This window comes from Hetaerina americana, unplaced genomic scaffold (assembly GCF_022747635.1).
Source record: "Hetaerina americana unplaced genomic scaffold, ioHetAmer1.1.p SCAF_2, whole genome shotgun sequence".
Lineage (NCBI taxonomy): Eukaryota > Metazoa > Arthropoda > Insecta > Odonata > Calopterygidae > Hetaerina > Hetaerina americana.
Window position 1 is genome coordinate 82,482,726 of NW_027286763.1, and position 64,140 is coordinate 82,546,865.

A 64,140-nucleotide genomic window follows, 5' to 3' on the forward strand; every position below is an offset into this window, starting at 1 on the left:
TTCCTCTAAATTTGTCTATTGTTTTATTATTATTGGTAATATACCGGTTCAGGTAGGTTTTGGATGAGCAGAAACTAGACAATGGTACAGCGACAATAGCCTTGCATCTCCTAGCGAAGCACAACATGATATCCAACACTACAATAACTCCCCAATAAAGCCCCTCATCAATTTCGCATACTTTCTTCCTCCCTTCATTCCGGCCAACATGCTCATCCTATTCCGATCCATTCCTCCTTTGCCTAAAGTTCTCCCCGCTATCACAGTCTTCAATATCCCATTGAAAATCAGAATGCTCTGTGTACGTCTTTCCTGCCTCCTTTGGTTTTCCCGCAACAATTTCCTCTCCTCCCCATCATGCCGAGCGCTTCCCTTTTTGCTTTCCTTTCTGTCCACTTCACCATTTCCGTCTTTCTTCCGACTTACATTTCAAAAGTCTCCAATCTGCGCCTATCGTTATACTTCAATGACCATGTCTTACGCCACCACTCTCCATATCAAAGTTTTGACGAACCTTTTCTTAGCATCCTTATTCAACGTCCCCGTCATCTATTTCCACCACCTCGTGAAAGATTTTTCTGTATAACTCTTCTCAAAAGTCCATGTCAGTTATCATTATTAATAACAAATTATTTCCATTAATATTGAAATAAGTTTTAAAGGCAAAATAAGCATAGATAATCAGTTTGAGTATATGGGGATAAAAGATTATTATTATGAAAAGAACATACTACAATATCGATGATTTTATCCAATTTAACTCCATACATGTTATATGTATGTGTATATATATATATGTAACTTATGTGAAAGTCTTGCGGATGGAAATAATAATGTATACGAGGAGTTCTCAAGGAGATCCTTGAGAGAAGTGGCTTGACCACCGAAAATTCGGAAACGTGTGAATTCCTCTATTAGTTGTGTGTTTCTTTGTTTTTTTCTTCGCTAGTGCTAACTTTATATACAGGATTATATATATATATATATATATATATATATATACAAGTGCACATACTATACTTGTGTATATTTAATTTGTATGCCATCAGCGCTTGAAGGAGCTAATTATATGTATATATGTATGTGTGTATATATATATATATTTATGTATGTATATATATATACAAATGCACACATAAATTTCCATAAATCCACTCACATAAGTCCTTTATTTTTCAGGTATCACCGGCCGGGATGTCCTTCCCTCCTGATCCACCCCCTAGGCAGTATCCCCCTCCAGGGTAAGTAATCTTACAAACTTTTGCAAATGCTTAATTTAGTATCATGAAATATTTCTATGTTTAAGTCTTTCATGGTTAAAGTAGTTTGACTTTTCTTTTCTCGAAAACGTTCTTCTCGATGAACTGGTATGATATTCTCCGTGACTGGGCCTTCACTTGTCCATTAGCCTTCCAACCAAATGTCGGTTGACTTCCGCTCTCTAAACTCACCAACCTAATATTCTTCCCTCTTTCATGTCAGGGAATCTCTTACTTCGTCAACCCCTCTTTATTCTATCACCGATTTCGTCTCTTGGTCTTCTCCGCAGAAATCTGACCTTATTATATTTTATTCATGTAAGTTTCCTAACAAAATCTCTCAAAAGGTCTCAAGGGGGTCCCCGATGCATATGGTTGCATTTTTCGCTATAGTTGTCTAGATTTTCCTCCTGCACTTCCCTCATGCCAGGGGTTAGGTGGTAGAAGATACTCCATAGTCTGCATCTCGCCCCAAAATAAAAACGAATATCTATCAATTAAATGAACGCTTCAAATTTTATCCATTTATTCCAAGCACCCACAGTCGGCTCCATAGTTTGAGCTGAGCGTCGCGATGTGATGGGCGACATGCGACCGTGGCACAGAGATTGTGCAAGAGCCCAAGAGCTTCTCTATGTAAGGGAGATCGATTGGGAGAGATAGGGAGTAAGGAAAGGGCGCCGGCTGGCTCTTTATACAGCGTGAACTTTATTATAATTTGCTATAGCGTGTACGCGTTGCGATTCTGTCTGTCACGTCCCAGGTTTATATCAGGGCAATGTTCTTTCGCCCAATCTAAAATGTTCGTTTTTTTTGGGAAAACACCAGGCTGTGCATAAGAAAGGAACCTGCTTAAGGCATGTGTGATTTTAGTACGACTTAGTTAAGATCTACGTAGCCTACTATATCACTTATTGGGCTTCTGACAATGATTTTTTAGTTATGATTAGGATAGAATCACCAAGATATACAGGGATCGGGATGGTGCGGTGGCTAATTGTACCCAGAAGCCCCGGGTTCGAGTCCTGGTGGCGGCAGATTTTTGCTCCTGTGGTATCCAAATGCCTGATTGGGGTGCTCTATGGAGAGCACTTTAAGTGAGTTCACCGTCCGTCGGATGGAGTAGTTAAACTGCGGATCTCGGCGCCATTCGTTAAGAGTAAGCTAGCTAATGGCGACGCCTGGTTTCTCTCCACCATTCTTCCATTCCCATCGACCTCTAAAGGCGAAAATAATATCAGCTGTCGGTCGCCTCCCCTAATAACTACTATTACGTACCAAGGAGTACTCTGGGCGTGCGTTTCTGCACCAAGCCCCACGCTGGCATCATATTTCATTGTTTTCACACATGCCTAAACCTAGTGATAAGAGAGTTCAGATCCCGACCGTCGGGGTCGGGTTTAAATAGTACCTACACTGGATATCCTTAGCTGTACTCAAGATGTTTGATTCCCGGGTACCAAAACTTCTTGTGAAACCGCAGGCGGCTCGGTGAAAGGAGATGTGTCTCGCTAACCTCATCTGTGAATTTCACACGCCGCGCCACAGGGATGAGGCGGGTTCAACGCTCAGCTAATAAGCAAACTCTCGGTTTGGCTACTGTGGTCTCGAAAGTTTATTACCCCTCACTTCCATCGTTTAAATACTTCAATTTTTCTTCAATTCCCTACACTATCATTATTTGGCATTATTATTAGATCAGCCTCGACAGAAAATATAGTAGTTTTACAAATGTAAGTGGAACTCTTATCTGAGGGCTTTAGTTTTAGTCTATTCCAATTTATAATGAAAAACTATAACTTTGTAATGACATAGTATTTTATTCAGATACAACTCGGGTTTAGATGTTCAACGTCATCGTCAGGTCGGATATCATCGAAACCCGGGTCGTGCATAAATCAAATGCTGTAGAATTACAAAGTTCGATTCCATAAATTCACGCTTCAAACAACCAATTATATTGCAATTTACTACACCTACAGTAAGCATTATGTATATATTCCTTCAGAAATATGTACGCTTTAATTTCTTGCTTATGCAGGTTAACAATGTGTTCAGCATGGAAATATACAACATAATAGAAAACTAAACATATCGTTTTAGGAGTCAATTATTATTAGATTTGGATGGTGATTTTAATTTTTTTATACTGGCCGTACTTTATCAATTAACAAGCTGTGCGAGAAGAACTCTACTCACACCTACTTGTATCAATTAAATCGCGAAATGACCTTCGTTTTCAAAATGCACTCAAGGCTAAATACCTACAAATTCTTTCCACACTACTGTTTCATAACTAAGGAGGTTTTTAGTTTAATTTGCTGGCTTTCTTGGCTTTCTTTTTGAATGAAATAGTCTAAGTTATATATGTATTTTGGAAACACTATGAATAGTCGAGGATGGGAGAGGATTTTTGGGATAAATTGAAAGTGGTAGAAAATGTGGATGCAGAGCATTTTGATTGGCAATGGGGTGCAGAAGACTGTAACCGAGGGAAGAATATTATGCAAGCGAGGAAGGAGTCGGAATTGGATAGGGATGTCGCGTTGAATGAAGAAAGGAAAAAAGTACGCAAAATTATGAATAGATTTCTTGTAGGTCTGCGTCTCATTAGGCGAGGATAAGATATGTATGGATATTAGTTTGTGTCCATGCCAAACATAAAATTAACATCAGACTTTCAAGTGAGAATATGATAGGTTATGTGTTCATCTCTTTCATTCAAGGCACCTATTCATTCCTCGTTTGGAGATGAGTCACACGTAGCCTAACTCATTTCACCCTTTTTATTGCCCGTAGGAAGACGTCGACATGCGCTCCGCGGAGGGTCCCGTCGTTGGGAGACGCACCCCCGCCGCCGGCGCCCCCTCGGACGAGGGACGCCGTCCTCGTAGACGTGTCGGTGGCGGGCGGGGTCGGCGCCGGTGGGAGACCGAGCCGGATCAACGTCGGGGGCGTCGCCGAGCGCCGCGGGAGCTCCACCAAGACTCCCCCTCCGCCCCCACTCCGGATGCCGCCACCTCCTCCGCCGCGGCCGCGCAACCGCGCCCCGGCCGGGTCGGGGTCCAACGCCGCGGGTGCCGGCCCGCCCCAGGAGGGTCCGGTGGGGGTCATTCGCGGAGGGGCGATGGGGTTGGGTGCAGCGGGAGGCGGCGGGACCGCCTCCCCGGCTGCGGCGCCGGAATCGAACGGCCCCCGGCCATCCAACCCCATCCAGACGTCCTCCGTCCCACCCCCCACACCCCCGGCGCCGGCCTACCGCCAGGACTCCACCGTGTCCACGGACAGTTGCAGCCAAGGGTCGTCGCCCTCGCCCGGGTACAACACCGTCAAGGCCCCGTTGCTGCCCAACGCCGTAGGGCTGGGTCCGAAGAGGGGGGCGGCGTCAGGCGTGAAGAAGGGTCCGCCGTCCGGAACGGCGGGCCACAACGGGTCATGCGCCGCGGGCTCCGGGAGTAGCGCTCTCATTAAAAGTAATTCGACTCCAGCCAGCCTGCAGACCATAGTGAAATTCCAGGGATCCAACATGTCCCTTCATCACAGGGTGAGAAATTCTTTCCATTGCATGTGTTATCGCCAGCGTAGCATTTTTCTACTTTAATACGCCCTCCTGAAATGGGGATGCGTCTTATACGCCCGTGCGTTTTATTTTACGTCAAATGTGATAATTTATAGAATAATTTCACTTGGTGAAAAATTTTTACCTCTCATCTGATATAAATTGGTTTCACTGTATCCATCCGTAAAGTATTTAGTACGCAATTACTTTGAAATGCTTCCATTCACTCTGACTTCGGGCTTGAAATAAAATTAGCTCATGCCGAAAAGCATCGTTTCAAAAAATGATACGCCCTTGAGGTGTGCATTATGTGTTTACTTTTACGATTGAAATCTTGTACATATTGTGAAACCGTTTCTTAAATTTAGCATCACATTCTCACAGAATTTAATCTACAAAATTTAAATCACGAGAAAAGGTCAAACTCTACCTTTATCGTCCCCGAAGTATCCCCAGTCTGTCCTTATATATTAACCTCTTGTTTTTCAATGTTTAAGCATGCCCCTACAGTTGCGTACCCATTTTTTCCCTTGGGGCGTCCACTTCCCAAGATAGTTTCCTCCAATTTTTTTTACGACAATTGAATCCGAAGAATTAACGAAGTCGAACTAATTTATATTAATATCGATAGCCTCCCGGGTCTAAAAAAATCTAATAAGAAAGATGTTTCAACGGGATTAAAGGACATTTTTTTGATCTTTTACTACGGTGTCTGGTAGCCTCTGTGGATTCATAAAAACTAGGATTATTAAATCGACTATATATTCAGCCGTAAATCTCACAGACAGGTGCTCTTTTAGTCAACGACTTAAGGGATAATGGCTGGGCTTTTATTAATTCTAGGCTTATGCTGATTCATCCCATTCGTTACCGCGCAAAAAATATTATTTTGAATTTTCGGTGGGACGAGAGGAAGTTGTTGCATTTCATCACCTCGGGATAAGTAAATGAGACTGGTAGCTGCACATTGTGCATACGGTCTACTTATTTCCTCGGTATGGTGTTAATATCGCTCTTTCCAAGTCTCCTTGAATAGGCAAAATGCTTCGTTTTCATTAAAAATAATTTTTCTGGCCATATGTCAGTATAATCTGTGGCCTGAACTAATCGTGTAAGCCATCTCCATATGGCTGAATTTAATGTGCGCTTCATCTGTTGTTTATGGATGTCCGTGCTCCAAGTTTGGCCAGGAAAAGGTTCCCACTCTTATGTCCTCATGACCAATATCTTCAAACGAAAACTTGGACTGTAGTGAATTTTATGAGTTAAGATGTAATTTATCCGTCAGCTGTGTTATTTTTCCCTAGTATTCTAGTCAAATATTAGTTCTATTTCCTCTCTACTTTTGGTATGAAATTTGCCTAGTATTCATTTAATTGAAAATTTCATCAAGTCGAAATGCATCAGTAAATTTGCATTTATTAATTCTTCGGTGAAGCATAAGCATAACCGTGGTAAGCTTCCTAAAAGTAATGATCGAGGTATTTATTCTATTTCTTTTGGACTAGTTAGTCTCTTGGCTCAAATCAAATGGAAGTTTACCAACAGTAGTTTTTTCCGAACTAGAGTTTTATTTATATGCCACTCGAGGTATCAATAGGTCACTAACATTCTGAGCGCGATGAATCGAAGTTATCTCCATCCATACGGCCTATTAAAATCCTAAGTTGGCTGTAAGAATTAATAGAAAAATAGATTAATTACCATTTTATTTCCTCCAGTGAAAAGCGTAGGAAGTGCTTTGTAGTTACATTATGAAGCCAGTTTTAGAAAAATCAAATTTTTGCACTTGATATGTAGGGAAAATTGCTTTCGTATAAGGTATTTAAAATTGTCCTTCTGACAATCACAAAAATTCACATCTTACTTTACTTGCAATTAGGTAGAACAGAACGGAAGTGATTATTTAGGCAAAAAACCCATACTAATTCATTTCATATTTTTTCATAAATATTAATTATACCTTTTTTCAGCTGCAGTAGGCATTTCAGGTTTGAAATTTTCATCGTTTTAATATGCGATATGATATTGCCTATGTAATTTTTCCGTCATATTTTTCATATTATTTGAGATTGGAAAATAATTTTAAGAAACAGATAGGGGATTAGATAAGAAAATATTTAAAGAAGGAATTAAACTGATTTCATTTGAATAGTTTAATAATTACAATGGACGATAGGAATAAGTAGGTTAAATAGGAATTCATAAGAAGACAAATAATGGAGATGGTTATAACATCAAAAATAAAGTGAAAGAAAGCTTTAATGCAACTGTTAAAGATTAAATTTATTGATATTCATGACGCCTTTTCTGTGTAAATAAATGGCGTACGCCTCCATCCTAAGATATTTGCTATCTATCGAGTGACGGATTAGAAGATTTTTTTTGTTATTTTGCCAGGAGAACGATCAGTCTTCTTTGTTATGTGAGTGCGTATTGTCATGTACGTATTCTTGCTACCTTATCTGTAATTGTGTATATTCCATAAAAGACAATATTCTCACTCCTACTAGCAGCTTCACGTCAAATTATCTAATGCATGGTTTTAACAGCTAAAATACAACGCGTCCAATATCTTGTTATTTATATAAGTATTTCCTGAAATGAAAATAACTACCGGTTAGATAAGGGGAATATTCTATTGAAATTTGTATATTGTTATTGATACACATTGAGATAAATGGTGCATTACACTATCTTTAAACTGAATAGGTTATTAATGTAAAGCCTTTAATGCATTCCACCAATGTGATATAGTGGTAACTAAAAATTAGGCATTTATATAATTTTTATGATGTTAAGGCTTGAAATTGATAAAAATAATAACTAGCATTGTGATTTATCACTTGGAGACAACACAGTGTGTAAAACAATAAATAATGTTAGTCATTTTTGTGGGAGGTTTTTGAAAGTGCGCTAAATCCTTCATTTCATATGATTTTGCCGTTGTTCATCACTGCCATGCTAAGTGTCATTATTTTTTTCGGTAATCATGCACAGATTCTCATGATGCGTCTTTCTTAATAAAAATTTTGGCCATAGGAAATTTGGGCAATTATCATTTTTCCATTTACATACTTGAGGGAGCTTACAGTTGGAGTATATTACCACATATATATATATATATATATATATATATATACTCATATAATTGGCTGACACAACATAACACAAATAGAAAAGAATAGACACATATAAAAGAACACTTACACGGTAAATTGTTCGAGCTTTCGGCCCTCTCAGGGGCCTGCTTCAAGAGAGTCTCTCTTGAAGCAGGCCCCTGAGAGGGCCGAAAGCTCGAACAATTTACCGTGTAAGTGTTCTTTTATATGTGTCTATTCTTTTCTATTTGTGTTATGTTGTGTCAGCCAATTATTGTGCCGCTCGTATGAGTTTTTCCGTACAATCGTGATATATACTCATATATATATATATATATATATATATATATATATATATATATATATATATATATATATATATATATATATATATATATATACTCATATATACAGAAACAGATATAAGGAAAAGGGATAGGAACACATATAAAGGACGAACACAATAGAGGTGGGGAAGGCGGAATCGAACGGATCACAAGAGTAAAAATATTTCCTCAACCGGGACTCGAACACCGGATCTTTCCACTTGCCGGGCGGATGCTCTTAACCACTTGAGCTATCGAGGATAGTCAATTTACCCTGAGATCCGTGGGTCTAATATGTCTTGTGATCCGTTCGATTCCGCCTTCCCCACCTCTATTGTGTTCGTCCTTTATATGTGTTCCTATCCCTTTTCCTTATATCTGTTTCTGTATATATGAGTATTTATTCGCCGTTTGGCGGGATTTCGTGTTTGAATGTATATATATATATATATATATATATATATATATATATATATATATATATATATATATACACATATATATAATGGGACGGCACAATAGAACACAAATAAAATAGTAACATTTAAAAGGCCTCGGAGAAGGCCGAAAGCTCAAACATTTTACCGTGTGAAATGTTACTATTTTATTTGTGTTCTATTGTGCCGTCCCATTATTATACTGCTCGTGTGAGTGTTTCCGTATAATCGATATATATATATATATATATATATATATATATATATATATATATATATATATATAAACACAGATTTAGATGTTTATACTATAGAGAGACAAAGAAAGGACCCTCACAATATGTTATTTGACGTTTCGGCGGTATAAGGCTGTATAAGGCATATAACGTCAAATTCTCTCCGAATTTATTTTTTTGGACCAATTGAGCCATTTCAGAGTGAATATATGTAGAGTAAGTTAAATTCAATTTTTTTATCGGAGGTTGAATTAATGGCTCAAGAATGCATAAAACAGTGTATTTATTGCAAATGGTTTTCCTCTGAAACCATCCCTTGGAAAAGAGAAAGGTATACGTATTGCATGCAAGTGTTTACATGATGATAATGTGCTGCACATAAGCAATACTATGTAATTATGTATTTTTTTCAAAATTGGAATCAGTTGCTCTTTCTTTTTTATATTTGGGGTAAAAAATTAATTTTAGCATCAAATGTGTTTAGAATTAATTCCACTATTTTAATCAAACAGTCCTTAAAATATGGGGGTTACAGTCTGGGGGGGGGAAATGTTTGCCTGTCCTAAACGAAATTAATGAGTAAAGTAAAGATACAATGAAAGTTTGAAAAAAACTAAACAAATCCGATGCTATTTTTTATTTTATTAACAAACACATTGTGTTTATAACTAATTTTTATTCATAATTCCCACCATTACCTAGACCATATTTATAACCAGGTACTAGCTTACGTAAACCCGTGTGGCACATCATCCTCTGAGTCCAAGATGAATCAAAATATGTTCTTACAAGACCAACAATCCTTTAAGTATATGGCCTTATAGTCCAATTCATACATATCTATCGTCTGCCAGCCTACGTAGATTCAGTACTGCGTATCTTTCATCCCAAAATGGAGGGATATTTGACTAGATTGCTCTTTTTGTTGACAGAGGGAGTGCGTGGAATGCGTCAATGTTCCCTGTCTCAAAATTCCCTTCCTCTCCGAAGGACTCTGTATCTATATTTTCTGAACCACTTTCGTATTTTCCCTCCTTGGAAACTGTTCAAGACTTTCACTGGGAATCCATGGAAATATGTCGACATTTTCCTGGAAACCCATGAGTTTCCATGGAAACTGAGACGACTTCTAAAAGGCTTCCCGCGGAAAGTCTCGGGTATCTCCCTCTATCTCGGGAGGATGATCAAGTGCTGTAAAATTATGTAAACTGCTGTTATAGCCCTGTCTCCTATCCCCGCCCTCCCCCCTCCTCACCTTCCTTCCCAAAACGTGATTCGGGGACATCCCCTAAACCTCTCTCTCCCGTGACCCTTCAAAATTGATCCAACCCCTCCGCTACCCTTTCCGTCCCTCCAGATAATCCGCGACATGCGTCGCCCGTCGCCCTCCCACCGCCTGGCGGCGGGCCGGCACCAGCTGCGACATCTCCGGCTCCTCCGCTTCCGACTCGCCCAGGTGCTCTTCAACGCCGTAGCCCTCCTCGCCATCGCCGCTGGACTTGCCGCATACTTCCGAGGTAACGTCACCTGAAGGGCTGGGATGATATGGGGATACTCGCCTCTCTCCCCGAATGTTGCACCCCCGCTTACCTACCTCCTCATCAACCCTCCCATCCCGCCCTGATATTCACCACATTTTTTTCCGTTTTTATTATATTCCCTCGGCCAAGCGGTCACACGCAGAAATCGATCGATCACACCGTGCCAAACGTTGGCCCATTCCGAGGGGAATATCGACATTTGAATTTTAGAGTTGGTCAGTGCTGTGCCATAATTATTTACCATTCTCGAACGTAGGTTATAGAGGAAATATCGGGGTGGAATTATATACGCATATCGACTTAAATCGAAATGAAAATAATGAACAGTCATATCCACCAGTAAAAATCTTATTCTCCATAACGTCCGCATTATTCATGTCGACTTTATATTTCATGTATATTCTTACGAGTCGTATATCACCTTTATCATGTTCTTCAACAAAATGACATTATCTTCCATACATCGATCGACCGACGATATATTGCTGCTTTAATATTATTCGTATAGGCATGTTTAAAAATTGACGATATTGTTTCATTATAGTCAGATATTAGCATTGCGTCAATGAATGGTGTCAATGTCTTGATTTTGCGATGGGAACAAAATACATCTTATTACATATCGGAAAATGTCACTCTCACGTATATCGCATTTATTTTACGATCGTTGTTATTTATTTGTATTTTACGGTTACAACGATTTTCACTCACCCTGTCACCAGCCTTATTAGACTGCTTCAATAAACATGAATAATAATATTTGATAGAATCGATGCAGAGAGTATGCACAATGTAGTCATTACAGATCTCTTTCCAAATCATCTCGATTTTTTTTAAACAAAGGTCTTCATATTGATTGTAGAATAGCTTAATTTCTGAATTGCATCAAATGTATGTCACAATGCGATACCATATGAACAGAATGCGTCAAATTCGATGTATCCAAATTTCGCAGGGCTCCAAGGTCGACGCGATTTTTGGGGAGAGTGGCTCAAAGCAATTTCCCTCTCTCTCGGGTCGGGTGAAACCTTTCCCGGGTGGGGCGAAGGGTGGTGGAGGTTGGAAAGGATGCATGGAGGACCGCAGAAAGAGGGAGAGAGAGAGGGATAGGAAGACCTGGATAAGTGTTTACCGTGCGGGAGAGAGGGAGTGTTGAACTTTTCGGGGTTGGATCCGGGGTGAGGATTTTGGAGTGCGGGTGCGATCAGTGAGCATCACTCTCCAATAGCCCAGTGAAAAAAATCGTTAAAGAACCGCACGGACTCTTACATTCGTACGAGCAGAATCGACATCCGAATAATGGAAGAAGGTTAGTATTAGTCGACTTTCGTTTTGTCATTGAGAAAAACCTGCGTCTCTACCTTCAAAAAATACGATATTATTCTCTTTAAAAAAAACTTACAATATTGTTACACACGATATTTTTTCGACTTTTGCCTATCCGCGTGATGCTTGATGTTTACAGCTGTATGTTATTTTATCATTTTTTTCATATGATTTATTGGTAAAGACTTAAATCATATGCCCTCAATATTTAACCTCTCAACTTACGAATCTCATTGCCTCGGAGCAGGATGAAAGTAATTAATTGGAATTTTATTGATTATAATTCTTTGAAATTTAATTGCTTAAAATATCGTACTGTGTTCTTATTAAAACTATGGCTTTCAATTTTGACAATGAAGAACTCCTTTCACTGATATTTAACTGTTAGTTTAAGAGTTCGTGTCCAATATTCCTCCTAATTCGCGTCTCATACATTTGGTGGAATGATGAGTCAAATAACATCAGGTAAAAAAGTTGTTAAAATGCTCTTTTGTGCTATGAGAGTGTGGAAATCTTAGACCTCGTTGAGAAATAGCGATTGCACTTGTGAATAATGATTTGTTATTTTCAGAAGAAAGTAAGTTTAAGAGCTTTTCATTGCTCATCTCCCTTGCATGCATTTATGAACAGAAATTCCAGTGGAGTAGTCGAAACTATTTAGGCTAATTTATTACAACGTTCACCTAATACATGTTTACTCTCGATGGAAAATATGTGAGACATTGCTTAGGCTGTGAAAAGATTTTTTTCGCATTCTTTATTTTATGTTCATTTCCTATCGAGCGTAGATTAAAAATAACATGAATGGAATCACGCCTGATAAAAAAGTCACTATTGCCATTTTATCAAAAGTTTACTCGAAAATTCTGTTAAATTGCTATTAAATTACTTGAGTTTTAAGCTTTCTGCATAAAATTACTGAAAAAGTACCGATAAGTAATGAAACATTTTCAAAGATTTTTAAAAACTTCAAACATGTTTCCGTTTTGTTAAGGTGTTAACGTTTTCCTTTTCTTTAGATCAATGATAGCTTATTATAATTATTAAACTGACATGAGGATCTTCACGCATCAGCGTTTTATCCTCAATAATTATCCATGGTGTAAAAATGAAGCGAAGAGCTGTAACTCTATTATGTATTCAACGCCGGTCGACTTTCTTATTGTTAACGGTATGATTGAACTGCCATCTATCCATCCATTTATTTCAAACATTTATATCATTCGAATTTTAAAATTCATTATTTTTTCTTCGCAGCATATCCTTCGACAGTTCGATACGTCAACAAGACAGTCACCACCACGATAACAATTCTTCCGAACCAAACAAATCCTGCACCAGGTAAGATAATGAAATAAAGTTTTCTTGAAGATGCATGCATGAGTCGAAATATTTACTGTGGACATATTTATATTATCTAAATTTCGTCCAAATCATTGATAATAATCCATCGCATTACTTATTCCTCCTTAATTGGAGGTTGTTTCCACTGTGTACCTAAATTTTATATAAATATTTACTGAATAGAAAAGTATGTAAATACAACTACGACAAAAGTGGTGCCTGGATGTGTGTTTTCACTGGATATAGATTAATTTAGGTCTTTACGTGTAAGTAGCTATTACGAGGGTATTCAAGTTCTAAGATCTTGTAAATTTTTCCTCGCGAACTACTTAAAACTTCTGCTACTTCTCAATATACTACCTTGATCAAAAATTTCCCGGAATTTATTCAGAAAATTAAAAATACAAGTTTATTCATCTAAATCTATATTGTCCCCTTCAAAGTAATCCCCATCGACTGCAACACACTTATGCCAGCGCTTGATCCAATCCTCGAAACATTTTTTATATTCGGTTTTCGGTATGTCCATCAGTGCTTCCTGCGATTTTTCCATTACTTCCTCTCGGCTGCTAAAACGCGTTCCCCGTAATGGTTTTTTAACTCGATTGAACAGAAAGAAGTCACAGGGAGCCAAATCAGGTGAATTCGGTGGCTGTTGGATGGTATTTGTTGCATTTTTCGTCACAAAATTACGAATAATGATAGCACTGTGCGACGGTGCGTTATCATGGTGCAAAATCCACGAGTTTTCTGCCCACATTTCTGGTCTCTTTCGGCGAATTGCTTCACGCAAACGTCTCATAACGCCCAAATAATACTCTTTGTTTACTCTCTGGCCTTCTGGCAAAAATTCATGATGCACTACACCGTTGTAATCCATGAAAACCGTCAGAATTGCCTTCTTTTTTGACTGAAAACGACGTGGTTTTTTTGGTCTCGGCTCATTTGGTGAACGTCATTCACTTGCCTGATGTCTGGATTGCGTGTCGTACTCATAAACCCACGTCTCGTCTCCAGTAATGATCCTTTTGATGAATGTGGGATCGGATTCAGCCTCGCAAATCATGTCTTTTGCGACGTCAACACGGTCTCTTTTTTGCATGAAATTGAGGTCTTTTGGCATGCTACACGACGGAAACCCAAATCATTAACCACAATGTCTTGGGCGGATCCATAGGCAATGTTCAAGTCCTCCGCTATTTCTCTGATGGTTAAATTGCGGTTATTGACCAACATTTCTTTTACTTTATCAATTTTTTCACCGACTTTCGATGTCGATGGTCTGCCACTGCGTTCATCATCTTCGATTGACTCACGACCACTTCTGAACCGCTCGTGCCACTGGTAAACGACCGTTTTTTTTAGAGAATCGTTGCCGAAACACTTTTCCAACATTTCCAACGTCCGTGCGCCACTAAATCCGTTTTTTACCGAAAATTTAATACAAGTTCGTTGTTGCAAATTTAAATCCATTTCTGAAATTGTAAAAAATCGCCAACACACACAGAGATAGATGTACTCTTGGCTACGTAACTTTTGCAAATGTCAAGTTATGACACTAAGATTTAAAGAGAATATCAACAACAGATGTACCAATTTAACAAAAAAAACAGAACTCAAATCGGAACGATGGGAGCGCCACACGGTGGTTATTCCGGGAACTTTTTGATCAAGGTTGTAAATCTCCCTGTAGTTGTATTCAACATCGACCGCATGATTAAATGGCTTTCAAGAATGATTGCGCACCTACTTTTCCCCACTGGGAAAACCGGCTGGTCTGTTGCGGAGACTTCTTGGGTTCCTTGTCTCTTCTTTATTGGTCTTCTTTAAAAATTTTCACGCACGGAAGTACTTATTTTACACCTAAAACACTATCACCGTGTGTCTCATTCAATTGACGATGGATTTTGATTGGTGTGTTAAACCACGCAAGTGGAGAAAACTGTGTTTACGCGCTGTGCACTAAACGACGCCATTTTAAGTATTGAAAAACTGTCCCACTCGAGTGAATGCCAGAATAATCATGTGCTATGTGCGGTGCAGGTATCTATATCCAGTATTTACGATACAGACATCTCTGTCTCGAATGTACATCAAATTAAGGGATTCCTTAGGCCATCTTGCCAACATCCATGAGTAATAATCACGAATCGTAGCAAACATCATCGCATCTCCAAAAGATTGTCCCTCACTTTGTAATTTTAAAGGTAGTGCAGTTAAGTCTAAGCAAACACTCGTTAGATGGAACAATATTTGCTAAATTCGTGATTAATACTAATGGTTTGTGAGAAGCATATTACCAAAGGAATTTCTCTAATTGACACACATATACGCACCCTTATAATCCTGATTTATTTATAAATTTAATGACGCTTTATTTTTTACGCTCATTTTAGAATTTAGTAAAAATTTAGCGACTCCCTCACTACTGTTTTGACTCCCCCCTCATTTTTAATGGTAGGGTAAGTGTCTAATTCCAATCGTTTTCGTTTGTTTTCCGATGAATCTGACAGCGATCAGTGAAAAAACCGAGTTTATAGAACTTGTCACCATCCTATTCCTCTCTGAACAATTACCGCGAAAGAAACTCTCATCGATTTTATTTAGGAATTGATCCAACTTTTTCTTTGGATTCAAAACAATAATTTGCTCCTTTGCTCTTTATGGGTTCAATATTGATGACAAGATCATTCCTTTCCTGCCTTGTAGGTCTCTGCTTGCCGGTCATAGTTTCTTTCTGCCACCGCCACAAAATCCCGTATAACTACACCATGTTTCCGAATTACATGGGGCATTTCACGCAGAGGGATGCGCAACAGGTGAGGCCTTGTTCTATGTGAAGGCATGCTAATGCAGTGGACGGAAAGGCACGCAATGCATGAATTTCAAAGCATGATATTTTCGTGACCTTTCGTTTAAAATTTCATCACAGTTTTTGCACGTTTTTTTATAGTGTAGTAATTATTAATCACTTGCACTTTCCTAGGAAAACTTCCTGATCAAAAGTATAGAGTTCCTGCGCGATTAGCGAGGCACTTAATAAACAAAACTTCGCTGGAGAATTTTCGAGGGAGCTAAATTAAAATTTTTATTAGATTAGGCTTCTTTTATGTACTGAATTGTAATTTATTAATTACACTTATTTTTTTGCGATGTAAGGTTAGGTTTTTGTATACATATTAGATCCATTTTTTTGATTCGAATGAATATATATCCGAAGTGGTAAAAGTCTAGATATAATGTAACACGAGCCATTTCAAATGAATTGAATTAAAAATGTAAACGTCCATGAGTCAAGCAAAGAAACAAACCCAACTTAAATTGATGTCGTTATATTCACAAAGATGATAGTTGTTGTTGATATTCTCTGCGAGGGATATGATAATTACTTTTTTAATTTTGGTGCTGATATTTTGTAGTCGACAGGAAAAAAGTTATACTTGCCAATGGACAATTATTGCTGATACGCTCGAAATATTTTCTCATTTTATAGGTTCACGTTTTTCTTAACTTCCCTTATGAAATATATTTTGCCACACAACGCATATTTCCGATTCAACCTTGAGCTTTTCCCATACTGGTAACACTTTATTTCTCATTTTGAAGAGAAAAAATATAAATGCATTAATAGCTTCTTCAGTCAGGATTATTCTCCGTTATCGCCCCATAATTCTTCTAAACTTCTTTGTTAAGGATATTTTAACAGTGTCATGGAAAGGGTTTGAGTTGGGAATGGAGTTGAGCAAGAGCTGATTAATTCTGATTTTTAAACGATCAATCACTAATTATTCAGAGAGTCAATACATTTTGGGATCAAATTGTGGAGTCAGGGGTGAAGTTTGTTCTCAGTGATGAGATCATCAAGAAAAAAATAGGCTAAGTTAAGCTTAAAATTTGGATGGAATATGAAATATCTGGTGAAAGATTCATGTCATATCTCGTATTTTCTCAGTGTTTTGGGGGAGAAAAGGAGCGTAGCAGTAAAGGCACTAAGAGAAGAATGTGGAGGGAGGATTTATAAATAGGTGCAGAAAACATTATTAAATACATAAGTATACCTATATCTTGAATCTCTTCTACTATGAATCCGAAATTTGATCTTTGAAGAAGAAGGATAAGTGCAGACTATACATGTGCTTTTTATTTTTGGCGAAGGAAAGAGGAAATAAGTTGAAAAGATGGGAGGAGAAACGACAATAGAAGGAGAAGATAGGGAGTTGACATGTGAAATTCAAGGGCTTGTAAATAGTGGGTGGAAGACACGCTGAGGTTGGTCAAGTTCTATAGACAGAGAATTAAAGGAAGAATGGTGAGCCAGTGAGGAAAAGGAAGGAAAAATGGGATTTTTGGAAGTATGGAGATTGTTAGAATGTATGAAAAACTAAATAAGCAAATGAGATGAGTTAAGAAAGGGGAAGTTTTCGCGATATGCAATACGCATTAATTGTTAAGGAATATCCAAAAGCCATCTTCAAATAGACTGCCTATAATACTGTTTGTCTTTGGTAAGATGAGCAATGTGATAAGATTTTTTTCACAAGTACTAACCCCCAAAATGAATGTACATTAGCGTTATAATCTCCCTCATATATTTTTCGCAAATTGAGCACTCCGCCAATCTGCGTAGTTGAGGCAACGAATCTGCTGGAGTAGAAAATCTTAGCATTACCAATAGTAGTCTCCCGGTGAACTCACATATGGGACCGTAAAAAATTGGACATTTCTATTACACTGAGTTTTTTAGCCTTTAAGGCAATACTTCGGACTAAGGGTAGAAAAACTCTACATGTGATAGTTTCTTCCAGGTAATTGACGCAGATTCTTCTTAAAATTAAGTTAAAGGAGAACTAATAACAGCAATTGACGACGAGGACGTTGGCTTTATGATGGCACGTAGTGGTCTGAGTCGTGAAGTACCCTTCTGGGGGGAGGAATGGAAGGGTCAGGGGTAGAAGATCACGCTCAGGGACCCCTCCCCCCAATATTGAATCAATCTGGGTTGTATTACGGTTACTGCACTTACGTCAATATTCAATGTTGAGAATATGAAAAGGAAAAAGGAAAGCCTATCTTGAGAGAAGACAAAACACGGCAAGGAGTGGAAGTGGATTGGCACATCTTCACTTCATGAGCAACGTTATTGTTCCTTAATTGTTTCCTCATTCCATTCCACTTTATCGTTAGCTCTTATTGGTGTTCGGATATGATTGTAGTTTTAATTTCTTCATCTGCATATAATTTATTTGCACTTTCTAAGTGGCACTTATCCTTTTTTTGTCAGCACCTTTGTACCTTAATAGCACTTGCAATTTTCTTATCCACAACACGCGTCCCCGCAATGGAATCACTTCAGCTGCACTCATCGCATTAATATATCTTTCGTTAACAATATTATGTCCGTTACCTGGACGGCGTACGGAATCGGCATTAACTGTGATGTTACTGGTCTCAAAAATTTTCAGCAGACCAAAAGTCATATTGATTCCCTGCTTAATTTCCCTCTGGTCGCTAAAGATAATGAAATATTTTAGTTACAGATCCAGTACTAGAATCTTTAGCAAATGAGTAATAGTATAAGCGATTTTTCATTATCGCTTAAATGGTTGCAAGAATTTCCTAAACTTGAGTTTACACTTACATACAGCAGGGATGTGAAATTTTTCTTGGATGAAGTATTTTTTTTTCATATTTCAGTTTTAAACCGATCGAGATTCTGTCCTTATGCTCGAGTATGTTTTTCATTTCTAGCATTAATCCACTTTCAATTAAAAACGATATGATTTTTTAAAAATATTTATTAGAAAAATTCACTGGGAGTTTTTCTTCCAAAATTTAGTTTATCTCGTATAAACCTCAATATCCGACCGTTATTTCATAATTGTCATTGGTTCATTATTATGCAATCACTTGCCAAGAGTTTGCATATTAACGGAAATTTAGTAATCGTATTTCGATAGCTAATTAACAGTCGATTACGTGTTACGATCAGGAAATAATATCTCCCCAAGCCAGATACCTTATCATTTTACTAAATGCGTTTTCATTGAGCGTACCCTCTACTATTGAGCGTATCTACTTACATACGAGCATTATGGCAACGGAGATATTCCCAAGTTTTATTTGTAAATTTGTGGTAACATTTGGAACAGGCCGATCCTTACGAAACGACATGGAGCCTATATCAAATCCCTGTTCGTCACTGTTTAAGTTTAAATACTCTCGGAGAAGGATGTATTTACCACGTTTTGATCTTTGAGTACGATGTTCGTTTTCCTATTTCGGCATTGACAGGCAACAAACAAGCTTCACTGAGCACGTAATAACGGGGGATGAGAAAAATGTAAGCAGGGAAAAGGGATTTCAATCTGGGGTGTTGGCTTGTTAAGTCCTTAACATACATAAATTCAAAAAAGAGAGGAACTCTATGGCCAAAATAATGTTATCCATGAAACATTATGTTACGCAATTCTGAATAAAATTATTAGGTAACGCAGAACATCAAGCATTCACTCAAACTTCACGTAGTAATTTACGTGGAAATGAATCCCATACCAGGGATCAAAACTCACTGTGTGCACAATACTAATGACAAACACAGATGGAACTAATCAGCTTGTTCAATCTATCTAGTCGCAACAGCCATTTAAATTCCTAAGCCCTTCATCATCAATCAATCATTATCAGGTGTCCAAAGTTGTGTGACCTTTTGTCATTCATTTCACGTCGCGTTCTCGTGATGCCGCCTTCATCACACCTAAACAGAGTTGATTTAATCCTGGTGTGTTTGCTGCTTACGCGAGTTGATCCCTAGCGTAGGAATAGATCCTTCTGAAATCACTACGCCATAATTGAGTGAACAATTATATTATACATAACCTCGGCTCTTCCACGAAATAAATAAAATAGTGGTACGCGTTTCGCCATATTAAGATACCATCAGGTACATTTTTAATGGGTTCACATCCAATAATATTTAGAGGAACTTAGGTAAATTATGTGTGTATATATATATATATACACACTATATACTTCTTCAGGTCGGACTGGAATGTCTTGGGAGGAGAGAATGCGAGGTCTGGGGGGGGGGAAGCGTAGGGTATGCTGGGAAGGGAATTAAAGATGGCAGTTAAGAATGGGAATTTCAAACAAAGTGCCGTCCAAATGTTGTATTGCTCTTATGAGTGTTTCTACATCATCGATATACATATATATATATATATATATATATATATATATATATATATATAAATATATATATATATATATATATATATCGATGATGTAGTAACAATCAGGAATATATATACACACACTCACACACACATATGTAGGTATAATTGAGAGTATACCCCAATGCGAACCCCTTTTAAACAGTACAACTTAATCACAGCATAAGACGTAAATTTTTTACCATTCTGTGTTGTGTAAGAAGTACTAATTACGATAGACATGAATATTCAAAGCTTCCAAGAGCTTGAGCCTCAAGCTGTTGATTTAATTCGGATGGATTATTTGCATGTATTGTTTTGACTAGTAATTTTATTCATAATTGGGTAACATTGTCACAGTGAAACGAGTTCACCTTCCTCCATCACATTTGGAATTCAAAAGGAAAGGGCGCACCTAGTTGGGTTACTAGGAGGAAAAAATGTGCCTAGCAGGGGCAAAGAGCAGAACGAAATTGCCATCCTAGTTCTCTTCCCTTGACTTTTTCTCCCCCCCTTCCCGAATCAAGAGAGGGGAGGGAAGGAGGTTCGTCCGTTAACCCGCTGCGTGATGGTCGCACTCTCACCGTGAGGTGGTCCTAATGCTCTTTCCCTCTCTCTAGGCCCTCCGCGCCGTCAATCGCCTTCCGGGTGAACGTCGTCGGTTTCGCAGAAGAGGGGTTTAAAGGCATCCCCGAAACTTGAAGAGGCTCACGTTTACGAGCCGGGGTTTCTTTTACGGCCGCGGCATGTGCGGATTCCCACTCCTGCCTCTCAAACGGCTCTGTCAACACCACTTTTGTCGGGTGGGGGGGTAAATGATCGCGGCTGGGATTGTTCGAGTTTGTGTGGGGTGGGATGCGGGTCAGACCTTTTTTTTGTTTTTTTACGAACCTCCCTCCAAGAGGAAGGTTGGGAGTTTAAAATCACTCTTTGTCTCAGCTCGATGTTCGAACTCCGAGATGAACAGAAGGGAAAATCGCGTGGCGCAAACAGGGATGCGATATGAGTTTTTAGACTCCAAGCTCATCGAGGTGCGGGTTTTTCCCTCTCGTCTTTCATCCCGACCATCTGCATTTTTTGTCAAGCGTTTATAATTTTAGTAACTTATTATATCTCGATTATAGGTCAGTAATTTGTGTTTTAGTTTTTTTCTCTAGTTATTTTATAATTCCTGCTGTTTGCGTGGCATAGAAGGAAGATACCATTATCTTTAGCACAGCAGATCCTGTAATCTTGCTCCAATGGTTTGCGGAATGCCAAGAATCGCCCGCGATTCATTGTATTACAATCAGATTGGCACTGAAGAGGATATTCGGTATCTGCCCAAGCTCCATGGTTACGCACGATCATGCCACGAGTTATTTACGTATTCGCGCAAAGTTTCATGCTGTAAATTTGATGTCAGCGGCGTGTTTTAGATGAAAGATTTACGAGCTTTAGTGTACAAAGATATTTTATATCCTCCAACCAAAATATCCCGGCAGATTAAATTCAACCCATCCTCTTTTGAAAAACTAAATATCCTTCTTTATATCGGTTATATATCGCTGCACAAAAGTATGTAACATCTCGTTATAATTTCATCAATATGCAAAGTCGGCGTGACAGGTCAACTGATAAGAATTTTTTTTAATATTACCAACGTCTAATGTGATTCATCATTCGGAGACACTTTGGCGACGCAAAATGCTAAATTTCTCGGAATCATCCTCACACGTGCAGCACAGCTATCGTTGTTGCCAACCGTACGCACCGCTGCAGCTCACGTTCCATGTTCTCTCTGCTTCAAGCCGGCACAGCAAGCACCCTGCACTCGGTCATCCAAGCACCATTGCACCAATAAAAATCCCACTGCATCCACCGAATGCACAGCACTCTCTCACTGACTTCGTTACGTGGTCTGGGTGTATTGCTAGCTTGCTCTCCACCTTTCTTCTCGATGGTTCCAGAGATGACAGCACCACCACCCAATAGCCAGGCCCGACCGCTCGAGAGCGATGCCGGCTCGGAGCATCCCGGGCTGCTGGAGCCTACTCCCCGACGGCGTAAAACCTCCAACCACCGCCCCACCCTACCATGTAACACTGTTCGTCGAGAACAGTGGAAAGCACCAACGTCACCCCATCGCTCCTGGTAAGATCAAGTCCGTCCTCACCAACGTCACCCTCCCCTTGCGTCCTTGCGTTCTCTTTAGCATGAGGTTGTTGCGAACCTCGTAAATGTGGAAAACACCGAGGAAGCCCGCCATGTGAAAAGTTACACCTGGAGAAAAAACCTTGCGTTTTGAAGAGAGTCTCTGAAAGTCTATGAAATTCTCTGAATTTTGAACTGAGATTCTGATAGTAAAACTCTGAAACTTTTTGACGAGGTACCAGCTTATACGAAAATCAATTTGTAAAATTATAGAGAGCGTAAAACCTAATGCTAAGGTTTTTTTAGGTATGTACTTATAATCTTCCAAAACGTACGCCAGTGATGTTGTAGTTCCATGAATGCTTGCAGGTAGAATAGTTTTACTGCCAAAAGAAGCGTTCAGACACTTTTGGTACAACATACTTCTATACTGTGGCTTCACCTATGTGTACTCACTCTAATTATTGGATCATTAGCCACAAACTAGATGTGATCTTTTAATAAAAGTGCTAAACTTGTTGTGTTTGATCAGCTATAGTAGTATATTATTGATTAAAAAACCATTACATCGGAATTCCAATTACACACCCTAATAAGTTACGCAAACTAAACGCTTTCATATAGAACAATTGATATTTTGGGCAGAAAATTTGAATGAGTCATGTTCATTCCATCAAAAATTATAACGACCCATATTGCATAGTTTTCGTACGTAATTTGCTGTAATTTTAACGTATAAATGACCAAAAAATTGATACTCTCCTTTAGTTCACGAATGGATCTCCTATCAGATTTCGATGTACTGTATCATCTTTAGGTGCAGAATAAAGTGCAAGTTGCGTTTTATATGAATTAATATCTGTGATGAAAGGAATTAGGGTAGAGATAAAAGGGTTCAGCGAGAGGAGGGGAGAAATGGGGATTGGAAAAGGTGAGCAAAGGATTGATTGGAAATTCCAAATGTGACTGAGGTTCAAGAATACTGGTTTTTGTGAACCTCAGTTGAATTTGGGATTTCGCATTCAATTCCTTAAACCTTCTGCAAAACCCTTCCCAGACTCCACTCCTCTCATCCCGCATTTACACATCTGCCCTTCCATACCAGATTAAGGGGCATATGAGACTGCACTTTTACTCATTATGCCCAATGATTTTGCACATTGATCCCTCGTTGGAAATGAGTTTGGTCATTAGCGTAAAATTGTCAATATTTGGTCATTAACATTTAGCAACAGACTCATTGGCTCACGACTCATTTAGCAGTTATATTTTCACCCTTCCCTAGCCCCCTAGCATTGCACCAGCGCAAAAGTCGCCGGCACGGTCGTCAGCAAAAACAGCGAATCAATGTATTGGAATTTGTCTCTCCTTGTCACGCTATGTTTCTTGATTTGAGTTAAGAAAAGTTTTGTCTCCGCTGGGCAGCAGAAAGAAAACATTTCGACCCCCACTATATTTTCTGATCGGTATACCCTGATGCCATTCTCAACGTCCGGCTTCATCGTTAACGATCCCATGACTCGAGCTGATAACATTCCTGGATAAGGAATGATCCATAGTAAAATTTACCTTAGCCAAATAGCGAGGTTAAGTTTTACAAAACCAATTTATAAATTTGAAATGAAATCAAATTATTGACTTTGTAATTCCACACACCCTATTTAAAACTTGACCCAGGGTTGGATGTTGAACATCATCTTCATGTGGTCCTCATGATGATGACGTTCAACGTCGAAACCTGAGTCGTGTTTTAAAGAAATTGTGTGGAATTACAAAGTCAATGATTTTATTTCATTTCAATACGTTATGTAAATTCCATAAAGTTACGCCGGAGACAACAAATTTAAATCAATTAGGGTTCAAACGTTATTAGTAAGTTTCATCTTTTTGTTTACGCTTTGATGAGACGTTAATAATTTCTTAATGATATTTGAGGTTTAACAACAGAAGTGTAAATGTCTAAATACGCCATTATATCTCGGTAGTAAATTTACACCCACTATAACACACAGGTAAGTAAAAATGTGGCAATACAAGTGGAAAATTTCCTGCACGCTTTCAACCAGTCGTAAGTTTTTTCTTTCGTACTCTCTGAAAAACTGAAGTGAAGACAAGTAATTAGAGATTGTAATGCCTTATGAATGAATCCTTCAAAAATAGTTAATGGGAGAATTCAATTTAATGAAGATGTAAAATAAGAGTCTAACATTTGAATACGTTGGCGTGTATCATTCAATGAATGCCTCCGAGGATACACTAAAAGAACGGAGTAAAAAAAAAGAAAGTTGGGGTAAGCATTTTTAGTTCATCTTCTGCGATTTTCTCAGTTTACCTTCTGGTTAGGTGTATTTTTTTGCAACAAGTGACTCGCGTCCACTTATGACGCTGAGAGAACTAGAAATACTTATCCTCCAAAAACAGAGGTGGATGCGGCCACCTAAATAAAAGGAAAGAAAGAGTTAATTATGCATTTCGTCATTTCCTTAAAAAAAACACGAAAAACCGAGGTGAAAAGTTAAAGATTTGTGACAAAGAACTTTGTCATGAAATGCTTTCCTATCAAAGAAGATTTCAAGAATTAATTTCATTTTTTCATTCAATAACATGATTAATAAGCGACTGTTGCGTAAATTTACGACAGCGACATTCTTAGTGAAATGGGATTCATTTCTGGTAAATATTCGTGTCCATGAAGCATGAAACATGAACTAACTTTTAACGGAAAATAGTAAGAGCCTAGACATGCAGGAGCCCATTAAAACTTATGCATGAAGCTTACTTGCTACGGTTATGATAATATATCCGTTTCAGCACCTATCGTATTATTTTGAATTATAACTACGTGCATGTTCGTCAAATGTTTTAGATTACACCGACGTCTGCTGGAATTGTGAATTGACTTAAGCTATGAAAAAGGGACCCATGGCTTACATATATTCCCTGCACGGGCGGGCTCCAGGGGTGCGTATAATGTAGACGGTTTTTTTTTCGTAATTTTAATGAAACCGCAGATGGTGACACCTTACGCGGTCCCGCTCATCGACGCCTGGAAAATGGGCGAGTACCACATTAATCTTTTTATGTACAAGCTTGGAGATTTGGCAACCCTAACCGCGCGCCCGCCCCTAATATCCTCCCTTCTCCGCCTCATCCCTCATCCCCCCGCCCCCCCCCCTCTCTCTCTCTATCTGCCGTGCCGGGGATGGGGGAGGAGCGGCGAGGCAGGAGGCGTGCCGGGAGCCGCTCCCCTTCTCCTCCCCCTTGTCCCTCACACCCAAACGGTACCACTCCTCCCCCCCCCACCCCCGACCACCACAATATCCCCATAAATGGCATAAATTTTCGAGTCCCCGTGGCGATTGTGAAAAGGCCTCCCTCTGCCTCGCGCACACACGCGGAGCGGGAGAGAAAGACCTCCGCGGCTCTTTTCACGCGGGGAGGGTGAGGTAGATTGGGGGTTGGGAGGGGGCGGCGAGGGAGGAGTTCTCGGGGCCGCGAAACTTTCGTGCCCACCAACATGAACACGATTTCGGAGAGTTATATGTGAGAGTATATATATATATATATATATATATATATATATATATATATATATATATATATATATATATATATATATACACACACATACACACACATGCACACACTCGTATTTTTTCATCTACCTCGTTAAATTTTTTTTTTGCTTTTACCATACAACCCAGGTTATTCCCGCCGGGGACCACCGGTGCTCGAAGTAGTGATCCCCCCGTGAGGATGCCCGGAATGCGTGTTTGTGCTTTTGTGTGTGTTTTTGGCGGGCGGTGGTTTTATAACCACCCTGCTGGCTCTCAGACCCCTCCCCCGCCTCCCCCCTCCAACCTATTCATCTGCTCCCCCCCTAGAGTTAACGATCTGCCCACCCTCCCTACTCCTCATCCTCCACGATCCTTTGCTCCCCACCACCCTCCTGCCCTTCCTACTCCTCCTCCTCCCGCCGTCCTCCCCATACTGCCGTTTCCACGGCGCTCCCGAGTTCGCACAGAATAAGGCCTCTCTCCCTGCCCCCGCCCCTCCCACCCTACTCGCCCGCCTCACCGGGCTTTTTTTTTTAAAGTAGCTCTAGTCCGGATGAATCTCTTTCCTTCTCTCCGTCCCTCCATTTCTCTCTCTCCCCGAGCTTCCTCCGTTGCTCATTACGTAGACCGAGTAACTAAAGGGAGGTCGTAGTTAGTCCTCCAGAAGTACCAAACATTCGGTTACAACTCATTAGACGAGATGGTTTTGTCCTATTTATTTGTGTGGTTGTATGGTTCCGTCGAAGGGAGCCATGCATCCCCCAAACCGCATGTCATTTTCGATTGCTCTATTTCGAGGAGGGCCCAAATAACGCTATTGACTCGCCACTGGGAAAAATCAAACCCACGACGGCCGTCAACTCCTCCTAAAGTCGGAAGTACTTCACCTAATCTCCTAATGTCCTTAGGGAAATTTAGTCCTGAGTGTATGCTCGGGTGATTATTTTTATTGGAATAAATTACTTAAATATGCCTCCGCCGAAATATAACTGCATTTTTTTTGACGATAGAAACATCGAGATAAATTAATATAAATTATGAAACTAAAACAATATTCCAGGATCACTTTAATTGCCATTTTGGTCCAGTTTTTCTCCTTGATATGGTCACGTCCCAGAGATAAAAATATAGCCTTAAAATTTGGGTCCCATCATACATGAAATACGCCGTAGTGGATTTCTACTCCCGTATCTGTGGTGCTGGCCGGTAACTTTAAATAGTTTTAAAAGGTTTTGGCTAAGGGTAAGTAGTTGTGAGAAAGTAGTGCTCAAGATTATGCACTTCTTGGCATATAGGGTTCTTGTTCATGAATGATCCTTGAACACCATCTAAAATCTCAGATTCGACTCCTATGTCCCTTTATCGATTCATTTATCTGCGCACTTTTCCAACTAGTCGGTCGATTGTAATAAATCATCTTTCAATCGTGGATACAATATACCTATAATAAATGCTACCTTTTGAGTATTACATACAAAAATCTTATGGAAATGCGAAATTACTGTCGTTTTAGTTCTAAAATTGTGCATAGGGGAAAACGTGCCGTGACTAGCCTACTCCGCGCATGACAAATAAGGTCTTCGGATGGACACGGATGAGCGAATTCGGCCACACCATATTTGAGCTGCGTGCTATTCACAACCCTTTCGGCAGCCGCGTTTCCATTTACTTTATTGAAGGCTGACCTTTTATTCTTATTATTCCTTCACCATCGATCGTCGTTGAGAAAGAGTTTTTAAAAAGAAAAAAAATTTTTTAGAAAGAATTTTAAAAAGAAATATTTTTTTAGCAAAGTTTATTTGCACCTGATTAAAATCGTGCCTAGTACCATAAGATCTCTCATTTATTTATTCATCGATGCTGGAAAATAAGTTTCGATTGAACTATGAGGCTTGTCTCTACAGCGGCAGTATTTTGTATATGCATACGTGTTCTACGATTTGGTGACCCAGCTCTAGTTTTTAATAAATGATCGGTTCCTGCCACATCGTCCTGATGTATCTCTAGGATTGAGTGACATTGGTTTTCCCAAGGGGGACAATATTTCCATTCAGATAATTGCTGGAACAAGGGACGCTGAGTAAGAGTTAATCTTCCATTGATTACTGGAAAATATATCAGAGATCGACCGTGGGAGATCGCCCTGCCCGCTATAACTGAATAGCCACAGACGAGAACATTTTCAGATCCAATTTGCTGATTTGTCGCACTAAAAAGATAAGAGAATTAAGGCATCATTAATTCTGCGTAATTTTCCATTACCTTTTTTATTTCTATACATATTTGAAGAATAAAATCCCATTGAATTCGTCTTTTTATACCCTAAGTTTGGTAACTCCTTCCATACATTCTTCCCAACTCACAATCTTCTCCCACACCTCCCTACTGCCCAAACTCTGCATTTCGCCTCTTTTTATAATATTCCTCGCAAGTTCACTTAATTTCATGGTGAGTGCCGAGATCGAAATATTTCGTTCATAATGTTTGTTTTATTAAATGACATGCATCTAATTGTTTTTTAAATATAATTCTTCATTCACCAGATTCGTCAGTTTTGGAATAAGTGATTGTTATATCTCACCGAGTCACATGTTTAAAAAAATTGATTCATGGATTATTTTAAAGCTTTTAGTGTTACAGGTTCATTTGGCATCGACAAAGGCATCATTCTCCTTCTTTGGGTGTAATAAATGGCCTAATATATCCCAATGTTATTTTCTAATCTAAAAATGTTCCTTAAGGAATACTGAACTATTGGGTGGAGTTGGTACGTAATATGGTGTCTTGCTTAGTCCTTTACCACTCCTTAGCACCAAATAATTCGCGATTTGTCCATTTGGATTTCATAATTTTTTAGGTTGTATTTAATAATCATGGTGTCAGCAGGCACAGTTTTAAGGACCACTGATATAGTTATGTACCTGTCCGGAATCAATAGTAATCAACCCTAAGGTTAGTTTTCATAGTTCAAATCAGCGGGTCTCGCCTTATAATGAGGCCCTTAAAACTGAGAAAATCCACACATGAGGGTATGAGGTCATTCATTCCCTCTCCCTGTGCCACCTGCGGTTTCCCACAAAGCTCTGGTGCCCAGAAAATCCCAACACTTGAATTTTAGATTAGGGCTATCCAAAGGCATTCATTCATTCATCCAGTCCTTCAATTCGAAATTTGGTTGACTGCAGCCTTCCGTTCCACCTCACCCAGTGTTATCACGCTCTGATGGCTTTTACGCCCGACATCTTTCAATTTGGTCAATGTATTTGTAATGCGCCCCTTCTCTTCCGGGGGACTCTTCCTCCCATTCTGCCCTTCCACTATGTCCCTAACGGAACCTAGACATATTTCAAGAGTGATTTGCCACAAAAGGGATCGCGGGATTTTAGTCGAGGGATATATACCTGTCATCACCCGAACATTCTACCCGCTAGGTCACTACAACACCTTCAGATCAAGTCCCACATATAATCACTCAGTAGTAGTCCAACCTCAACGCAGTCGTCGGGAACATGGATAGAGTTAACTTCTGTATTTTGTTTGTGAAATTGAATTACAAGATATATATATATATATATATATATATATATATATATATATGCAGGTATATATAATGGGTCACGGGAGTCCAGGGGGTAGAGCGTTGGACTACTGACCGGTGGGTCCCGGGTTCGATTCCCGGGCATAGCACTCTGGGCACTTGCAGCTCCACCAGCTATGTGATTTTTCGGGTACCAGGTCTTCCTGGGAAACCATAACCGGCACAGGGAAAGGAACTGGCCCCCCTACCCTGATGTGTGAATTTCACACGCCGTCGGGCTTAGTGCTGGGTGAATACCACCTACCTCTACCATCACATCATATGTGTGTGTGTGTATATAAACACATGCCTGTGACTAAATATACTTGTAAATGTATATATAAGTCACAAGTGTTTATTATATTAGCAGCTAATACATATATTTTACGGGGGGATCGAGATGTTACGGGGGCTAACGTACTGGCTTCCCATCCAGAGGGTTAAAATCGGTGTTAAATATTTTTCAGAGGTATCCCTACTTGAGGTGCTTTGTGGAGGGCACTTTGAGTGAGTACGCCGTCCGTCGGATGGGACGTTAAACTGCGGACCCCTTGGCGCCTTTCGTAAAGAGCAGGCTAATGCCGACGCCGGGTTTCTCTCCACCCTTCATCCTTTCCTGTCCATCCCCTATGGCGCAAATGACCTCAGCTGTCGGTCGCCTCCCCTAAAAACTACTACTATATATTTTGCGGAAGGTTGTAGGTATAGATCGGTATATATAAATCAGTATAGTAGATCGAATTATTGCAGAAAAGTTTTTCCTTGCGTTTCCGTGAGCTTCTGGTGTTTATAATATTGCAAATGATTATAACTTTGTCTGTAAGTATCTCTGCGCAACAAAATTAAATTTTGCCGACGCGGTAGCGAGAGTGAACCAGTAAGTTTTGCGCATATTTTATCTTTAAGACTCATGTTTTTATAATTTGCTGGAACAATACTCAAATTTTGATTGCTTGCGAGTTGATTTGTTTTCATTATATGATCTTAAATATTAAAATCTTATACATTTTAGGAATATACCGCCGGCAGTAGATATTCATCAAACGCCCGATGTCACATGCACCAAACTTTTCAAGCGTTATTTTGCAAAATTGATCCAATTTTAAATTGACCAGCTGATATTTTCACCGGTAAAAATCTGTCATTTTCGGATTCGTTTCAATTGTACCACATTATCGCCAAGTGGGCCTGCAAGATTTGTTATTTCTACGGACTTGTAGAAATAAAAGATGGGGTGGTTGGGTTCTTGAACGACTCCTGCAAACCAACCACTCCTCATTTTCTCTTCACAAAATATTGAATAAATGTGTCTGTAACTCTGCTGAATCATTCGCAGTTTAGGTTAGTGTATTGATCAGATATTGGGAAACTACAACTCGTGGGACGCCCGTCTCTATCCTGCCTTGCGTTAGCAAGGGAAAATCATACCTCTGGAGATGAATTACTTTACTTCCTTCATCCAATTCGTAGAGAAGTTTATTCTTAAATCAGTATATCGTGCCCATCAGTAGTAATGTTGGTCCTTATGCGACCTTTTTGTGTGTCAGAAAACTCTTTCTTACCTGATAATGATGAGGTCATACGAACTAAAAAATTACGAATGGGTATTATCGAGTAGTCATGATCTGCATGGAACAGAACCTACAAGAGTAGCATTGAAGTTATACAATGACGGCCATTTTCTTTTAATTTTTGAGCCAACAGTGATACGCATGAGTAAAGTACTTTTTGCCAGTCACAGCCCTCATTTCAATGCTTGGGGTGAAAATTTGATGTGCTATTAAAACCTGCTTCTTATGATAGTGAAAAACCTCTCTGAGATAAGACACCGTGGGTACATGTTTGAGAACGGAAAGTGGTGTTGTTTATTGATTGACCCATTGATACTACTTGAGTGCGATCTGAGGTAGCAGCAACTGCAAAAATTCGCTGAGCTTGTGAATTTGAATAGATGCCTTTTTTTATATTTTGAGACATGACTCAAAATACTGAACTGTAGAACCTATAGAACTTGAGAACCTAAGTGAAAAATCATGGAAGCTTAATAAATATCATTACATCGAATGGATATTTATATGATTTAATTGCGATTTTAGATGTATATGCAATCGATTTTAGTGCAGAGGCAATTAAATAATCGAAAAATGTTATAATAATGATCACCACAGTTAAAAATGACACCTACTCATCCATGTTAATTTGATATTTCGCCGTGATATTTAGTCACAAAGGCATGGATGTGACTCCAAGGTTGTTGCAGTGTGTCAATCTATAATTCTAAAGACTCCTGTGGTGACTAAAGTTTTTTACTCTCCTAGAACTTATATGCGTATTTCTATTAATGTGTGCATATTCTGCTATAGACACTGATTGAAAATAAATAAAATTATGACCAGTAAGCGGGCAAACCAGAACGGTATTATTGCGCAAAATAATATTTACTTTCGCAGAAAAACTCTCAATTTGCATTCACGTTCAAGCAATGGTAAACTTTTTCAATTATACTGTGAACTTCAACCGATTTCAATAAAACTATTTGCATCTGTGAAATTCTGGAGATTTGGCATAAAATTCTCTTCCAGCTGGATTCCTTCTGCGCAGCCAAAAGTGCCGCTCCAATAATGGCCACAGTTTTCCTCATCATAAATTTTAAAGATCCTCAGATTGCCCTTGTCGGTGTGTGTGTGCATGGTTTCAGGAACTGGAGGTATACGGCGCCGTAGTCGACGTCAGGTGCTACGAGCTGGCGCCGCTCTTCCTTTGCTCCGTCTTCGTGCCGAAGTGTGGTGCCCAGGGGCGTCTGGTGCGGCCCTGCAAGAACCTGTGCGCGGGTAAGATGGTAGTTCTCCCCTTCTAGCGGCGTCCCCCGTCACCCGTTTGCGAATAGGATGCGACGCCTTCACCCTGCTCATAAAATTACACCCCCTTACCCCGGTATAATCATTTGCGTGCCCTAAGGGGGCTTTAATGGGTCCTCGAATCACATGGATAACCCATCAAGAAGATGAGCCTTGAAGTCGTGGGTCTAATCCATGTGATCGAATGCGGTGATAAATCTTTGGGAATGAGCGAGAGGGAATGGGAAGAAGGAAGGCTAAGGCAAACCCGAAGAGAAGATGATGATTTTTTTGCATCCTAAATGGCATTATTTAAGATTTCAAGTTAAATGTCTCAATAAAAATTTCTTACTCATTACTATTAGACATTAATAATACATAAATGATTACGTCAATACTCCATCTCATTTTAACAATGCACGATTGTATTTGAAGCATCAAGCTTGTCGGGCTTTTTGTATTAAATATACGTAAATAATGCGATATGCCAGTTCGTGCAATGACTTTTATGTTTCTCTCTTTGAATACTGGAATGCGTTTTCACAAAAATATGTTTTCATGGGAAACCAGACTCCAAAAGAGCCGTCAGTAAGCAATCTTAGAATGATCGTGCTTATGAAGTCCCCCCCGTGCAGTATCATCCGCCTTGGGAATGTTCTTATAATTTTAGAAGTTTGCCTTTAGTGTAGGTTTTGATTCCCTTCCTACTCGGCTTTTACTTCAAGTAAATGCAATCAATCAGTCACTTGGTGGAGAGATCTTTTTCTTAACCCTCCCATTAATATGAAGCAAAAGGATTGTCGAATTGGGTTTCTCGTTCCTTAATAAATCCTCATATTTCTTCTTTGACTACGAGTAATTGATTACGCTATTAATCAATGCATACTTAATCTTCGACTGTGGGGGCAGAAGGGTGGCTGCCACTGTAAGTGCCAGAAATGTTTTTTTTATTTTAGTAACTCATGGGGTGCAATTTGTGGAGAATATCTGTAAACTTTGGTGTCTCTTTGAAAAATATAGACTTTAACAACATACCTAAGAGATAGTAAGACCATAGTTGTTTTGGAATTGTGCATTTTATATTGATGAAATTTCCAGGTGACAATTGAACTAAATAAGGAGGAAAGAGAACTTACGGGAACCTCGATGAAGAAAGGCAGGATCTTAAATAACGATAGAAATTAGTGTTCCCACATGCGTGAGTTTATATAGATTGCTCCATATTATCCCTACCTTGATCCCCTGTGAAGAGTACAAGTGCTCTCTACTCATTAAAGGCTTTCTCCCGCCCTTTCGCTCTCTCCGTAACCTCTCAAATAGCCTTATTATCCTCACTTCCCAAATGATTTAAGCTCTCAGTCGCCTCTCTTAATTTTTACTGCTGTTAATTTCAGTAATTCAGCTCCATAATATTTTGACATTCGATGCCAGTTGTTATTATTGATCAAAATATAATTCTAAGGCAATCAAGAAACGCATGTCATTTGTATTTTGTCAACATAATTGGAGTTTAATTAGCCGACATCCTAAATGTTAAAGAGAAAAATTCGACTCATAAAATTTTTGCGCGAGTCAAATTGTCGCTTGAAGCATGAGTTATCAAAAATTGATGCTTTCCTTCGCCTTGATTTTGCTATTTGTGCAGGTCGTCCGCATACGCTTCAGTTTAAACCCAATGCCGACCCATCTCTACTGTAATTCCAGGAGGGATATCCATGGAATGATAATGCTACTTCCTCTTTAATCCAGAGACTAAGCGACGCTGTGGCTTCTTCCTGGACGTGTTCGGCCTCTCTCTCCCGGATTACCTAGACTGCGACTTCTTCCCGGAGTCTCCGGATCCAGAGGTGTGCGTCGGTCACGCCGAGGTGTTGGAGGCTGAGGCGCGCTCCAGGCAGCCAGGTGAATGATTTTAATCATCGAGTTAAACCAGTCAGGGATATCAAGGGCAAAGTTTCACCAACATTTTTAAATATATATTTGAAAAAACAACGGGCCAATAATGTAAAATATTGTATCACTGTAAAACAAACGTATGTGTGTATACGTACGTCTTGAACGTACATTTTAAAGGTACGCCATTTGGCCTTTATGAAATTTAGTCATTCAATGTATCTCTTGTGGGTTTAATTCATCTTAGCCTGAATACCCAACACCTTACCTCTGACTTGCGACCAGATCACTCTTTTTCTAATTGAACGTGTTATTCAATTGGTAAGTACTGTAAGAAAGTATGTATCGTGCCTTGCTGGTTGGTGTCGCCCATATATTAACCACATTATTGTTATTTTGAACATGAATACCAAAATTAAATATATTATTAATTTTGTTCAATTATGTTCTGCAAGTGGTAGCTGATTTTTAAATAGTTGTAGCCCTATCCAGCCAGCTAGTCACATTTGACTTATTGAGTGACGACTTCAGCATGTTAACAGAGAAAAATGGGGCCGTGGTAGTCCAATGGGTAGATTGCTAGGTCACTGACCGGTGAGACTGGGTTCGATTCCCGGAGGCACATTCTCTGCTTCACTCAAACTGTGCATTTATTTTGGAAACCAGTTCTTCCGGAGGAATACTGGGCGGCACAGAGAAATAAACTGACCCCCCCCCTACCATTTTAATGTGTGAACTTTGCACAACGTACGATATAGGGTTTAGTATTGGGGAGCTATGCCCTCACCTGCCATACCAACTGTCTGGTTCATAGCTTTGATGGATGACCTAGAGAAATTTCCTTACCTCTTCGCGAAACAGGACTTTTTGTTTTTTTGACAAAACAGGTAGGAAAATGTGTAAATAAATGATTTGGGGATGACCGAAAGGGAAATAATATTTGCAGTCAATAAAAAACTGATTGAAGTCTCCGTTTTTTGTTAGGGAAGACTGGAATTAACACAATCCTATACTTAATTCCCCACGTATAGTATGCACATCGGGCTTCGAGTGTGATCAGCATCGCTGCATCCCATCCGATTGGCACTGCGATGGGCACGTGGACTGCGAGGATCAGTCCGATGAGCTCAATTGCAAGCAGTGTCCAAAAGGTAATGAGAATGATTTTGACATGCAATTGATGAAATTGCTCCCATGCCTAGAAGTAGATATTAAATTCGTCCCTTTTGGCCTGACCACTGATAGTTTTCTAAGGTGTCAGTCACGTGGCATTAGGCTTACAATCCGTGAAACAGTCTTTTTTCAATCATTTCTAGGAATGGTGCACTGCGGTGGAAGCAAATGCATGGACCAATCTCACGTTTGCGACGGTGAAATCAATTGCCCATGGGGTCAAGATGAACGCAATTGTCGTGAGTATTTTTCCCGCTATTCTTCATGCACACTGAAACATACCGTTTCTGTTACACAATGATGACTTAGGTGTGGAAATATTTTTATCGTAGGGAAAAGGAAAGTTATCCGGGTAAAAAAAGAAGGAATCACATCTAAAAAAACTGCCCCCGGTACTTATTTATGAAACTTATTTAAGCTCCAAGCCAATGAGCAAAAAAACGCGACATATTCCGTAATTGATAAAATGTGATATGCCTTGACTATGAATAGCGTAATCGTAATGGTAAGCACCAAATTTATTACCATAGGTGCAAAACACAATACTGCATACCTTTAGTTTTTATCATGCCCAATATAACACTCTTCTTTTTGCGTGCAAAATTGGATATCGGTACTCATATTAAAACCTCACTCTGTAAGCATGGATTTTTTGGAAGTCCTTGAATGCCAGTAGTCAAACTACATAGGATTACTCATTCAAATTGTATAAATCCTCTTTGTATCCATGAAACGTCAAATGTACATGAATAATAAAAACATGAACAAATTGAGTAGTTTCAGACGTTAGGTGGCGAACTTCAAACATTATTTGTTGCTATCTATAGTTACCGTCTATTCTTGTTAGTATCTATAATTACCATATTTTCTTTATTAATCACACGCGCTAATCGACGTTAAAAACGCGCATATCTTAGGTTACATATATATATATATATATATATATATATATATATATATATATATATATAATATATATGTGTGTGTGTGTAAAAATATATATATTTATTTATTTGCAACACAACCAGCAATGACCATGTACTTGAGGGCCTAGGAATATTTAACTATGAGGACAGAAATCAGGGGTAGGCTAATCAATTATAATTCTATGCATTCAAGAGATATTAATGATCACTGTATCGAAGTAGCATTCGTTAAAAACTTTGGTGTGAAGTGTCTCAATAATCTCCATTCGAATAAGTTTCTCCCATGTTCCAAAAATTAAGTATCCTAGAGGTTATACACCCCGTGATATTAATTGTACCTGGTGTTGCATAAACTCCAGGATAAAGCTGCTACATCAATTGACGATATGAAGTGCTTATTTGAAAGACCCTGACCGATGTTGAGGTTTTTTGGGAGGTAACTTGGACTCATGGGGCTCAGACAAAGTTCGATCCAATTAAGTAATTGTCATTTTATCCTGTAGCACAACCCCTTGCTATAAATTTTTAGAAAAACTTGCCCAGACCGAATACTTGTGCCTTTCCCTTGGTCACTTAGTTGCTTTTAATTTTCATTAAAAATTTTCTGTCTTCCTCATTCACTTCTGGTTTATAATATAATTTTGATCCTAGTTTCATCGTAAGGTTTTAATCTGTGTAGCATGCGCGATGTGTTGAAACAAAACGTGATATAATCATAAACACATATGCTATCGTCCACTTCTTTATCTCTCAGGAATATGAAGCGTCATGAAATCTTTAACCGTTATTATTAGTGATTAATCAAGTACTACATTGAGCCGATTTTTTTTTCTTTGAGGAATATTTTTACTCAAATGAATAGAATAGTAATGACTAAGCATAATCATGTTACTCGTGGCTGGCTTTCATAGCGCCAATTGCAATAATGAGTGTGAGTACATGCCTTATACGTGAAGGCCTTGAACAGAATATTTTGAAATATATAAATCAATTCAAAAATGAAATCAAAATGGAACCATTGTCTCGTGCGGCGAGAAGTTATCGGTAATCATCTTCGACTGTCTTTTGAGTGTTCAGTTGAAAAAAAAAATATTTTTATCGCTAATGCTTAGTTTATATTGAAATGTAATGAAATAATTGACTTTGTAATTCCACACACTTTATTTAAAAACACACGACCCAGGTTTCGACGTTGAACGTCATCATCAGGTGGTCCTCATAGAAGCACGCTGGCTATATATACCTTCTGATCATAGGAGGGGGGGGTTGGTCAGAGAGGGAGGTCGGAGGGGTAAAAAGGTTACAATGTAGCTGGGAAGAAAAGAGAATTACATTTTTGATTTAGAAGAGTGGTAGGTCTAGGAGTGGGGAGTGGGAGGGATACAAAATTTCGTTGGCAAGATCATCTTTCCAACGGACACATTTCAAAATTTCTAACTGCTCCAAAGCATCGAGCCTTTGACCTTTTTCTTCAAAATGAATAATTTTTGTCACAAAGTCACTTTTGTGATCACTTTCGATGAGGTGTTTTGCAAAGAGGGATGTTAAATAAAATAAAATGAATGTGTTTTTAAATAAAGTGTGTGGAATTACAAAGTCAATTATTTCATTACATTTCAATATGTTATGCAAATTCCACAAAGTTACGCCTGAGACAACAAATCTTAGTTTATATGCCAATGTTTTCCACGCAGTTCGACTAAGTGATCGTATGGGAGAGCAAGGGACCGGCAGGTTGGAGACTTTCCATCCAGAGCATCAAAAGTGGAGCCCGGCGTGTGTATCGTGGGATAACTACGATCCAATATCGACGCCTGGTGCGATTTGCAAGATGCTCGGATACACGTAAGTTATTACAAATACAACTCCATATCAGCTATTGACTCAAAAACGATAGAAAACTAGAAAAAAATTCATTCGTACTTAATTAGTTCTGCAAATACATTTAGAGGAAAGACATTCACGGAATGTGGAAAAAATAGAGTCAGAGAAATGAATTATTAGTTATTATTTCAGGTAATACCGGTTAAGGTAGGTTTAAGGTGCTCGCAGGCTGCGCAACGGTAGAACGACATTAGTCTTGCATCTCTTTGCAAAACACAACCTGACATCCAATACTGCAGTAAGCCTCTCTTTAATTTTGTGCACTTTCTTCCTCCCTTCATTCCGTCCAATATGCCTATCCTATTCCTGTCCCTTCCTCTCTAGCCCAACATTCTCCCCTCTATCGCAGTCCTCAACATCCAATTCCTAATCAAGAGCTCTGCATCCATCTTTTCTGTCTCTTTTGGATTTCTCTCAACAATCCTCTCTCCTCCAGCACCATGGATAGCACTTCCTAGCTTGTTTTCCTTTCAGTCCAAGTAGCCTTTCCCTCCTTTCCCACCCAAACATCTCAAAAGCCTCCAATCTACGCCAAAGATCTTGCTTCAATGACCATGTTTCCATGCCTTACAAAACCACGCCCCATATAAAAGTTTTGACGAGCCTTTTCTTAACATCCTTACTCAACGTCCCTGTCATCAACCCTCTCCTCCTTGGGAAAGGTTCTTTGAAGCCGCAGAGAAAGGAATGAAAGGGTTAAAATTAGATGTGGATCGAAATTTTGTAGGGTTGGTCTTTATACGAAAGAGGGATGCAATTTTTTTGAGTTTCTTAGATTTGAATATCCAGGGAGATACATTTTAGTTTTAGCATGTCCATTTTTCAAAGAGATAGTTGCGAGTTAGTCCACGGTGGAGTATTATGCTTACACGTTTTTCTCGTAAAAGAAAACGAAGACAGAATACAAGATTTGCTTGAGAATTTCTTACGATTTGATCCAAGTCACAGTTTTCCCTTTCGCCGAGAATATTTCCGCGACATTTTTAAAAATATTCCATAAATATGCAAATTCACATTGGCATTGATCGGCGCACCTCAGTGGATGGTTTTACGACGGAGCGATCGATGTTTACGGCCCTACCTCTTGCCTTGGATGACTGCCTTCCCGCCAGGTAAACCACTGGAATATGTTTGCCTGTCGCATCCAGTGAAAGTGAAACCTCAGGCCTGGCCGCTCCGAAAGATGGGATGAATCCTTTCCTCCTGAAGTGTTGAGCCGACCACTGCATTTTACGCATGTATAAATTCTTTCTAAATTCTCGTGTTATCCTGCTACAAGGGTGTGTGGCGGAGGGTATTACATCACCTCTCATTAAAGTGATTAATGATTTTATCATGCAGGAATACCTCGAAATACATAAGCATAATGCTAGTCGCATTTTGTGTTTGAGTATTCTTGAGTTGATTTTCGTGTCATCTGCAGTTGTGGTCACCCATTTGAAGGGCAGAAAAGTAGGCCGTATATTTTTGCAGCAGTCCATTATCCTTATCATTGTTATCTCATTGATTAATATGGTGCCGGAATATAATACTTCAATCTGCGTCAGCATTAATCTCTTTAATTGGAGATAAATTACCAAAACGAATCACAGTATTTTCCAAAATTAATTACTTTAATTAAAGTAGAAATGTATTTTAATCGTAAGGGATAGTGGCTCGCGGTAGTCCAGGGGTAGAGCGTTGGATTACTGGATGGAGGGTCCGGGTTCGATTCCCGGACACGCTCTCTCTTGGTACCCTCAGCTGAACCCAAGCTGTGTGCTTTTTCGGGTACCAGATCTTCTTGGGAAATCATAACCGGCACTGAGTAAGGAACTGCCCCCCCTACCCTGATGTGTGAATCTCACACGCCTTAAAGGGCTTAATACTGGGTGAACTCTACCATCACCTACCAACCCGACCTTCGGGTTGATTACTGTGTTTAACCGTAAATTTTATATTTACCGAATTTTTAAATATAAAATGAAATTAGGGAGGAAACGAATGAAACGCCTTGGTATCTCCACCAAGTTTTGGAGGTAATATTATCTATTTAAAATGTGAAAACCATCAAAGTCAAATAGATAACCGTGTACAGGCTCATATTGCTATATGCAAATGTGATACTTGAATAAATTTAGCATACTCTTGCCATAGTTTGAAAAATGTTGGACAAACTGTTAATTCAGTGCGTATTGGAAAGTGGTTCCGCCTATTTCTGTTCAAATTAATTGCATGAAGTTCGATTATTTGATAATTATCGTTCATATAGGCGCTCTTAAATAATTTAAGTAATTAAAGTATTACGACTAAGCTCTCAAATGGCACACCATCCTATTTTTCTCTTTAGTACTCTAATATGAGCAAGTAATTATGAATTAAAGGTTATGGCTGTAATGATTTAGCGTTGAAAAACTAACTATTTCTTTGAGATAACTAGAAATTACATTAAATTCGTAAATCTATTAGAATAAGACCTTATATAACGCTCTGGAGACTTAGTGTTAATATTAACAAAATTATAGTCATTTACAATTTCGCAACTCATTTGGATGGGTCAGTATATTACAAGTATTAGGGTAAATTTTATGCAGAGCCGTCTCCCCTCCCATCTTTTAGGCATTACAGTGGTCGTGGGACGCGCTCTCTCTGATCGTTCATAACAATTTCTCACGATACCGGGCAGCTTTTTAGCCTAACGCTAAGGCAGCCCTAGTGGAGATTTCGGACATTCCGGACTGTCCGCTCCCTTCCTCCCTACAGCTCCGTCAACGGGAGTACCATCGTCCCTCCCGGCGGCTTGCCAAGCGGCGCCCCCCCGCCGCCGCCGCCCCCCCCTACGCACGCCGTTTGGCCCTCCCGGCCCGTGCCTGGCCCCGTGGGAGGGGGTGGCAGGATACCCGCCCGGAAGCTGACGCCGCGCCCCTCAGCGGCAGGTGCCGGGAAGGGGGGAGTCACCATCCGGCCGGCAGGGGGCCCGGCTTCCCCAGGTCGCTCGCCTTCACAGCTCAAGAAGAAGAAGCGGCGGAAGAAAGTGGTGGTGACCAACTTGATGCGGGAGCTGAGGTCGTGCGGGTCGGAGGCAGACGGCCCCGCACTCCACCTCTCTTGCTCCGGCTATGGTGAGTGTGGATGGCAAATGTAGACGGTAACCTTCAATTAACTATTTTCGTCCACTTCTTAAATTATTATTATCATAGGTAATCTACCTGTTTAGGTAGGTTTTGGATGGACAAAGGCTATACAACGGTACAACGTAATAATTCCATTGCTTTTCCAACTATTCCACTTCCTAAATATTTAAAAATAAAATACTGTAGTAGTTATACGATATATTACGCCTTAGCTCTTAGATATTAAGTTGTAATCGTCAGAATACGAATGGCGAAGCTTCACACTCTTGACCTGATCCCCACTCGCAGTACTTGTATATTTCGTTCCTTTCAAAGAAATGGGCGTTGTACAATTATAAATATTTATTGCGACATTATATTTTATTTGTGCAAGTTATCAGGTATTATATGATTATAGGAATACTTTACCTTATGTAATCTAATTTTTCATCTCATATTCATTAAAAGAAAACTTCTGCTAGCAGCGAAATATTTCAAAAATTCAATTCTTCGATATACAATACCAGCCAATCTAATCCACGGCCAATGTACATTTTATTGCATTAAAATGATCAACAATGATCAATGCACGATTTAATTGGCTCGTATTTAATAATAACTTTCTCTTTGGATCCTGAACATATTCAAATGAAATATTTTTGGTGCTTGCAGAGAGTGGTCTATAAGAGCTCATGTTAAAAGCGACAAAATCATGGTAAAATCATACAATACGTAGTCCACGAAGTCCATTTTTTAATCATCCTAGTTTATAAAACGTGCTTAATTAATTTGATTTTAAAATGTTTGGAATATTTATAATATGTGATCCTGAGGTCAGATCCATCTAAATTGATGGCTGTGCAGACAGAGATTCCAGCCTGAGATTCATTTGTGTTTTCTCCTTGGCTTCGCTTGGTCGTTCACTTCTCTTGTTGGGAATTCTCGTTCATGTTATTTGCTCTCAACTCTGAGGCAAAAGCATTGAGGTAAATTAATCTTCGGTAAAGTTATTAGCCGCTGCTTTGAGAAACTTTATGACAAAATACCTCTGCACGCGGTCGAACTTCCCCTTGACGTGGCGATCGACCTTAAGCACATCTTCGTTTTCGACGGTACTTGCTCAACTTGAAACTCAAGGGACGTAACTAAAAAAGCTCTGGTTTAGGAAATCCTGGTCAAAAGGATGATCCCATTTTTATTGTTTTCCAGTGAATTAGTCTTTTAAAATCTTATTGGAGATTTTTCTCCATCAACATTTTTAAACTTCCCCTTTTGAACTATTCTGTGTAGTAGACACCATTGGCATTGAGGTGTCCTCTACAGAATTCTGCCATCTCCGCTGTAAGGACTGCGGGTCCACATGAAATTAAGCAAAACTTTCAAGTTGTCCATAGAGGATCCAATTTCGGGAAGGGATCACAACAGGCCAGCTTCGCGTACTTTAGGAACATGAAACCACTTACACCAAAGACGCGAGCTTTGGTTTTGGTATATTATAATCTGGTTCAAACATGATGATAGAATTTGCGGAAACCGATCGTTTTTTGTGAAAATGTGTACTGTGGAAAAACTGTCTCTTTAACTCGTTGTATTATCATTTCCATATATTCGCAGGTCTCTGAGAATTGGAGGAAGGCGGAAATATATCATAGTGGCATTCGTGGCAGGAATACGCTCGAGTGTGATAATTTCACGTCTCTCAAAAAGGTCAAAGTGCCTGACAGTGACTGAATGGCAACATAACAAACATTTTCACCTTAGCCCAATTCTCGACGTGTCAATAACTGCCTACGGACTTTTAAAAATGATAGTACCTAAAATACCAAACAGTATATCTTAAATAATGTTGCTCCAAAACGGAGATAAGGCCTTCTCCGTGATTATGTTCCTCGAAATGAATGTCCTCAGGCTGCGAGTATAATACGGCGGGATATGTTCAATTCGCTGGGCTAAAGTTAGATTTCATTATCTCTCATTCATCTTCCCCTTACCTCTTAAGTGTTCACTCTTTGGATCGGAGTCAGGGAAGTCAGCTGGTTACAGGGAAAGTCGAAAAAGGCCCTTAATTCTGGGTTAAATAACTCAAATTTCGTCTTTCTTAACAAACAGCCTTTGTTAACAACTTTGCGGTTCCATTCTACAGCTTCAGCTTTAAAGTCGCTGAAAACGATGTCGCAAGGGTCAAGCATAGTCATATTACGCCCGTCAACTCGACTAACTGCTCAAAAGTCAAATTTTTGAGTGGATGGATTGAGTTAAAAATAAAGGCAAACTCGGCGGAGCCAAAAGCGCTGGGCTACTGAGGGGCGGCGGCTCCTGGGTAATAACATTGGGCACACCCCTCTACATATAATCCAAGATCTTTTAACTTTCAGGGATACCAAATGTGACAAAGGGAAAGGAACGTACTGTACAGGGTACCGTACTTGACTTTCAAACGCCTAGGGTTAATTATCTCAATAACCGCCCATCATTACTTTCCTTTAGTTCTATTCTTCTAACTATCTAAACCAAACTTCGGGCTAAATCTTGCAGTTTTTTTTGATAAGGATAAAAAAATAATGTAAAATTTTTATTGTAGGAAAAACAAGAAAAAAATGACTCATCGTAGCAATGTGAAATGTTGGTCGTGTGATTTTTTTCCACCAGGATTTGATAACATTTGCACAACAATAAGCTTACGGATGTGCTTTATGAAAATGGAATGTTTTTGGCAATGGCTGTTTCATATTTTTCAAGCGTTGAGTTAGCTCTGGGTCGCATGAACCGCTGAAAACGTTCAATTTCCAGTGTGTGGTCGCCAGCGTCGAGTGGTGCACCACGGCACCCCTAAGGCCCGCATCATCGGCGGTTTTGAGTCATCACCCGGCGACTGGCCCTTCCTCGCAGCCCTCCTCGGCGGCCCTGAGCAGGTTTTCTACTGCGCCGGCGTTCTCATTGCCGATCAGTGGGTGCTGTCTGCCTCGCACTGCGTCGGCAAGTAAGTCTACCTCCCTTACCCTCCTCCCCCCCTTCACGTTCCGTCAAATCCGCTGAATTTCCCCGCCCATGTTGAGGATTGTTAAGTTCGAGCTTAGGTTCCTCATTGACATTTCAGTTCCTGTAATAATTCAGTTTGAACCTGATCGGTGGCACGAAATATCCGTACATTTAATTCTTTGAAGGCAAAGAGAGGCATGTCACTGCATTCAAAAAAATTGTAATTTGCTAAATTGTTTTTGACAATTATGATTTTCCACCTTGCGGTTTAAATAACTTATTGCGCTTTTATTTATTTATTTATATTAAACAATACATAAATTTGTATACTTTAATAAAAACCGTTACGTTTTCATTTTAACATAAAATGACACATTTAACTTAAGAGTTTAGAACCAAACATGCAGCATCAATGTAGGGCTTAGTGTTTGGTTTTTAATTTTTGTTTTCTCTATTTTTAAGCAATTTTGAAGCCATGGTCTGAAGTCTTGTGTTTTTTTTCAAATTACATAATGGTAAATAACATTTCTGGCAACAGCACGTCAATCTTTGTAAATCGGTAAACTCACTAACGAAGATAAGCAAGACATGGCATAACTTGTAAAAATTTCACAATAGCTGGTGTAAAGATTAAATTTTATTTGAGCATCAATTTGGTATTGCAGTCAAATGAATGTGCACGGCTTCAAAATGTAGACTTTAGTAAGATTAGGAGAAATAAAATTTTTTTAAGAAGGAGAAAATAGATGGAAAATGAAACGTTCCCATAAAAATGTATTTTATCACATACTCTTTGTTAGAAAAATCCTAAAAACAATGAATTATCCTATGTCCCAGGTTTCTAATATCGAATTAATCTTACACCCCATGAAGAGCCTATGCTATTATGAGAATCATTAATTCTTTAACTTATCAAGTTTGCAGTAGAGTGAGTTCACTTTAATTAATGTGACAAGTTTATGAGGGCAACGTTGTATCATTAAAGATGATTTTCGTATTTAAGCGATTAATAATTTAACTTTACCTCGATTTTATAGTCAAATACGATAATATTCTCGATAGGAATAACTCGAGTTTGAATTAATTTAGCATTATACTAAACATATATCATTCGGACATACATAAAAATCTCATACACATATCTCTAAACATATCTCTTTCGGACAAGGGAGGCTCAGTTGCTGGAAATATAAAAATGTTTTGGATGTATGCAAATATTTCTGATAATTCTATTGTATGGGAATTATATTATAGTATTATAAAATAATGCAAAATGAACGGTTCATCAAATGGGAACTATATTTTAGTGTAATATGATACTTCCGCCGTATTACATGTTCCTCAACCAGCTGATCACCTCCAAAATCACATCCTTTCTCTCCCTTCCTTGTCATCTCGCAGCCAGTCGGACCCTTCTGGGTGGACCATCCAGCTCGGCGTGACCAGGAGACGTTCCCACGCCTACTTAGGGCAAAAGGTGCAGGTCCGTCGGGTGGTGCCGCACCCTCTCTACAACCAGGGGATTACACACGACAACGATGTCGCCCTATTCCAGGTGAGTGCCCGTCGCCAAAGAATTTCTTCCTCCGGGGTCCAGGAACGCTCGCAGCAGGGGTAAAGGAACGTGGGGATGTAGATTCGTCTGGCCTCAGCTTTTGGTGACCGGTGGGGCAATTTATTTTTGATTCGGAGTGGACAGTTTGTCTCACCGCTGAACCGTTAGTGAAATGCGCACTTGAAGCAGTCAAACGGAGAGGTTTCTGTACCCAATAGATAAGTTTAATCATGATCGTTCAGTTTGCATTCCCGTTGTAGAATTATCGTAGAATGTAGTCATATCTTCCTTGACCCAAATTTACATGCTCTTTGGAGAAGACTGAAAATAAGGAACATAGTTCGTCACATGAGATGTTTACCAGCATGACTCTTTTTAGCTTCTCATAAAAATCCATTCATTATATTTTTAAAAGCTGCCAATTAATTTGCTCATCCTCATTGGGTTCTTTACTCTGCAAAACTGGGAAAATAATTCGAAATCGTGTTGAACCTCGGTAAGCAGCGTTACTCCATCGTTATGAAACTCGGATTTTGATGTATCTCAATCAGTTCACATTAAATATTAAAATATTTAGCTTTGGATACACATTTCACTCAGTTATATATGCCAACATTCGACTTTTTAAGATTTTTTTTCAGTGACCAGGTTACAGTGTTTCAAATTCCAGTAACCGAATGTAAGTAGTCTAAATTGACCTACAGCACTTCATTAAATACTGCGCAGGCAAACTACCTCTGATGATATTCCCCAATTCTTTGGATTATCTCACTCTTTACTCAAGTCTCTTTTATAAAATTAATTTTTTCAACACTTTTTCTTCCTATAAATCTAATTTTACATTAATTAGTTCATTGAAACTATTTCATTGATTAGATTTTTGTACTTCTCTGTTTCGTCACTTTTCTCTATAATCAAAGTAGAAGTTACGTAAATAGTAAGTCGAAGAATTGCTTCGCATTTTTTTCGGTGACCTCTTGCTCTAGTACTGCGTATTGAATACGAAATGATTTCCAACACACGATTAATGGTTATCTGATCGGGTCGGATTAGATTTACCTGAGCTGCAAGCTGATACTAATGGTAGTTAGGAATCTAAACTATTCCGTCGTATAAGTGAAATATATTTTTTCATTACCAACTCAGCTCTGGTGTGCTTGTGTTTGGTTTTAAATTTGGAAGTTCGTTATTCAGGAAGCAGTAATTATCCGTCTGATGACTTTGCAATGGAGCATTGAATAAATCTGAGCACAATTAAACTATAAAAATAGAGAATTCGTCGTCAAAGTGTGTTTCATGTTGATTCTCTTGGTCAGTGGAACGTGAAGTTTTTTTCAAATCCGCTGCTTCGACTATAATTTCTCGAAATCCGATCCATAGCAACTCGGATGTCAAGTATTGGTCGAGACGCATCGCCGCCCTGGGATTCCGGAACGCGAAGGCGAGCCACCCGATGGTCCGACCCACTGCGGACCCACCCACCCCACACCACTCCCACAACTTTCTTTCCGGTTGTGCACCTGTGCGCGGCCCTTTTATTGACGTTCTCTAGTTCTGCCGAAAAAGTCGATAGCGCAGATGCGACGGCGGGGCCCGGTGTTCTGCCGCACGTGGCCTGCTAGCTCCACCGCTCCTACGTTATGTCCCGCGTCTCCTCTTGCTTGCAGCCATACTTGTCGTCCCCCCCCCCCCTAACCCACACCCCGCTTTCACGAGAGGAAAAGGATTATGGTGCAGGGAAGAAGGCGTGGATGGGGTGGGGGTAGTTGGAAGGTTGAGGGGTGGATTTGGGCTTCCCTAGGGTGTAGGTCAGAGTGGAAGGGTGTTGGCTCCCTCAGACGCCCGCGAAACTTCACAGGAGGATGTGTTAAGCGATGCGTGTCAGGTTAATTGATGGTAGCGGGGCAAAAAAGAGACGTTGACGTGTTGGAGCGTGAGCCCCCGGAGGTAACATCGGACGGGGAAGGATCGTGGTTCTCGGCTCCAAAACCATTAGCGGTCGCGTGTCTCGGCTTCCGTTGTCGGGTCGGCGGTAGCTTAGTGGCCCCCTTGCGTGGCGCTAAGCTACGTCTCCGGGAATGCGGCCGGCGTTATGAAGGAGTTCCTCGGGCCAATCAGATGCAAGGATTTTGATGCACGCGTGTGGTATGCTAAAGTTCTCTCCTCATCATCAGACGGATGACGAATACGTGCCGCTTCGCTCCACTCAAACGATAGTGCGTGAAATAGAGGTTAGAATAAAGTCTGCAGTAGCATATTTGATTAATAATGGATAAGCCGTTTATCAGTGCTAAATTATGAATATACTTACGAAACTTTAGTGACAGCCTACTGTTAGAGGAACCCGCCCCTGATATATCGCAATCGAATCTGAGTGGTCCAAATGAATATAAGTTCGCGTAAATTTCAATACACATACTCTTGGGAACGTAGTCTTTATCGATGATAGTTTCTGGTGAACATTTTGTTGAATTCCTTAAAATAAATAAATTATATATCTTGCCTTTTGTTATATCATTGTCCTACTCAAACATCTTGGAAAATTTTCTTAGCCATTATTAAAGTTCAGCGGTATTTCACATTAATGGAACGAGAAACTTTTATTTCGTTTTCTCGACATTCTGCGCGATTCTGATTTAAACCTATCGAATTCGAATCATTTCGAACCTACCTAACTTATCGAATGATATATCAGTGAAAAGATTTAAACTATCTAATGGTATGTAAGTTTTTAGCATCTGATGAGTCTTTCGTATGAACATTTGAATAAATAACGTATATTACTGCATTACCCAGATACACTATGGGGGACTTTTGAAACTATCGTTTAGCTAACACTTTATGTTCAACCTGAAATGAAGGTTTACCATTTGGCGATAGATTTAAAGGAGAAGTGAAATGAAACTATCTTCACCCTTTTAGTTATTTCAGACTAATAAATAAATATATGTGTATATATTTGTATATATGTATATATTAAATGTATAAATAAATAATTTGCTGAAATTATTTATGCTAGGCAATAAAATAATGGAATAGTATAGTAATAAAAAAGGTCAAACTTTGTACATTATGGTAAAAACTCCTTATGCACTTTACGTGGTGTGCGTCCAAATTTTTATACAACAAATGAACAAGGCCCGAGTGCTGCATTTGGGTGCTACATTTTCCTGGGAAACATAAATTGCAGAATGGCATTTAATGTCGTGACTTATGTAATATTTAAACACAGGTAGTTGGTGTATTTGAAAATGACCGAGAGTGTCCTCTCCCATTTTTTTAAAAGCATACCTCTGTTATTGACGAATAACACACCCAATCGCGATGCGGTAGGTTTAAAGCTTTTAACCATATATCATGGGGTAAGCCATCGCTGTCGGCTTTGAACTCGGATTTTATTGATCGAATTGGAATTATCACTACGTTCAACGTCCCCCATGATGAAAATAATTTGATGGGGAAAATGCGTGAGGCTGTTTGGAGCGATTCAGACATACCAACTTCAGCACGGGGGGTGTGTGCATTTCTGATTTGGTTTCGTTGTTACACGAGGAACTGTCAAGGGTTCAAAAATTATCATGTGCCTTTTTCAACGACTTGGGCTATCTTTTTTTTATACAACAAATTTTTCTGTTCAGCGGTTTCATTGCCTGAGAGTTACACGACGTATACCGACAGTTGTTTATCCATTGGGAAACATGAAAAAATTACCCATGGATTTCTTTAATCTCCTATACTTTTTATCATTTAAACCGTTATATCGCATGTTTGCATTATTATAATTATAATTGTAGTCAAGAGTTCATCCCACATGTTTATTATTTTAAGCAGCCTGTCGAATTAGCGTAGGTTTTCGATGGACCCAGACATTATACTCTGCTGTACTTATAAATCCTGATTAACGCGACAGAAAACGTCCTAAATCCTATATTTCACATCACAATAATGTGTTATATGTTGTAATAAATATTATAACTTCCGGTAACTGTCATCATTGAACATTATAACTGATTGAAAAATCAAGCTGATATAATTTTGAGGATTTTTTCAAGTTTATTTGGCTATAAGACGATTAAATACTCATTAAATTCATGCCTCTCGTTCGGATAAATTCCTCTCCGTGTCTCTCAGAGATTCTAATATCTCGCACACATCTATTTCAGCTGAAATCGAGGGTTACATTCCATGAGCACCTACTTCCAGTGTGCCTTCCGTCACCCAATCATGAGCTGGTTCCAGAGACGATGTGCACGGTGATTGGCTGGGGTAAACGAGAGGATGCGGAGGGTAAGTGAATGAGAAATTTTCCAACCTTGTAAATAGAAAGGATTTATTTGAGATGACATATTGTTAATTAAAAATCATTTTGTGCGGCAATAGGAAAATAATGAATAAATTCTTACATTTAGTGAACGGTTAAAGTTAATGACACTCGAAGATTTAAAATGGATGGAAACGATTGGGATTTATTTTACATGGGCTACACATGGACGAGAAATACTGTGGGTATTTCAACGGTTATCTCTAATAAAGTAGGTATTTGTCTTGGAAGTAATAACAGCGGGAAAGCTTGATGCTCAGTCTTTCTTGAGTTTATATTATGTGTTGAGAATTGGGGAGACAAATGTATGGAATTAGGTTACTTGAAATCTAAAATTAAAATACTCAAGTGAAAGCATGACACGTATTCCACGTGTGTAAATAATTCATAAGTAATTGCAATCTATTGGGATTTCTTCAAAATATGATGTCACTCCGACAAAATTAATTTCATTTAATAAAGATTGCAGTCTTTCAAAGTCCGTCCTGTCAAGATAACCAATGTGAACACTATTTGAAGCTAAAATTATCCAGCCTGGAGACTGGATCACAGCCAAGGACATACAAGTAGGCTGGTTAGAGATCCCACCAGATGAAAAATGCGGCTTTATTAAGTATCCATATTCTTACATCATGAAGACCCAGGCTAAAAATACTGTTACAGACATAACAGACTCACTCGAGTGCATATTGAGAAATGTTGAACATGTGCTCAAAGTTTCGTGCCAGGGCGAGTGCCCTCCGTGAATGAAGGAATGCTGACTGCTTGTGTGTGCCTGCGTGCGAGTGTACACATCTACGAGTGGGTATCAATCCATGATTTGAAGTGCGTCTTCTAATGGCTCTTTTCTAGTTTTTCTTACGACAGTGAGGCAGGACCAGAAAATTGAACCAGGAAGTCGATTGGGCATTGATTTGAGATAGATCTGCATGTAATGCTGATATCCATAAAGTTTAGAATGGAAATTTAGTTTAAAAGAAATAACTTTTAGCCGTAACCTTCGAGTTTAATTTTTATAAGATAATTTTTAATGTTTACTGGATGCTAATCATATAGATGCATCAAGTCCTTCAGTAATAATTACGTGAGAGCGAAATCCATCGGTGGGCATGAATGTGTTCTCTTGTTAGTATGGAATTTATAAAATCGTGTAAATCTCCACACACGAGCGTGACAAGATAAACCCATTCTAATTATAATCCGGTTCAATCTGAAATGTAAGAGATTCTTCTAGTCCCAATAGCCGTAGTTTAAATCCCCTCTACCATCACGAGGAATCGCTTCTTAATGCGGACTTTGAGCTATATTCCCTGCTGTAATTGCTTCAACGAAGTATGCTCCGTCTTTGTATCATTTTTACTTTTGGTGTGCTATTTATCCGTAAACTCTTATAGTGGTGGAGTACGAGCCGGCCGTGAACGAAGTTGAGGTCGCAGTTCTCAATCGTTCCATCTGCAATTCTTGGTTGGAGCCTCGGGACCTAAACGTGACAGATGGAATGCTCTGCGCTGGATACGAAGAAGGTGGCAAGGACGCATGCCAGGTAAACTCTCGTGTACCTACATAATAGTTCTAGCTGTTAAATCCAGGGATTATGTTGTTTACCGTAAATGACATATCCGAGTCGAGTGCAATTGTCGTTGGAATTCTTCCAGCCCCTCCAATTCAGTGACTATCTATGCTTTCTGCGGAATTTGAGAGGGTTTTCATGCTCCTCCAATGTCTTTGTTTGATAGCTTATCCAATACAGTTGAAATCACAGCTGCATTGAAAGTTGATATAGGTTTCAGCAATTTGAAAAAAGCGACCGTTCTAAGGTTGCCTCACTTAGGCCCGATTTTATGTCTAATTAAATTCAGTCGCTAGCTAATGTGTGCGTTAACTTCTAACGTGGAGATAGCCAAAAAGTCCTTTAAATAAATAAATAAAATTGCTCATTATTGAATGTGAAATTTGTTTACTCCTCTAAGGAGGAGAATTACTTACCCCCGGTCAAGGAAATATTTTTACTCTTGTGATCCGTTCGATTCCGCCTTCCCCACCTTTATTGTGTTCGTCCTTTATATGTGCTCCTATCCCTTTTCCTTATATCTGTTTCTATATGTATATATATATATATATATATATATATATATATATATATATATATATATATATATATATATATATATATATAAGGAAATGGGATAAGAACACATAAATGAAAAGTCATCTATTTCTCCTTTGGTAGGTGAAACGACATCTCTTGCTCAAAAAATCAGGGCAATTGGTTACACAAATCCCCCGCAGATTTCTGTGTAAATTACGTTTCCTAGATAGCTCAAGTGGCGAGAGCATCAGCCAGGCCAGTCGAAAGATCTGTGCTTCAAGTTCTGGTCAAGGAAATATTTTTACACTTGTGATCTGCTTGATTCCGCCTTCCCCACCTCTCCTGTGTTCATCCTTTATGTGTTCATATCCCTTTACCTTTTATATATTTCCATGTGAATGAATATCTGTTTGCCTTATGGTGGATATCCATGTTTGAATGTTTCGTGTTGAATATAGGTTCCATTTAGCTATTCATTTAGATGGAGCCATTTTTATCTAGAGAAAGATAAGTGGTCTGTCTAACTGTTATGTTCTCTTCCATTGCCATCTCAGGATTTGACCACACATTGGCTGAGAGAAATCATCCCCATGATATTTTTTGTTCTTCTCTATCGATAGGGGGACTCTGGTGGGCCCCTGTTGTGCCGAAGGGAGGGGGGCAGGAAAGAAGACAAGGGTTCCACAAAAGACAAGGAGGAGACAACATGGTATGTTGCAGGCATCGTCAGCTGGGGAATCAAATGTGCCCACCCCAGACTCCCAGGCGTGTATGCATATGTCCCAAAATTTGTGCCGTGGATAAATGAACAGATGTCATTGTATAGCGATTAATGGCCGTCATTGCTTCCTTTGACAAAATGAGCTTTGAGTCGATGAGGAAACAAGCGCACAGACCCAAGCATGAGTCCATCGGAAAAAAAATGTATCGCCTATTCCTTAGTCAAAAATTAGGGTTCACTCAAGAGTGAATCCCTTCTTCTAGATGGCTAAAATAAAAAAGTTAGCATTATGCAGCTTCCTGTCACTGGTTATTGACCACATGTATATGGTCCAGCACAGTGTTGCATTAAGCATGCACATTTTCTGTTCCAAACCATTGAAAAAAAATCACTACGTCCATTAATCATCAAAACTTTGTTGGTTCCAAGAGAATGTGAATTCAATCATTAATCGATAAAAAAGTCTCATTTTTTTGTAAATGAGATATAGCTGCCTACATTTTATGCTCGCAATTAACTTATTATTATGAGATGTGCTATAGTTTATTTTTTGCTATTAAACATAAAAAATTGGACAGTGCTTGAAATGAATAAATGTAGGAGTCATGTGTCTGCTTTACACTTTAATAGTATCTTTGGGTCCTTTACATGTTTTGGAAGCAACTTTCAGAGCTTCCTTACACCCAAGCTTGAGATCCCTAACTCAGGCTTAAAAGAGAATAAAACAATGTATATATCATGAAATATTTATGACTTGTTTCATGATGTTATTTTTATTTTTAGGTGTGAATTACTGAAACGTTATATGCCACTTAATTAGACAATATTTTAAGACAATAAGCATCATTGAATAGGAAAATGCTCTGTGATGAAAAGTGAATGTTATATGATGACTTATAGGGAAGTATGTTTGTGTGAATTTCATCATAGAACTCTATATTTTGACAGGTGTTTGATTTCATCATTTCTCCAATCCTGAATTCCAAATCTCAAACGTTTCCAAAACTAGGAATTTCAATGGAAAAGTGTTGCCTCGGGAATGAACCTCTAATGACATTTGGGCATTAAGCTGTTTCTTTCCTCTCATTTGATCACTTACTCTAAAAATGGCAACAATTCTTGCAATGTCAATTAGTAATTATAAGATAGAGGCGACAGCTCTAATATCATGGCAGTTGTTGTGAATTTTTAAAACCTATTGAAAAATTGAGTACTGTCTTGAGTGAGAAAATATGTATCGCTCATCTTTCATAGACTATTGTGGAAATATTTTCACAACATTTTCATGAATAACTTTTCCATGAGAACAAGTCATGATGTTAACGGAACTAATCTCTGTCAAGTTCAAAAACATGAAAAGAATTGTTTTGGAAAATTTCCCCAACAGTCAGCTAAATTGAATCTGATGGGTATTCTCTGTCATATTATTTTAATGCCTCAGGAGGAATTCTGGATGGGAGAAATTAGGTATTTTGGTGTTGGAAAATGTAATGTAAACTTTCATAAAAATGTCCCAAGCATGGTTTTACTACCTAATCATGGAATCGATTTTTCTGTGATTCATTTTATTATTTCGCCTAGAACTTCAACAATAAGGAAATAGTATGTTTAGAGATAGGGCATGGTTTCAATTAATTGAAGTGATCTGACTTTTTTTGTACAGATATAACTGATGTCAGCTTAAATGATCTGAGTAGTAAGTAACAAAGAATTTAAAGGGTGTACTGGGTGACTTGGTCATAAATGGATTGCTGAGTTTGAATTAGTAAAAAGTAGTTTATTCAGTGTTAATGTATTGTGTATCAGAGTGCTTAAGATTTTCCATGTATTCATTGTTATATCATGTTGAATTTTCCCTCATGCCGAATGGAGCCAATATGCTACATTCTGACATTTTCAGTACATGTATATTCGTTTTGTTCTTGATGTAAGTGTAAGCATCTTGATGCAATCCTCCTCTTTAACTTTTATACAACAAAATCTTTGAAAGGAAAGACTTTTAACTTGTGTCCTAGGCACTAATCTGCACCAGGAAGACTCCTCACCAGTTTTCTGTCAGTTTTTCATTTAGAATCCTCAAATTAAGAGCTATGGTATCCTAACATAACACCTAAATAACCTCTTAAAGCCAATTGATCAACCATGCCCTTGTACAAAATTATCCTTGAAGAATTTTATATGTTTACATAACCAAACTTTTTATTAGGATTTGGTGTTATGAGGTCCCCTGTTAAGCAAAAAAATATAGATATTATTCAGTAGTGCATTAATCAATAGAAATTGATTGAAAAAAAGAACATTTTGATGTGGTAGTATTCTGTAGAAAAACTTCTTATTTTTTTGGCAGAATTGATATAATGGTGACTCTACATGAAGCAGGTGCATGTAAATTTTAGAAGGTGCATTGATATAAATTAGATTACTAAGCAGGGCTGACCAGAGGCAAGGACATGGGCTCAACATGGGCAAAGTGAATGACCTGCAGTAAGGAGGAAATGACCTCTGACTGGGCTAGCACTGAGTAGTTTCTTGAAATTAATCACTTGTACTCAATGAGACATTCCTTTGAGACATTATCAACTTAATACGCACAAACTAACGATTTTGAAGTATATGTTATTTAATACTGAGAAGTAGAATTCCTGAAGAAAGGATCTCTTGGGAGAAAAACCAGTTTTGGGCACTTCTCCTCTAATGCCAATGTTGGATAGAATGGTATTTGTATTTTGAATGGCCGAGTTAATTCTTGCCCACACTTACGAAAAAGATTAGGCTGGCCCTGAACTTAGGCATTTGTAATGTAATCATATCCCGAAGTGCACAGAATGTTATCCCAATCCCACAAGTTTATGGATATTCCTACATTTCTCTATGCATGGATACATCCTTACAGAAGCAGTGCAATTGAAGTATATAATTTAGTCACCTTTACTATGACTATATTTTCATTTTAAGCTGTTATATGGATGTTTCTTTCTATAGGGAATACAATCCTCTCTATATGCATTAAAAAAATAGAAATAAATAAATACATATATATACACATATATGTACATATATATATGTACACACATATATATATATATATATGCTTTCATAGACGTAACACGGAAGTACCGAATAGTACAATACACAGAAACACACAATATAGAAACACAAAAAAAATAAGAAAATATGTGTGAGTGTTCTTTTTTTGTGTTTCTATATTGTGTGTTACTATATATATATATATATATATATATATATATATATATATATATATATATATATATATATATATATATATATATATATATATATATATATATATATATATATATATATATATATACATATATACATATATATACACACAACACACACACATACATATTTACAATTATATGTAGTGTGTGTGTGTGTGTGTATGTATATGTGAGTTAAAACTCAATTTTAACATTTTAGTTAACCAACTGAGCAAATCAAGGCTGAGATAAATCTATTGAATGTTCATATTAATGAACGCTGAACTCATTTTTTTGCATTTTAAATCCTATTGATGTAATTTGAAACTGAAAACAATACATGAAATTAAAACAATATGCAATTTGTGAAAAGATTAAATTGTTGCATGGTGCCTATTATGAACTGGATTGTAGCTAGTAACCATTTGGAGGGAACTATATTAAAATGTATAACGGCTCAAACATGCCATTTGCTGTGACCTCTCAATTCCAGAGTATATCTGACTATCTTGTTGTAATAGACTACAACAAGTTAACTATGAAATTGACATGGCATACGTATATTTTCATGAAAATAAGCGATGCTACTGTGACATCTCATTGTCGGCCCATTAAACTTGCCTAAATTATGCAGTGATATGAGTCACATACCCTATTTCTGTGCTATTACTTTGTTTTATTTCCTGAGTGGTTTTATATGGATTGAGTCCATATAAGTACAGTACTTCCCCTACACTCCTTTGCGTCCTCTTAAAAGTGGACAGAAGCTGTTGACTTTTTAGAGCATGCCTGTGCAATGTTTGTCTGAACTAACACTCCCCTGATTACATAATGATTGAATTAGTATGTGTTATTATATTTCCAAAAATTTTCAAGCGCTCCTAAACTTTTGTATGCCCTAAAATCCCATTGTAATAAGGTGCATCAACAGCGCTTTATTACAGGAGCCTTAACTTTTCTGGACAATTTTGCATCTTAAAATGAAGATTTATTCTTCACATCGGTTTGTTCCACAATTCTGTATTACAAATATCCTCATCATTTGCATATATATTATTAGCTACAATATTTTCATCATAGCTCTGGCACAATATTAATATAAAATAAATATATAGTCTTCCAGATGATCAAAATCGCCAGAACTGTTTTATGAGTATAGTGACTTAAATTCATATCATATGAAGAAGATTGCATATCATCTTAAATGCTTAATTTTTTTGGCATGGGCTGGTAGAAGCCCAACTTAATCATGTTTTCTTATGCCTTTGTGTCCTTTACATGGCATGATAGTTTTCAGAAAGAAATATTCACTCAGATGTGTTTGTATGTGTGCAAATTTATCATGCAAAGAAAGTCTTGATGAGACTATGCATAGGAAGGTGCAGTACTGAAGCTTTACCAATGGCCTTAAAATGTAGCATTGTAACCTAATTAACCTCATAATATCACGTCTTTAAAAATTATGAATATTAAATCAGTTCTCTTTGTCAAAAATCTATCAGGAGATATGATAAAAGATGCAATTGCATGGGCCAACTCAGTATAAATGTCCAATTATGCATGGATGTTAAAATGACACTTAAAGAGGAGATGACTTTAAGATGAACCAAGTGGTTCTGATGAATGATGGTCATGTTAGTACAACCAAGCATCAACATTAAAGCTGATTATTTAATTAATAACAATTTACAAACAGCTTTTAGGTTGTGTGCCAAGTCATTTTGCCATTTATCTTAAAGTTGTGTCATAAATTGTAGTAGGTCATCCAACCTAGTTAATAAGTCACTCTTTTAGCTTATAAATTTATTTTGAATTACATTACATGAAACCTCAAGGTAAAATACAGATGTATAGCAAACATGATAAGTTTGCCTAGACACCCATCTATGCAAAGTTATCAATTATTTTTACTTTATTTGAAATATAAAATGGCTTTTCGAACGGTTTCATTGATAATTTCCTGTTACATTAATTAATTTTTGATTATAGATTGTGATCAATTATATCATTCAGGATTAATGGTTAATTAAACAGACATCAGCACACTTAAGCTAAAGTGAAACTTTTTCACTCTGAGTTAGTCATCCTGGAATACTTAGATAATTTTATGAAAGTCAAAATTTAGCTTACTGTATCCTGGTATTAATTGTATCTATGTAGGCACCGATTACAATCTGAACCAATTATATGTTTACTAAAATGTTTATGATATTCAATTGTTAATTGCCATGTAGAATTTATGACTTAATAACCATAAATTTAGTCAGTTAAAATTAATTTTTTATTACACAGGTTTTCATATTTTTTCTTTAGTTATTTAAAGTTGCGCTTTAAATGTTGTCTAAAAATAGCACAAGAATGTGGATGAAAAGAACCTGTGAGAAAAATTAAATAATACTCTGAAACACATATAGCAAATATTAATTTCACCCACTAATAAGTAGCATCAAGAGAGTTTATAGTATATTGCAAAATTAATAAGTTACTCGAGAAAAGGCAGACCTTCAAACCTGCTCCGAAATGATGCATTTCATACCCTGAAATTGACCAGGACATAACTGCTTACCAGTTAAAATACATCCGCTAACACTTCTGAAAATTATTTTCTTGGCTTTGTAATTTTACTTTAAATCATCATTCATACTAATCGAATTCACCTCTGTCTTTACTTACCTTATTTGGCATACTATTCTTATATTCATGCAGGCAAAATATGGTTTGGATGTTTATCCAGATGTTTATGTCCATATTGTTCTCTTCCTGAATGGATAATTTCTTCTAATACCATCAGTAAATAAATAATAGAGAGCATTAAATCCTTAATTTTTAGCAAATTCTGGATCCTTGACTTCAAAGATTCTGTATAAAATATAAACCTATAATGTAGGTAATCCTCCCTTCGCTCTAATAGCATGATTTTGCTTTTTGATACCTATCTTCTTAACTGGAATTTTGATCTCAACATGCGGTAAAGTCACTTTCAAATAACATTCACAGAAATATCTAGAATTATAAAATGCTTTGGCTCAAGTTTTGCATTATTTTTGTTTGATTGTAGCTCCACCAATCAATGTTTCATTACATATAGGTTAATATGTATAGTTACCTAGTTCAAATCTTTGTTTCCCTGGACTTGCAAAACTTTTCACTGTCACATTTTAGTTTTATGCTCTAAGTCAGGTCACCTTTTGTTAATTTGAGTTACTAGTACTTCAGAATATCATAATAGATGAAATAAAATATGAACAAGACAGTCTCTCCAGAGCCTTAAAAAATGCCATCATGATATTATCAATACTCCCATCATTGAAATAGCTGTTTTATCATAGAAATATGTTAACAATAGGAATATGGCTTGTGTACTGCTTATTCCTTTAGTTAATAAACAGTTGGCCAGATAGCATTTTCGGTTATGAATTTAGTAATGCATTCATATTATATTATCTTTGAATACCTAGCATTTATGTACATATCATATCTTCCTTATAAATATAGCTATACTATTAATCAACCCCATGCTCAATGTGTGTCAAGATAGACAGTATTATACCAAAAACATTCATACATAGTCAATTATAAGTGGCTTAAATAGTCTTAGACTTCAAAATGTCGGTGTGTAAGTATCTACACTTGATACTAAATAACCTTAAAGTTTCTGCATTTTTATCACAAGTCATAATCTCGGCTTGCCTTTGAAGTGCATAGAGTACAAAATGAAAGGAATATCATTAAACTTGTGTCTGGGATATTGTGGAATCGTTCCATTCTGTTATATTATTATCAATCAAAATATTTTCCATGCTGCCCACAATCTTAATCCAATGAAGTACACCTATCACTTCACTAGCTATTCAGGATATGGAAATTGTTATTAAAATATTTCATTTATAATCCATGGACATTAATTTTTTAGTCACCACCAGGAAGTATATATCAAACATTTTAAATTATGGATATATTTTTGCAGCCATTCTTGGATTTTATTTATGAGTAAAAATTACTATATCTTAATGATGTAATGAATGATCTAAAACTGTGACAATAATGAATTATTACATTTAGAGCTGTAAGTTGTTGATAAGAATAAATGTAATTTTGTAAATGAATGTAGGACGACAGAGGCCTCTGTAGTCATCAGAATTAGTAGGCCATATTGAATACCTCAAAGAAATGTGTTATTACTGACAATAATCAAAGTATTATTTCTATGAAAAGGAGATGTTATAGAACTAAGAGGTTAATATGAATTCATTAGGTATATAATTTTAAAGGCAAAATATAGAAGACCAAAGCTATGTCAACTTTATGGTGCAATGCATTTCATGTGTGTGCGACAATAATCGTAGGGGTCAAAAGTGTGTGTGTGTGTGTGTGTGTGTATGTGTGTATATGTGTGTGTCATCATTTTTGTTGGGGCTCCTAAATTTTGGATGTTAAAAGTCAAAGGGCTTTCGGGTTTAGCATGAAGATGATGAGCATGCCAATGTATTTCATCCAACTTCCAGCACATCCTGCGATTATCTAAAGAATGTTTAGTAGCAATGCATGCATTGTCATCCAGGAAAACTGTCTCATATGTATGCTATTCATATGCTTATTGTTCTGCTATGGATTTCTACCAGAATTTTCCTTTGGGATTTTATTTTATTATTTAAAAAAAGTTTCCTACCAACTCAAAATGCATAGTTAAGTAAATCCTCCGTGTCTCCATGGTAGGGAAATTCAAAATACATAGATGATGGGACATATAACTGTTTAATTTAGTTGTCCAATGCATATTTAGATAGATCAAAGTTAGTACAGTTGGTAAAAATTATCCTCAAACATGCAAGGTAAATAATTTGGAAATCTTATGGCATTGTATTATTTTATGATTTCTTAGCATGTTCTTATCAGACTTTAAATATTTCACCTGGGGTGGTGCATATCACAGAATGATAGACTGTTTTTTATTTCAACACATTATTTTCATCATCTTATGCCATTTGTTTTACAGACTCTAATGATAAAAAAATGAGGATGCATTTAGGCTTTGCCAAAGCATGTGAAAATTGCTGAGTGCCAACATGTCTGTTTCTTCTTGCTGGATCTGCTGGCAATCATATCCCAGCACCCCCGAATCCTTCACAAGAAAATTACACCATTCTCAGGGGGTTAGTACCAAATTCTTGGAATCATTTTACAATTTTTACATTTCACAATATTTAGATTGATAAAAAATACATTTGGCACTCAAATCAATGGTAGCAATCCTGTTTTCCATGAACTCACAATGCAATTTATTTCAAATGTAGTTGAGCATCAATTATTGGCAGTAATTTAGGGGAAGGTGCTGGTGAATAATTTAAAATGGCTGATAATGCAATACATATAAATTTCAAATCCATTAAGCTCTGTCTTTCTTCAGTGACATATGTGCAAAAATGTTTCATATAACCTTAACTAATTTATTTATTGTTTCCATCATCATTTACTGGGTTAAATCATTAATTCTGTTTACTCTTCCAAAAATTTTGAAATCTTTATAATTACTTACACTTGATTACTTGCAGTTCCAAAGCATCATCCTTATGCAGAAAAATCAACGATGATAGTTCATGTTTAATAGTTATTATAGTTATTCATTTGCCCAAAGACAAGGATCACAAATATACAATGTACACAGAAGGAACATCAGTTAGATCATGTGTAGAAGTAGCAACTAAAATACATGGAAAAGGAAAAATTTTGAAATGAATACTACAGGGAAATAATATCAATTACAATTCAATACATAATATTATCCAATCCAAAATTCATGCCAACACTATTTTTCCATCTTTTACATAAGAATGGCAGCATTTGTTTTCATTATTTTATTCACCAGCATCTTACTTTCTCCCTCAAAAAAAAGCAGATAATCAGTGGAGTACAAAGTATCAGAGGATGCCTCCAAATTTGGTAGATGTCATACTGTGAGATGGCTTATAAGAGGCCCCAGCAGTCCCAGGCCCTAATCCTCCCAACCACAACTCTTTCACCTTCCACAGAGCTAAGAAATCAATTTCACCTATCTCTCCTTATTCTTAAATGCCTAATTTCCCTATTATTAAATAATTCATAATAACATGGATCAAGGCTTTAGAAAATTCACCACAGAGACTTCATGATTTCATTTGCATTATTATAAGATATGTAAATCAACTTTTTGTGTGTGGCAGAAAAAATATTTTTCTAGTTGATCAAATATCATTAGCATTGACAAAATGGCATGATAATAGGGAACGGGAGTGGGTTGGAGGAAAGGGAATGGCTCTCACTGGGACCAATGGATTATCTGTCCATCAGATAATGGGGGCATTGAATATTTGGTGCTCTGCTGTATACCATCACCGTACTGGTAGGTCAATTTTGAAAACTTGACCTACCATCATTGAAACTTGTAGGGTACCAAAAATATCATTTTCATAGGTTCATGTATCCAAGTTCATATGTTAACAATGAGTTCTTTCATGGAACCCGGTGCATGCACATATCATAATTTGTCCAATTACTGCCTATTTTAATTGCTTAATAAATATTATCATGAGAACAGTGACTTGGATATGAGGGGATCTGGGAGATAAAACTCCATTTTGACTTCAATCTGTGCCATGTGTATTTGAGAGGTAAAAGAAACCGATGCAACCATTTAGTTTGATAGTTAAAAAACAGCATTGTTTGCAGTATTTCCCAAAGCCTGATGTCTTTATAGACAAAATTTCTCTTGGGTAACCCCATTTAATCTTATATTGATATCAACAAGTCAAATTTCTATTGGTTCCCAGAACGTCTATTAAAATCCTAAAGGTACAACATTTCATAGCAAATCCTCTGTGCCTCTGAAAGTAGTTGGCAACCATTGACGTTGGATCTGAATATCCCAAGAAAACCATCCGCATTGTAATATGAGTATGTTAATCTAAAAGTGATTGTCATTACCACTTAAAGTGTACACATAAATTAACCAGTTTGAGGGAACCATTACGTATGTAAATCAGATAAACATGATAGTCCAATCTTGTGGCAACACATTTCCTATTAGCATACACGCATACTTATAAAATGAAGTAATCAAGTTTACTTTTGTTATGAATTTTTCCATATAATGTACACTCTTACATGCTAATGTCCAAAAACTAGATGTTATTACTTTAATGATTAAACAGATTACACCTGAGTACAGTCTCCCCATTGCATACCTACAACCAATAAGGAGGAATATTTGGAATGGATTTTTATCTACAGTATTGATGAGTACCTTGAATATCCTCATTGTCCTTTGGGGGGTTCTCTACGTTTCTCTGAGTAGTGCTAAACATACATGTCTCTTTTGCAATTTAGGTCATTCTACATCATATGGCATTGCAGCTGTACTGCAACAAGGGGGTGTCCTATTGCAATATATCTGGGTTTTATGTTTTTTTGGGAAATTACGAATGTCATTAGAGATATTGGATGACTTTGAGCTGTGGGAATATGTATATTGGGTTGTGGATAAAAATACTGCGATAAGGAAAATGGTTGTTGATCTGCTTGGAGAGGGATTAAATATGGGCTAACATGGGCATGGGATAAAAATTTTATATAGTGCGAAGTTATTCCTCAAGAAAAGTTAATACTGGATGGAAGAAAATACTTTTTTACATAATACCATTAAGTACATAAAATAAATGTGCCTACAATCTATGTATTTTTATTTGTTATCTTTTTAGAAGTAAATTTGATTTCTTTGTGCATTTTTCGTGGCTTGGCTTATACATATGTACACATTAGAAAAGAATCATTTACGAAGTATATCAACCATCTCTTCACTATAATGCT

At 38.0% G+C, this 64,140-nt stretch overlaps 1 protein-coding gene across 1 annotated transcript; it reads left to right on the forward strand.

Moving 5' to 3' along the window:
* Positions 1–1,194: 1,194 nt before the first annotated feature.
* On the forward strand, positions 1,195–53,186 carry LOC139688155 (atrial natriuretic peptide-converting enzyme-like). The gene is made up of 16 exons (XM_071585582.1): positions 1,195–1,241; positions 4,059–4,803; positions 10,276–10,435; positions 13,043–13,126; positions 15,839–15,948; positions 32,303–32,435; positions 34,191–34,343; positions 35,366–35,485; positions 35,651–35,746; positions 38,128–38,278; positions 41,060–41,418; positions 44,200–44,389; positions 45,790–45,943; positions 50,107–50,230; positions 51,659–51,807; positions 52,974–53,186. The coding sequence occupies exons 1-16, from the start codon at positions 1,195–1,197 to the stop codon at positions 53,184–53,186; spliced, it is 2,988 nt and encodes a 995-aa protein (XP_071441683.1).
* The last annotated feature ends 10,954 nt before the right edge of the window (positions 53,187–64,140 follow it).

Coding starts and splice junctions, on each gene's coding strand:
- LOC139688155 (XM_071585582.1), top strand. CDS start 1,195: ATGTCCTTCCCTCCTGATCCACCCCCTAGGCAGTATCCCCCTCCAGG. Junction 35,486..35,650: donor TTGCAAGCAGTGTCCAAAAG/GTAATGAGAATG, acceptor AATCATTTCTAG/GAATGGTGCACTGCGGTGGA. Junction 38,279..41,059: donor TGCAAGATGCTCGGATACAC/GTAAGTTATTAC, acceptor TCCTCCCTACAG/CTCCGTCAACGGGAGTACCA.